The 72,089-nt window shown below is 42.6% G+C and overlaps 5 non-coding genes across 5 annotated transcripts; 1 reads left to right on the top strand and 4 right to left on the bottom strand.

The window, feature by feature from the left end:
* Window positions 1-32,181: 32,181 nt before the first annotated feature.
* On the bottom strand, window positions 32,182-32,253 carry trnag-ucc (transfer RNA glycine (anticodon UCC)). Its single transcript has one exon. It is a non-coding gene; the product is annotated as a tRNA-Gly (tRNA).
* Window positions 32,254-43,552: 11,299 nt separating this feature from the next.
* trnal-cag (transfer RNA leucine (anticodon CAG)) lies at window positions 43,553-43,635 on the top strand. The gene has a single exon. It is a non-coding gene; the product is annotated as a tRNA-Leu (tRNA).
* Window positions 43,636-46,044: 2,409 nt separating this feature from the next.
* trnav-uac (transfer RNA valine (anticodon UAC)) lies at window positions 46,045-46,117 on the bottom strand. Its single transcript has one exon. It is a non-coding gene; the product is annotated as a tRNA-Val (tRNA).
* Window positions 46,118-46,558: 441 nt separating this feature from the next.
* trnan-guu (transfer RNA asparagine (anticodon GUU)) lies at window positions 46,559-46,632 on the bottom strand. The gene has a single exon. It is a non-coding gene; the product is annotated as a tRNA-Asn (tRNA).
* A 9,675-nt stretch (window positions 46,633-56,307) lies between these two features.
* Window positions 56,308-56,380, bottom strand: trnai-uau (transfer RNA isoleucine (anticodon UAU)). The gene has a single exon. It is a non-coding gene; the product is annotated as a tRNA-Ile (tRNA).
* Between the last annotated feature and the right edge of the window lie 15,709 nt (window positions 56,381-72,089).

Here is a 72,089-nt window from a genome sequence, read left to right as displayed (position 1 = left end):
GACTGAGTCCAACCCACTGTGTATTGTACAGAATGTAATATAAGATATGGGCTGAGTCCAACCCACTGTGTATTGTACAGAATGTAATATAAGATATGGACTGAGTCCAACCCACTGTGTAATGTGCAGAATGTAATATGAGATATGGACTGAGTACAACCCATTGTGTATTGTACAGAATGTAATATAAGATATGGACTGAGTCCAACCCACTGTGTATTGTACAGAATGTAATATAAGATATGTACTGGGTCCACCCAACCTTGTAAGGTGCAGAATGTAATATAAGATATGGAGTGTGTCCAACCCATCTTGTATTGTACAGACTGTAATATAAGATATGGACTGAGTCCAACCCACTGTGTATTGTACAGAATGTAATATAAGATATGGACTGAGTCCAACCCACTGTGTATTGTACAGAATGTAATATAAGATATGGGCTGATTCCACCCCACTCTGTATTGTACAGAATGTAATATAAGATATGGACTGAGTCCAACCCACTGTGCATTGTACAGAATATGACATAAGATATGGACTGAGTCCAACCCACTGTGTATTGTACAGAATGTAATAAAAGATATGGACTGAGTCCACCCCACTGTGTGATGTGCAGAATGGAATATAAGATGTGGACTGAGTCCAACCCACTGTTTAATGTGCAGAATGTAATATAAGATATGGACTGAGTCCAACCCACCTTGCAATGTGCAGAATGTAATATGAGATATGGACTGAGTCCACCTCACCTTGTAATATACAGAATGTAATATAAGATATTTGCTGGGTCCACCCAACCTTGTAATGTGCAGAATGTAATATAAGATATGGACTGAGTACAACCCATCTTGTATTGTCCAGAATGTAATATAAGATATGGGCTGAGTCCAACCCACTGTGTATTGTACAGAATGTAATATAAGATATGGACTGAGTCCACCCCACTGTGTGTTGTACAGAATGCAATATAAGACATGGACTGAGTCCACCCCACTGTGTATTGTACAGAATGTAATATAAGATATGGACTGAGTCAAACCCACTGTGTAATGTGCAGAATGTAATATAAGATATGGACTGAGTCCAACCCACTGTGTATTGTACAGAAGGTTATATAAGATATGGACTGAGTCCAACCCACTGTGTATTGTACAGAATGTAATATGAGATATGGACTGAGTACAACCCATTGTGTATTGTACAGAATGTAATATAAGATATGGACTGAGTCCAACTCACTGTGTAATGTGCAGAATGTAATATAAGATATGGACTGAGTCCAACCCACTGCGTATTGTACAGAATGTAATATAAGATATGCACTGGGTCCACCCCACTGTGTATTGTACAGAATGCAATCTAAGATATGGACTGAGACCAACCCACTGTGTAATGTACAGAATGTAATGTATGATATGGACTGAGTCCACCCCACTGTGTATTGTACAGAATGTAATATAAGATATGGACTGAGTCCACCCCACTGTGTATTGTACAGAATGCAATATAAGATATGGACTGAGTCCAACCCACTGTGTATTGTACAGAATCTAATATAAGATATGGACTGAGTCCACCCCACTGTGTATTGTACAGAATGTAATATAAGATACGTACTGGGTCCACCCAACCTTGTAAGGTGCAGAATGTAATATAAGATATGGAGTGAGTCCAACCCATCTTGTATTGTACAGACTGTAATATAAGATATGGACTGAGTCCAACCCACTGTATATTGTACAGAATGTAATATAAGATATGGACTGAGTCCACCCCACTGTGTATTGTACAGAATGTAATATAAGATATGGACTGAGTCCACCCCACTGTGTATTGCACAGAATGGAATATAAGAGATGGACTGAGTCCACCCCACTGTGCATTGTACAGAATATGGCACAAGATATGGACTGAGTCCAACCCACTGTGTATTGTACAGAATGTAATATAAGATATGGACTGAGTCCAACCCACTGTTTAATGTGCAGAATGTAATATAAGATATGGACTGAGTCCAACCCACCTTGCAATGTGCAGAATGTAATATGAGATATGGACTGAGTCCACCTCACCTTGTAATATACAGAATGTAATATAAGATATTTGCTGGGTCCACCCAACCTTGTAATGTGCAGAATGTAATATAAGATATGGACTGAGTACAACCCATCTTGTATTGTCCAGAATGTAATATAAGATATGGGCTGAGTCCAACCCACTGTGTATTGTACAGAATGTAATATAAGATATGGACTGAGTCCACCCCACTGTGTGTTGTACAGAATGCAATATAAGACATGGACTGAGTCCACCCCACTGTGTATTGTACAGAATGTAATATAAGATATGGACTGAGTCAAACCCACTGTGTAATGTGCAGAATGTAATATAAGATATGGACTGAGTCCAACCCACTGTGTATTGTACAGAAGGTTATATAAGATATGGACTGAGTCCAACCCACTGTGTATTGTACAGAATGTAATATGAGATATGGACTGAGTACAACCCATTGTGTATTGTACAGAATGTAATATAAGATATGGACTGAGTCCAACTCACTGTGTAATGTGCAGAATGTAATATAAGATATGGACTGAGTCCAACCCACTGCGTATTGTACAGAATGTAATATAAGATATGCACTGGGTCCACCCCACTGTGTATTGTACAGAATGCAATCTAAGATATGGACTGAGACCAACCCACTGTGTAATGTACAGAATGTAATGTATGATATGGACTGAGTCCACCCCACTGTGTATTGTACAGAATGTAATATAAGATATGGACTGAGTCCACCCCACTGTGTATTGTACAGAATGCAATATAAGATATGGACTGAGTCCAACCCACTGTGTATTGTACAGAATCTAATATAAGATATGGACTGAGTCCACCCCACTGTGTATTGTACAGAATGTAATATAAGATACGTACTGGGTCCACCCAACCTTGTAAGGTGCAGAATGTAATATAAGATATGGAGTGAGTCCAACCCATCTTGTATTGTACAGACTGTAATATAAGATATGGACTGAGTCCAACCCACTGTATATTGTACAGAATGTAATATAAGATATGGACTGAGTCCACCCCACTGTGTATTGTACAGAATGTAATATAAGATATGGACTGAGTCCACCCCACTGTGTATTGCACAGAATGGAATATAAGAGATGGACTGAGTCCACCCCACTGTGCATTGTACAGAATATGGCACAAGATATGGACTGAGTCCAACCCACTGTGTATTGTACAGAATGTAATATAAGATATGGACTGAGTCCACGCCACTGTGTGATGTGCAGAATGTAATATAAGATATGGACTGAGTCCAACCCACTGTGTAATGTGCAGAATGTAACATAAGATATGGACTGAGTCCAACCCCCCTTGTAATGTGCAGAATGTAATATAAGATATGGACTGAGTCCAACCCACCTTGCAATGTGCAGAATGTAATATGAGATATGGACTGAGTCCACCTCACCTTGTAATATACAGAATGTAATATAAGATATTTACTGGGTCCACCCAACCTTGTAATGTGCAGAATGTAATATAAGATATGGACTGAGTACAACCCATCTTGTATTGTCCAGAATGTAACATAAGATATGGGCTGAGTCCAACCCACTGTGTATTGTACAGAATGTAATATAAGATATGGACTGAGTCCACCCCACTGTGTATTGTACAGAATGCAATATAAGACATGGACTGAGTCCACCCCACTGTGTATTGTACAGAATGTAATATAAGATATGGACTGAGTCCAACCCACCTTGCAATGTGCAGAATGTAATATGAGATATGGACTGAGTCCACCTCAACTTGTAATATACAGAATGTAATATAAGATATTTACTGGGTCCACCCAACCTTGTAATGTGCAGAATGTAATATAAGATATGGACTGAGTACAACCCATCTTGTATTGTCCAGAATGTAATATAAGATATGGGCTGAGTCCAACCCACTGTGTATTGTACAGAATGTAATATAAGATATGGACTGAGTCCACCCCACTGTGTGTTGTACAGAATGCAATATAAGACATGGACTGAGTCCACCCCACTGTGTATTGTACAGAATGTAATATAAGATATGGACTGAGTCAAACCCACTGTGTAATGTGCAGAATGTAATATAAGATATGGACTGAGTCCAACCCATTGTGTATTGTACAGAAGGTTATATAAGATATGGACTGAGTCCAACCCACTGTGTATTGTACAGAATGTAATATGAGATATGGACTGAGTACAACCCATTGTGTATTGTACAGAATGTAATATAAGAGATGGACTGAGTCCAACCCACTGTGCATTGTACAGAATATGACATAAGATATGGACTGAGTCCACGCCACTGTGTGATGTGCAGAATGTAATATAAGATATGGACTGAGTCCAACCCACTGTGTAATGTGCAGAATGTAATGTAAGCTATGGACTGAGTCCTACCCCCCTTGTAATGTGCAGAATGTAATATAAGATATGGACTGAGTCCAACCCACCTTGCAATGTGCAGAATGTAATATGAGATATGGACTGAGTCCACCTCACCTTGTAATATACAGAATGTAATATAAGATATTTACTGGGTCCACCCAACCTTGTAATGTGCAGAATGTAATATAAGATATGGACTGAGTACAACCCATCTTGTATTGTCCAGAATGTAATATAAGATATGGGTTGAGTCCAACCCACTGTGTATTGTACAGAATGCAATATAAGACATGGACTGAGTCCACCCCACTGTGTATTGTACAGAATGTAATATAAGATATGGACTGAGTCAAACCCACTGTGTAATGTGCAGAATGTAATATAAGATATGGACTGAGTCCAACCCACTATGTATTGTACAGAATGTAATATAAGATATGCACTGGGTCCACCCCACTGTGTATTGTACAGAATGCAATATAAGATATGGACTGAGTCCAACCCACTGTGTAATTTACAGAATGTAATGTATGTTATGAACTGAGTCCACCCCACTGTGTATGGTACAGAATGTAACATAAGATATGGACTGAGTCCACCCCACTGTGTATTGTACAGAATGCAATATAAGATATGGACTGAGTCCACCCCACTGTGTATTGTACAGAATGTCATATAAGATATGCACTGGGTCCAACCCACTGTGTATTGTACAGAATGTAATATAAGATATGGACTGAGTCCACCCAACCTTGTAACGTGCAGAATGTAATATAAGATATGGAGTGAGTCCAACCCATCTTGTATTGTACAGACTGTAATATAAGATATGGACTGAGTCCAACCCACTGTATATTGTACAGAATGTAATATAAGATATGGACTGAGTCCAACCCACTGTATATTGTACAGAATGTAATATATGATATGGACTGAGTCCACCCCACTGTGTATTGTACAGAATGTAATATAAGATATGGACTGAGTCCACCCCACCTTGTAATATACAGTATGTAATATAAGATACGTACTGGGTCCACCCAACCTTGTAAGGTGCAGAATGTAATATAAGATATGGAGTGAGTCCAACCCAGTGTGTATTGTAACAGAATGTAATATAAGATATGGACTGAGTCCAACCCACTGTGTATTGTACAGAATGTAATATAAGATATGGACTGACTCCAACCCACTGTGTATTGTACAGAATGTAATATAAGATATGGGCTGAGTCCACCCCACTGTGTATTGTACAGAATGTAATATAAGATATGGACTGAGTCCAACCCACTGTGCATTGTACAGAATGTAATATAAGATATGGACTGAGTCCACCCCACCTTGTAATATACAGTATGTAATATAAGATACGTACTGGGTCCACCCAACCTTGTAAGGTGCAGAATGTAATATAAGATATGGAGTGAGTCCAACCCAGTGTGTATTGTACAGAATCTAATATAAGATATGGACTGAGTCCAACCCACTGTGTATTGTACAGAATGTAATATAAGATATGGACTGAGTCCAACCCACTGTGTATTGTACAGAATGTAATATAAGATATGGGCTGAGTCCACCGCACTGTGTATTGTACAGAATGTAATATAAGATATGGACTGAGTCCAACCCACTGTGCATTGTACATAATATGACATAAGATATGGACTGAGTCCAACCCACTATGTATTGTACAGAATGTAATATAAGATATGGACTGAGTCCACCCCACTGTGTGATGTGCAGAATGTAATATAAGATATGGACTGAGTCCAACCCCCCTTGTAATGTGCAGAATGTAATATAAGATATGGACTGAGTCCAACCCACCTTGCAATGTGCAGAATGTAATATGAGATATGGACTGAGTCCACCTCACCTTGTAATATACAGAATGTAATATAAGATATTTACTGGGTCCACCCAACCTTGTAATGTGCAGAATGTAATATAAGATATGGACTGAGTACAACCAATCTTGTATTGTCCAGAATGTAATATAAGATATGGGCTGAGTCCACCCCACTGTGTATTGTACAGAATGTAATATAAGATATGGACTGAGTCAAACCCACTGTGTAATGTGCAGAATGTAATATAAGATATGGACTGAGTCCAACCCACTGTGTATTGTACAGAATGTTATATAAGATATGGACTGAGTCCAACCCACTGTGTATTGTACAGAATGTAATATCAGATATGGACTGAGTACAACCCATTGTGTATTGTACAGAATGTAATATAAGATATGGACTGAGTCCAACCCACTGTGTAATGTACAGAATGTAATATAAGATATGGACTGAGTCCAACCCACTGTGTAATGTGCAGAATGTAATATAAGATATGGACTGAGTCCAACCCACTGTGTATTGTACAGAATGTAATATAAGATATGCACTGGGTCCACCCCACTGTGTATTGTACAGAATGCAATCTAAGATATGGACTGAGTCCAACCCACTGTGTAATGTACAGAATGTAATGTATGATATGGACTGAGTCCACCCCACTGTGTATTGTACAGAATGTAATATAAGATATGGACTGAGTCCACCCCAATGTGTATTGTACAGAATGCAATATAAGATATGGACTGAGTCCACCCCACTGTGTATTGTACAGAATGTCATATAAGATATGCACTGGGTCCACCCCACTGTGTATTGTACAGAATGCAATCTAAGATATGGACTGAGTCCAACCCACTGTGTAATGTACAGAATGTAATGTATGATATGGACTGAGTCCACCCCACTGTGTATTGTACAGAATGTAATATAAGATATGGACTGAGTCCACCCCACTGTGTATTGTACAGAATGTAAAATAAGATATGGACTGAGTCCACCCCACTGTGCATTGTACAGAATGTAATATAAGATATGTACTGGGTCCACCCAACCTTGTAAGGTGCAGAATGTAATATAAGATATGGAGTGAGTCCAACCCATCTTGTATTGTACAGACTGTAATATAAGATATGGACTGAGTCCAACACACTGTATATTGTACAGAATGTAATATAAGATATGGACTGAGTCCACCCCACTGTGTATTGTACAGAATGTAATATAAGATATGGACTGAGTCCACCCCACCTTGTAATATACAGAATGTAATATAAGATATTTACTGGGTCCACCCAACCTTGTAATGTGCAGAATGTAATATAAGATATGGACTGAGTACAACCCATCTTGTATTGTCCAGAATGTAATATAAGATATGGGCTGAGTCCAACCCACTGTGTATTGTACATAATGCAATATAAGACATGGACTGAGTCCACCCCACTGTGTATTGTACAGAATGTAATATAAGGTATGGACTGAGTCAAACCCACTGTGCAATGTGCAGAATGTAATATAAGATATGGACTGAGTCCAACCCACTATGTATTGTACAGAATGTAATATAAGATATGCACTGGGTCCACCCCACTGTGTATTGTACAGAATGCAATATAAGATATGGACTGAGTCCAACCCACTGTGTAATGTACAGAATGCAATGTATGATATGAACTGAGTCCACCCCACTGTGTATGGTACAGAATGTAACATAAGATATGGACTGAGTCCACCCCACTGTGTATTGTACAGAATGCAATATAAGATATGGACTGAGTCCACCCCACTGTGTATTGTACAGAATGTCATATAAGATATGCACTGGGTCCAACCCACTGTGTATTGTACAGAATGTAATATAAGATATGGACTGAGTCCACCCCACTGTGCATTGTACAGAATGTAATATAAGATATGTACTGGGTCCACCCAACCTTGTAACGTGCAGAATGTAATATAAGATATGGAGTGAGTCCAACCCATCTTGTATTGTACAGACTGTAATATAAGATATGGACTGAGTCCAACCCACTGTATATTGTACAGAATGTAATATATGATATGGACTGAGTCCACCCCACTGTGTATTGTACAGAATGTAATATAAGATATGGACTGAGTCCACCCCACCTTGTAATATACAGTATGTAATATAAGATACGTACTGGGACAACCCAACCTTGTAAGGTGCAGAATGTAATATAAGATATGGAGTGAGTCCAACCCAGTGTGTATTGTAACAGAATGTAATATAAGATATGGACTGAGTCCAACCCACTGTGTATTGTACAGAATGTAATATAAGATATGGACTGACTCCAACCCACTGTGTATTGTACAGAATGTAATATAAGATATGGGCTGAGTCCACCCCACTGTGTATTGTACAGAATGTAATATAAGATATGGACTGAGTCCAACCCATTGTGCATTGTACAGAATATAATATAAGATATGGACTGAGTCCACCCCACCTTGTAATATACAGTATGTAATATAAGATACGTACTGGGTCCACCCAACCTTGTAAGGTGCAGAATGTAATATAAGATATGGAGTGAGTCCAACCCAGTGTGTATTGTACAGAATCTAATATAAGATATGGACTGAGTCCAACCCACTGTGTATTGTACAGAATGTAATATAAGATATGGACTGAGTCCAACCCACTGTGTATTGTACAGAATGTAATATAAGATATGGGCTGAGTCCACCGCACTGTGTATTGTACAGAATGTAATATAAGATATGGACTGAGTCCAACCCACTGTGTGATGTGCGGAATGTAATATAAGATATGGACTGAGTCCAACCCCCCTTGTAATGTGCAGAATGTAATATAAGATATGGACTGAGTCCAACCCACCTTGCAATGTGCAGAATGTAATATGAGATATGGACTGAGTCCACCTCACCTTGTAATATACAGAATGTAATATAAGATATTTACTGGGTCCACCCAACCTTGTAATGTGCAGAATGTAATATAAGATATGGACTGAGTACAACCCATCTTGTATTGTCCAGAATGTGATATAAGATATGGGCTGAGTCAACCCCACTGTGTATTGTACAGAATGTAATATAAGATATGGACTGAGTCAAACCCACTGTGTAATGTGCAGAATGTAATATAAGATATGGACTGAGTCCAACCCACTGTGTATTGTACAGAATGTTATATAAGATATGGACTGAGTCCAACCCACTGTGTATTGTACAGAATGTAATATGAGATATGGACTGAGTACAACCCATTGTGTATTGTACAGAATGTAATATAAGATATGGACTGAGTCCAACCCACTGTGTAATGTACAGAATGTAATATAAGATATGGACTGAGTCCAACCCACTGTGTAATGTGCAGAATGTAATATAAGATATGGACTGAGTCCAACCCACTGTGTATTGTACAGAATGTAATATAAGATATGCACTGGGTCCACCCCACTGTGTATTGTACAGAATGCAATATAAGATATGGACTGAGTCCAACCCACTGTGTAATGTACAGAATGTCATATAAGATATGCACTGGGTCCAACCCACTGTGTATTGTACAGAATGTCATATAAGATATGCACTGGGTCCAACCCACTGTGTATTGTACAGAATGTAAAATAAGATATGGACTGAGTCCACCCCACTGTGCATTGTACAGAATGTAATATAAGATATGTACTGGGTCCACCCAACCTTGCAAGGTGCAGAATGTAATATAAGATATGGAGTGAGTCCAACCCATCTTGTATTGTACAGACTGTAATATAAGATATGGACTGAGTCCAACACACTGTATATTGTACAGAATGTAATATAAGATATGGACTGAGTCCACCCCACTGTGTATTGTACAGAATGTAATATAAGATATGGACTGAGTCCACCCCACCTTGTAATATACAGTATGTAATATAAGATACGTACTGGGTCCACCTCACCTTGTAATATACAGAATGTAATATAAGATATTTACTGGGTCCACCCAACCTTGTAATGTGCAGAATGTAATATAAGATATGGACTGAGTCCAACCCACTGTGTAATGTGCAGAATGTAATATGAGATATGGACTGAGTACAACCCATTGTGTATTGTACAGAATGTAATATAAGATATGGACTGAGTCCAACCCACTGTGTAATGTACAGAATGTAATATAAGATATGGACTGAGTCCAACCCACTGTGTAATGTGCAGAATATAATCTAAGATATGGACTGAGTCCAACCCACTGTGTAATGTACAGAATGTAATGTATGATATGGACTGAGTCCACCCCACTGTGTATTGTACAGAATGTAATATAAGATATGGACTGAGTCCACCCCACTGTGTATTGTACAGAATGCAATATAAGATATGGACTGAGTCCACCCCACTGTGTATTGTACAGAATGTCATATAAGATATGCACTGGGTCCAACCCACTGTGTATTGTACAGAATGTAATATAAGATATGGACTGAGTCCACCCCACTGTGCATTGTACAGAATGTAATATAAGATATGTACTGGGTGCACCCAACCTTGTAAGGTGCAGAATGTAATATAAGATATGGAGTGAGTCCAACCCATCTTGTATTGTACAGACTGCAATATAAGATATGGACTGAGTCCAACCCACTGTATATTGTACAGAATGTAACATAAGATATGGACTGAGTCCACCCCACTGTATATTGTACAGAATGTAATATAAGATATGGACTGAGTCCACCCCACCTTGTAATATACAGTATGTAATATAAGATACGTACTGGGTCCACCCAACCTTGTAAGGTGCAGAATGTAATATAAGATATGGAGTGAGTCCAACCCAGTGTGTATTGTACAGGATGTAATATAAGATATGGACTGAGTCCAACCCACTGTACATTGTACAGAATATGACAGAAGATATGGACTGAGTCCAACCCACTGTGTATTGTACAGAATGTAATATAAGATATGGACTGAGTCCACCCCACTGTGTATTGTACAGAATGCAATATAAGACATGGACTGAGTCCACCCCACTGTGTATTGTACAGAATGTAATATAAGATATGGACTGAGTCCAACCCACTGTGTAATGTGCAGAATGTAATATAAGATATGGACTGAGTCCACCCCACTGTGTATTGTACAGAATGCAATATAAGATATGGACTGAGTCCACCCCACTGTGTATTGTACAGAATGTCATATAAGATATGCACTGGGTCCAACCCATTGTGTATTGTACAGAATGTAATATAAGATATGGACTGAGTCCACCCCACTGTGCATTGTACAGAATGTAATATAAGATATGTACTGGGTCCACCCAACCTTGGAAGGTGCAGAATGTAATATAAGATATGGAGTGAGTCCAACCCATCTTGTATTGTACAGACTGTAATATAAGATATGGACTGAGTCCAACCCATTGTATATTGTACAGAATGTAATATAAGATATGGACTGAGTCCACCCCACTGTGTATTGTACAGAATGTTATATAAGATATGGACTGAGTCCACCCCACCTTGTAATATACAGTATGTAATATAAGATACGTACTGGGTCCACCCAACCTTGTAAGGTGCAGAATGTAATATAAGATATGGAGTGAGTCCAACCCAGTGTGTATTGTACAGGATGTAATATAAGATATGGACTGAGTCCAACCCACTGTGTATTGTACAGAATGTAATATAAGATATGGACTGAGTCCAACCCACTGTGTATTGTACAGAATCTAATATAAGATATGGGCTGAGTCCACCCCACTGTGTATTGTACAGAATGTAATATAAGATATGGACTGAGTCCACGCCACTGTGTGATGTGCAGAATGTAATATAAGATATGGACTGAGTCCAACCCACTGTGTAATGTGCAGAATGTAATATAAGATATGGACTGAGTCCAACCCCCCTTGTAATGTGCAGAATGTAATCTAAGATATGGACTGAGTCCAACCCACCTTGCAATGTGCAGAATGTAATATGAGATATGGACTGAGTCCACCTCACCTTGTAATATACAGAATGTAATATAAGATATTTACTGGGTCCACCCAACCTTGTAATGTGCAGAATGTAATATAAGATATGGACTGAGTACAGCCCATCTTGTATTGTCCAGAATGTAATATAAGATATGGGCTGAGTCCAACCCACTGTGTATTGTACAGAATGTAATATAAGATATGGACTGAGTCCACCCCACTGTGTATTGTACAGAATGCAATATAAGACATGGACTGAGTCCACCCCACTGTGTATTGTACAGAATGTAATATAAGATATGGACTGAGTCCAACCCACTGTGTAATGTGCAGAATGTAAAATAAGATATGGACTGAGTCCAACCCACTGTGTATTGTACAGAATGTTATATAAGATATGGACTGAGTCCAACCCACTGTGTATTGTACAGAATGTAATATGAGATATGGACTGAGTACAACCCATTGTGTATTGTACAGAATGTAATATAAGATATGGACTGAGTCCAACCCACTGTGTAATTTACAGAATGTAATATAAGATATGGACTGAGTCCAACCCATTGTGTAATGTACAGAATGTAATATAAGATATGGACTGAGTCCAACCCACTGTGTACTGTGCAGAATGTAATATAAGATATGGACTGAGTCCAACCCACTGTGTATTGTACAGAATGTAATATAAGATATGCACTGGGTCCACCCCACTGTGTGTTGTACAGAATGCAATATAAGATATGGACTGAGTCCAACCCACTGTGTAATGTACAGAATGTAATGTATGATATGGACTGAGTCCACCCCACTGTGTATGGTACAGAATGTAACATAAGATATGGAATGAGTCCACCCCACTGTGTATTGTACAGAATGCAATATAAGATATGGACTGAGTCCACCCCACTGTGTATTGTACAGAATGTCATATAAGATATGTACTGGGTCCACCCAACCTTGGAAGGTGCAGAATGTAATATAAGATATGGAGTGAGTCCAACCCATCTTGTATTGTACAGACTGTAATATAAGATATGGACTGAGTCCAACCCACTGTATATTGTACAGAATGTAATATAAGATATGGACTGAGTCCACCCCACTGTGTATTGTACAGAATGTAATATAAGATATGGACTGAGTCCACCCCACCTTGTAATATACAGTATGTAATATAAGATACGTACTGGGTCCACCCAACCTTGTAAGGTGCAGAATGTAATATAAGATATGGAGTGAGTCCAACCCAGTGTGTATTGTTCAGAATGTAATATAAGATATGGACTGAGTCCAACCCACTGTGTATTGTACAGAATGTAATATAAGATATGGACTGACTCCAACCCACTGTGTATTGTACAGAATGTAATATAAGATATGGGCTGAGTCCACCCCACTGTGTATTGTACAGAATGTAATATAAGATATGGACTGAGTCCAAACCACTGTGCATTGTACAGAATATGACATAAGATATGGACTGAGTCCAACCCACTGTGTATTGTACAGAATGTAATATAAGATATGGACTGAGTCCACGCCACTGTGTGATGTGCAGAATGTAATATAAGATATGGACTGAGTCCAACCCACTGTGTAATGTGCAGAATGTAATATAAGATATGGACTGAGTCCAACCCCCCTTGTAATGTGCAGAATGTAATATAAGATATGGACTGAGTCCACCCCACTGTGTATTGTACAGAATGTAATATAAGATATGGACTGAGTCCAACCCACTGTGCATTGTACAGAATATGACATAAGATATGGAGTGAGTCCAACCCACTGTGTATTGTACAGAATGTAATATAAGATATGGACTGAGTCCACCCCACTGTGTGATGTGCAGAATGTAATATCAGATATGGACTGAGTCCAACCCACTGTGTAATGTGCAGAATGTAATATAAGATATGGACTGAGTCCAACCCCCCTTGTAATGTGCAGAATGTAATATAAGATATGGACTGAGTCCACCCCACTGTGTATTGTGCAGAATGTAATATAAGATATGGACTGAGTCCAACCCACTGTGCATTGTACAGAATATGACATAAGATATGGACTGAGTCCAACCCACTGTGTATTGTACAGAATGTAATATAAGATATGGACTGAGTCCACCCCACTGTGTAATGTGCAGAATGTAATATAAGATATGGACTGAGTCCAACCCCCCTTGTAATGTGCAGAATGTAATATAAGATATGGACTGAGTCCAACCCACCTTGCAATGTGCAGAATGTAATATGAGATATGGACTGAGTCCAACTCACCTTGTAATATACAGAATGTAATACAAGATACTTACTGGGTCCAGCCAACCTTGTAATGTGCAGAATGTAATATAAGATATGGACTGAGTACAACCCATCTTGTATTGTCCAAAATGTAATATAAGATATGGGCTGCGTCCAACCCACTGTGTATTGTACAGAATTTAATATAAGATATGGACTGAGTCCACCCCACTGTGTATTGTACAGAATGCAATATAAGACATGGACTGAGTCCACCCCACTGTGTATTGTACAGAATGTTATATAAGATATGGACTGAGTCCAACCCACTGTGCATTGTACAGAATGTAATATGAGATATGGACTGAGTACAACCCATTGTGTATTGTACAGAATGTAATATAAGATATGGACTGAGTCCAACCCACTGTGTAATGTACAGAATGTAATATAAGATATGGACTGAGTCCAACCCACTGTGTAATGTGCAGAATGTAATATAAGATATGGACTGAGTCCAACCCACTGTGTATTGTACAGAATGTAATATAAGATATGCACTGGGTCCACCCCACTGTGTATTGTACAGAATGCAATCTAAGATATGGACTGAGTCCACCCCACTGTGTATTGTACAGAATGCAATATAAGATATGGACTGAGTCCACCCCACTGTGTATTGTACAGAATGCAATATAAGATATGGACTGAGTCCACGCCACTGTGTGATGTGCAGAATGTAATATAAGATATGGACTGAGTCCAACCCACTGTGTAATGTGCAGAATGTAATATAAGATATGGACTGAGTCCAACCCCCCTTGTAATGTGCAGAATGTAATATAAGATATGGACTGAGTCCACCCCACTGTGTATTGTACAGAATGTAATATAAGATATGGACTGAGTCCAACCCACTGTGCATTGTACAGAATATGACATAAGATATGGAGTGAGTCCAACCCACTGTGTATTGTACAGAATGTAATATAAGATATGGACTGAGTCCACCCCACTGTGTGATGTGCAGAATGTAATATCAGATATGGACTGAGTCCAACCCACTGTGTAATGTGCAGAATGTAATATAAGATATGGACTGAGTCCAACCCCCCTTGTAATGTGCAGAATGTAATATAAGATATGGACTGAGTCCACCCCACTGTGTATTGTGCAGAATGTAATATAAGATATGGACTGAGTCCAACCCACTGTGCATTGTACAGAATATGACATAAGATATGGACTGAGTCCAACCCACTGTGTATTGTACAGAATGTAATATAAGATATGGACTGAGTCCACCCCACTGTGTAATGTGCAGAATGTAATATAAGATATGGACTGAGTCCAACCCCCCTTGTAATGTGCAGAATGTAATATAAGATATGGACTGAGTCCAACCCACCTTGCAATGTGCAGAATGTAATATGAGATATGGACTGAGTCCAACTCACCTTGTAATATACAGAATGTAATACAAGATATTTACTGGGTCCAGCCAACCTTGTAATGTGCAGAATGTAATATAAGATATGGACTGAGTACAACCCATCTTGTATTGTCCAAAATGTAATATAAGATATGGGCTGCGTCCAACCCACTGTGTATTGTACAGAATGTAATATAAGATATGGACTGAGTCCAACCCACTGTGTAATGTACAGAATGTAATATAAGATATGGACTGAGTCCAACCCACTGTGTAATGTGCAGAATGTAATATAACATATGGGCTGAGTCCAACCCACTGTGTATTGTACAGAATGTAATATAAGATATGCACTGGGTCCACCCCACTGTGTATTGTACAGAATGCAATCTAAGATATGGACTGAGTCCAACCCACTGTGTAATGTACAGAATGTAATGTATGATATGGACTGAGTCCACCCCACTGTGTATTGTACAGAATGCAATATAAGATATGGACTGAGTCCACCCCACTGTGTATTGCACAGAATGTCATATAAGATATGCACTGGGTCCAACCCACTGTGTATTGTACAGAATGTAATATAAGATATGGACTGAGTCCACCCAACTGTGCATTGTACAGAATGTAATATAAGATATGTACTGGGTCCACCCAACCTTGTAAGGTGCAGAATGCAATATAAGATATGGAGTGAGTCCAACCCATCTTGTATTGTACAGACTGTAATGTAAGATATGGACTGAGTCCAACCCACTGTATATTGTACAGAATGTAATATAAGATATGGACTGACTCCAACCCACTGTGTATTGTACAGAATGTAATATAAGATATGGGCTGAGTCCACCCCACTGTGTATTGTACAGAATGTAATATAAGATATGGACTGAGTCCAACCCACTGTGCATTGTACAGAATATGACATAAGATATGGACTGAGTCCAACCCACTGTGTATTGTACAGAATGTAATATAAGATATGGACTGAGTCCACCCCACTGTGTGATGTGCAGAATGTAATATAAGATATGGACTGAGTCCAACCCACTGTGTAATGTGCAGAATGTAATATAAGATATGGACTGAGTCCACCCAACTGTGCATTGTACAGAATGTAATATAAGATATGTACTGGGTCCACCCAACCTTGTAAGGTGCAGAATGCAATATAAGATATGGAGTGAGTCCAACCCATCTTGTATTGTACAGACTGTAATGTAAGATATGGACTGAGTCCAACCCACTGTATATTGTACAGAATGTAATATAAGATATGGACTGACTCCAACCCACTGTGTATTGTACAGAATGTAATATAAGATATGGGCTGAGTCCACCCCACTGTGTATTGTACAGAATGTAATATAAGATATGGACTGAGTCCAACCCACTGTGCATTGTACAGAATATGACATAAGATATGGACTGAGTCCAACCCACTGTGTATTGTACAGAATGTAATATAAGATATGGACTGAGTCCACCCCACTGTGTGATGTGCAGAATGTAATATAAGATATGGACTGAGTCCAACCCACTGTGTAATGTGCAGAATGTAATATAAGATATGGACTGAGTCCAACCCCCCTTGTAATGTGCAGAATGTAATATAAGATATGGACTGAGTCCAACCCACCTTGCAATGTGCAGAATGTAATATGAGATATGGACTAAGTACAACCCATCTTGTATTGTCCAGAATGTAATATAAGATATGGGCTGAGTCCAACCCACTGTGTATTGTACAGAATGTAATATAAGATATGGACTGAGTCCACCCCACTGTGTATTGTACAGAATGCAATATAAGATATGGACTGAGTCCACCCCACTGTGTATTGTACAGAATGTAATATAAGATGTGGAGTGAGTCCAACCCACTGTGTGATGTGCAGAATGTAATATAAGATATGGACTGAGTCCATCCCACTGTGTATTGTACAGAATGTTATATAAGATATGGACTGAGTCCAACCCACTGTGTATTGTACAGAATGTAATATAAGATATGGGCTGAGTCCACCCCACTGTGTATTGTACAGAATGTAATATAAGATATGGACTGAGTCCAACCCACTGTGTAATGTGCAGAATGTAATATGAGATATGGACTGAGTCCAACCCACTGTGTAATGTACAGAATGTAATATAAGATATGGACTGAGTCCAACCCACTGTGTAATGTGCAGAATGTAATATAAGATATGGACTGAGTCCAACCCACTGTGTATTGTACAGAATGTAATATAAGATATGCACTGGGTCCACCCCACTGTGTATTGTACAGAATGCAATCTAAGATATGGACTGAGTCCACCCCACTGTGTATTGTACAGAATGCAATATAAGATATGGACTGAGTCCACCCCACTGTGTATTGTACAGAATGCAATATAAGATATGGACTGAGTCCACGCCACTGTGTGATGTGCAGAATGTAATATAAGATATGGACTGAGTCCAACCCACTGTGTAATGTGCAGAATGTAATATAAGATATGGACTGAGTCCAACCCCCCTTGTAATGTGCAGAATGTAATATAAGATATGGACTGAGTCCACCCCACTGTGTATTGTACAGAATGTAATATAAGATATGGACTGAGTCCAACCCACTGTGCATTGTACAGAATATGACATAAGATATGGAGTGAGTCCAACCCACTGTGTATTGTACAGAATGTAATATAAGATATGGACTGAGTCCACCCCACTGTGTGATGTGCAGAATGTAATATCAGATATGGACTGAGTCCAACCCACTGTGTAATGTGCAGAATGTAATATAAGATATGGACTGAGTCCAACCCCCCTTGTAATGTGCAGAATGTAATATAAGATATGGACTGAGTCCACCCCACTGTGTATTGTGCAGAATGTAATATAAGATATGGACTGAGTCCAACCCACTGTGCATTGTACAGAATATGACATAAGATATGGACTGAGTCCAACCCACTGTGTATTGTACAGAATGTAATATAAGATATGGACTGAGTCCACCCCACTGTGTAATGTGCAGAATGTAATATAAGATATGGACTGAGTCCAACCCCCCTTGTAATGTGCAGAATGTAATATAAGATATGGACTGAGTCCAACCCACCTTGCAATGTGCAGAATGTAATATGAGATATGGACTGAGTCCAACTCACCTTGTAATATACAGAATGTAATACAAGATATTTACTGGGTCCAGCCAACCTTGTAATGTGCAGAATGTAATATAAGATATGGACTGAGTACAACCCATCTTGTATTGTCCAAAATGTAATATAAGATATGGGCTGCGTCCAACCCACTGTGTATTGTACAGAATGTAATATAAGATATGGACTGAGTCCAACCCACTGTGTAATGTACAGAATGTAATATAAGATATGGACTGAGTCCAACCCACTGTGTAATGTGCAGAATGTAATATAACATATGGGCTGAGTCCAACCCACTGTGTATTGTACAGAATGTAATATAAGATATGCACTGGGTCCACCCCAATGTGTATTGTACAGAATGCAATCTAAGATATGGACTGAGTCCAACCCACTGTGTAATGTACAGAATGTAATGTATGATATGGACTGAGTCCACCCCACTGTGTATTGTACAGAATGCAATATAAGATATGGACTGAGTCCACCCCACTGTGTATTGCACAGAATGTCATATAAGATATGCACTGGGTCCAACCCACTGTGTATTGTACAGAATGTAATATAAGATATGGACTGAGTCCACCCAACTGTGCATTGTACAGAATGTAATATAAGATATGTACTGGGTCCACCCAACCTTGTAAGGTGCAGAATGCAATATAAGATATGGAGTGAGTCCAACCCATCTTGTATTGTACAGACTGTAATGTAAGATATGGACTGAGTCCAACCCACTGTATATTGTACAGAATGTAATATAAGATATGGACTGACTCCAACCCACTGTGTATTGTACAGAATGTAATATAAGATATGGGCTGAGTCCACCCCACTGTGTATTGTACAGAATGTAATATAAGATATGGACTGAGTCCAACCCACTGTGCATTGTACAGAATATGACTTAAGATATGGACTGAGTCCAACCCACTGTGTATTGTACAGAATGTAATATAAGATATGGACTGAGTCCACCCCACTGTGTGATGTGCAGAATGTAATATAAGATATGGACTGAGTCCAACCCACTGTGTAATGTGCAGAATGTAATATAAGATATGGACTGAGTCCAACCCCCCTTGTAATGTGCAGAATGTAATATAAGATATGGACTGAGTCCAACCCACCTTGCAATGTGCAGAATGTAATATGAGATATGGACTAAGTACAACCCATCTTGTATTGTCCAGAATGTAATATAAGATATGGGCTGAGTCCAACCCACTGTGTATTGTACAGAATGTAATATAAGATATGGACTGAGTCCACCCCACTGTGTATTGTACAGAATGCAATATAAGATATGGACTGAGTCCACCCCACTGTGTATTGTACAGAATGTAATATAAGATGTGGAGTGAGTCCAACCCACTGTGTGATGTGCAGAATGTAATATAAGATATGGACTGAGTCCATCCCACTGTGTATTGTACAGAATGTTATATAAGATATGGACTGAGTCCAACCCACTGTGTATTGTACAGAATGTAATATAAGATATGGGCTGAGTCCACCCCACTGTGTATTGTACAGAATGTAATATAAGATATGGACTGAGTCCAACCCACTGTGTAATGTGCAGAATGTAATATGAGATATGGACTGAGTCCAACCCATTGTGTATTGTACAGAATGTAATATAAGATATGGACTGAGTCCAACCCACTGTTTGATGTACAGAATGTAATATAAGATATGGGCTGAGTCCAACCCACTGTGTATTTTACAGAATGCAATATAAGATATGGACTGAGTCCAACCCACTGTGTAATGTACAGAATGTAATGTATGATATGGACTGAGTCCACCCCACTGTGTATTGTACAGAATGCAATATAAGATATGGACTGAGTCCACCCCACTGTGTATTGCACAGAATGTAATATAAGATATGCACTGGGTCCAACCCACTGTGTATTGTACAGAATGTAATATAAGATATGGACTGAGTCCACCCCACTGTGTATTGCACAGAATGTAATATAAGATATGCACTGGGTCCAACCCACTGTGTATTGTACAGAATGTAATATAAGATATGTACTGGGTCCACCCAACCTTGTAAGGTGCAGAATGTAATATAAGATATGAAGTGAGTCCAACCCATCTTGTATTGTACAGACTGTAATATAAGTTATGGACTGAGTCCAACCCACTGTGTATTGTACAGAATGTAATATAAGATATGGGCTGAGTCCACCCCACTGTGTATTGTACAGAATGTAATATAAGATATGGACTGAGTCCAACCCACTGTGCATTGTAAAGAATATGACATAAGATATGGACTGAGTCCAACCCACTGTGTATTCTACAGAATGTAAGAGAAGATATGGACTGAGTCCACCTCACTGTGTGATGTGCAGAATGTAATATAAGATATGGACTGAGTCCAACCCACTGTGTAATGTGCAGAATGTAATATAAGATATGGACTGAGTCCAACCCCCCTTGTAATGTGCAGAATGTAATATAAGATATGGACTGAGTCCAACCCACCTTGCAATGTGCAGAATGTAATATGAGATATGGACTGAGTCCACCTCACCTTGTAATATACAGAATGTAATATAAGATATTTACTGGGTCCACCCAACCTTGTAATGTGCAGAATGTAATATAAGATATGGACTGAGTACAACCCATCTTGTATTGTCCAGAATGTAATATAAGATATGGGCTGAGTCCAACCCACTGTGTATTGTCCAGAATGTAATATAACATATGGACTGAGTCCAACCCACTGTGTAATGTGCAGAATGTAATATTAGATATGGACTGAGTCCACCCCACTGTGTATTGTACAGAATGTAATATAAGATATGGACTGAGTCCAACCCACTGTGTAATGTGCAGAATGTAATATGAGATATGGACTGAGTACAACCCATTGTGTATTGTACAGAATGTAATATAAGATATGGGCTGAGTCCACCCCACTGTGTATTGAAAAGAATGTAATATTAGGTATGGACTGAGTCCAACCCACTGTGTATTGTACAGAATGTAATTTCAGATATGGACTGAGTCCAAGCCACCTTGTAATGTGCAGAATGTAATTTCAGATCTGGACATTGTTGCAACTTTATAATGCACGGTGCACTCACTGTTTAAAATACAAGGTGCTCTCACTGTTTAAAATACAAGGTGCTCTCACTGTTTAAAATGCACGGTGCACTCAATGTTTATAATGAACGGTGCTCTCACTGTTGAAAATGCACGGTGCACTTACTGAAAAAAATGCACGTTGCTCTCACTGTTTATAATGCACGGTGCTCTCAGTTTAAAATACAAGGTGCTCTCATTGTTTACAATGCATGGTGCTCTCACTGTTTAAAATGCACGGTGCTCTCACTGATCAAAATACAAGGTGCAATTGCTGTTTAAAATACAAGGTGCTCTCATTGTTTAAAATGCACGGCGCTCTCATTGTTTATAATGCACGGCGCTCTCACTGTTTATAATGCACGGTGCTCTGACAGTTTAAAATGCACGGTGCTCTCACAGTTTAAAATACAAGGCGCACTCACAGTTTAAAATGCACGGTGCACTCACTGTTTAAAATACAAGGCGCACTCACAGTTTAAAATACAAGGTGCACTCACAGTTTAAAATGCACGGTGATCTCACAGTTTAAAATGCACGGTGCTCTCACAGTTTAAAATGCACGGTGCTCTCACAGTTTAAAATACAAGGTGCTCTCACTGTTTAAAATGCACGGTGCATTAATCTTTATAATGAACGGTGCTCTCACTGTTTAAAATACAAGGTGCTCTCACTGTTTAAAATACAAGGTTCTCTCACTGTTTAAAATGAACGGTGCACTCACAGTTTAAAATACAAGGTGCTCTCACAGTTTAAAATGCACGGTGCTCTCACAGTTTAATATACAAGGTGCTCTCACTGTTTAAAATGCACGGTGCATTAATGTTTATAATGAACGGTGCTCTCACTGTTTAAAATACAAGGTGCTCTCACAGTTTAAAATACAAGGTGCTCTCACAGTTTAAAATACAAGGTGCTCTCACTGTTTAAAATGAACGGTGCACTCACAGTTTAAAATACAAGGTGCTCTCACTGTTTAAAATGCACGGTGCACTTACTGCTAAAAATGCACGTTGCTCTCACTGTTTAAAATGCACGGTGCTCTCACTGTTTAAAATGCACGGTGCTCTCACTGTTTAAAATGTATGGTGCTCTCATTGTTTAAAATGCACGGTGCTCTCACTGTTTAAAATACAAGGTGCTCTCACTGTTTAAAATGCACGGTGCACTCAATGTTTATAATGAACGGTGCTCTCACTGTTGAAAATGCACGGTGCACTTACTGAAAAAAATGCACGTTGCTCTCACTGTTTATAATGCACGGTGCTCTCAGTTTAAAATACAAGGTGCTCTCATTGTTTACAATGCATGGTGCTCTCACTGTTTAAAATGCACGGTGCTCTCACTGATCAAAATACAAGGTGCAATTGCTGTTTAAAATACAAGGTGCTCTCATTGTTTAAAATGCACGGCGCTCTCATTGTTTATAATGCACGGCGCTCTCACTGTTTATAATGCACGGTGCTCTGACAGTTTAAAATGCACGGTGCTCTCACAGTTTAAAATACAAGGCGCACTCACAGTTTAAAATGCACGGTGCACTCACTGTTTAAAATACAAGGCGCACTCACAGTTTAAAATACAAGGTGCACTCACAGTTTAAAATGCACGGTGATCTCACAGTTTAAAATGCACGGTGCTCTCACAGTTTAAAATGCACGGTGCTCTCACAGTTTAAAATACAAGGTGCTCTCACTGTTTAAAATGCACGGTGCATTAATCTTTATAATGAACGGTGCTCTCACTGTTTAAAATACAAGGTGCTCTCACTGTTTAAAATACAAGGTTCTCTCACTGTTTAAAATGAACGGTGCACTCACAGTTTAAAATACAAGGTGCTCTCACAGTTTAAAATGCACGGTGCTCTCACAGTTTAATATACAAGGTGCTCTCACTGTTTAAAATGCACGGTGCATTAATGTTTATAATGAACGGTGCTCTCACTGTTTAAAATACAAGGTGCTCTCACAGTTTAAAATACAAGGTGCTCTCACAGTTTAAAATACAAGGTGCTCTCACTGTTTAAAATGAACGGTGCACTCACAGTTTAAAATACAAGGTGCTCTCACTGTTTAAAATGCACGGTGCACTTACTGCTAAAAATGCACGTTGCTCTCACTGTTTAAAATGCACGGTGCTCTCACTGTTTAAAATGCACGGTGCTCTCACTGTTTAAAATGTATGGTGCTCTCATTGTTTAAAATGCACGGTGCTCTCATTGTTTAAAATGCACGGTGCTCTCACTGTTTAAAATGCACGGTGCATTAATGTTTATAATGAACGGTGCTCTCACTGTTTAAAATACAAGGTGCTCTCACTGTTTAAAATACAAGGTGCTCTCACAGTTTAAAATACAAGGTGCTCTCACTGTTTAAAATGAACGGTGCACTCACAGTTTAAAATACAAGGTGCTCTCACTGTTTAAAATGCACGGTGCACTTACTGATAAAAATGCACGTTGCTCTCACTGTTTAAAATGCACGGTGCTCTCACTGTTTAAAATGCACGGTGCTCTCACTGTTTAAAATGCACGGTGCTCTCATTGTTTAAAATGCACGGTGCTCTCACTGTTTAAAATGCACGGTGCTCTCACTGTTTAAAATGTATGGTGCTCTCATTGTTTACAATGCACGGTGCTCTCACAGTTTAAAATACAAGGTGCTCTCACTGTTTAAAATGCACGGTGCATTCATGTTTATAATGAACGGTGCTCTCACTTTTTAAAATACAAGGTGCTCTCACAGTTTAAAATACAAGGTGCTCTCACTGTTTAAAATGAACGGTGCACTCACAGTTTAAAATACAAGGTGCTCTCACTGTTTAAAATGCACGGTGCACTTCCTGATAAAAATGCACGTTGCTCTCACTGTTTAAAATGCACGGTGCTCTCACTGTTTAAAATGTATGGTGCTCTCATTGTTTAAAATGCACGGTGCTCTCACTGTTTAAAATGCACGGTGCACTTCCTGATAAAAATGCACGGTGCTCTCACTGTTTAAAATGCACGGTGCTCTCACTGTTTAAAATGTATGGTGCTCTCATTGTTTAAAATGCACGGTGCTCTCATTGTTTAAAATGCACGGTGCTCTCACTGTTCAAAATGCACGGTGCTCTCACTGTTTAAAATGCACGGTGCTCTCACAGTTTAAAATACAAGGTGCACTCACAGTTTAAAATGCACGGTGCACTCACAGTTTGAAATACAAGGTGCTCTCACTGTTTAAAATACAAGGTGCTCTCACTGTTTAAAATGCACGGTGCACTTACTGATAAAAATGCACGTTGCTCTCACTGTTTAAAATGCACGGTGCTCTCACTGTTTAAAATACAAGGTGCACTCACAGTTTAAAATACAAGGTGCTCTCACTGTTTAAAATGCACGGTGCACTCAATGTTTATAATGAACGGTGCTCTCACTGTTTAAAATGCACGGTGCTCTCACTGTTTAAAATGCACGGTGCTCTCATTGTTTAAAATGCACGGTGCTCTCCTTGTTTAAAATGCACGGTGCTCTCACAGTTTAAAATACAAGGTGCTGTCACAGTTTAAAATACAAGGTGCTCTCACTGTTTAAAATGCACGGTGCACTCAATATTTATAATGCACGGTGCTCTCATTGTTTAAAATGCACGGTGCTCTCATTGTTTAAAATGCACGGTGCTCTCACAGTTTAAAATACAAGGTGCTCTCACAGTTTAAAATACAAGGTGCTCTCACAGTTTAAAATGCACGGTGCTCTCCAGTTTAAAATACAAGGTGCACTCACTGTTTAAAATGCACGGTGCTCTCACTGTTTAAAATACAAGGTGCTCTCACTGTTTAAAATGCACGGTGCTCTCACAGTTTAAAATACAAGGTGCTCTCACTGTTTAAAATGCACGGTGCACTCAATGTTTATAATGCACGATGCTCTCACTGTTTAAAATGCACGGTGCTCTCATTGTTTAAAATGCACGGTGCTCTCACTGTTTAAAATGCACGGTGCTCTCACTGTTTAAAATGCACGGTGCTCTCACTGTTCAAAATACAAGGTGCAATTGCTGTTTAAAATGCTCGGTGCTCTCACTGTTTTAAATTCACGGTGCTCTCACTGTTCATAATGCATGGTGCTCTCACTGTTTAAAATGCACGGTGCTCTCACTGTTTAAAATGCACGGTGCACTTACTGATAAAAATGCACGTTGCTCTCACTGTTTAAAATACAAGGTGCTCTCACTGTTTAAAATGCACGGTGCTCTCACTGTTTTAAATGCACGGTGCTCTCACTGTTTATAATGCACGGTGCTCTCACTGTTTAAAATGCACGGTGATCTCACTGTTTAAAATACAAGGTGCACTCACAGTTTAAAATACAAGGTGCTCTCACTGTTTAAAATGCACGGTGCACTCAATCTTTATAATGCACAGTGCTCTCACTGTTTCAAATGCACGGTGCTCTCACTGTTTATAATGCACGGTGCTCTCACTGTTTAAAATGCATGGTGCTCTCTCTGCCCATAATGCATGGTGCTCTCACTGTTTAAAATGCATGGTGCTCTCACTGTTTTAAATGCATGGTGCTCTCACGGTTTATAATGCATGGTGCTCTCACTGCTTATAAAGCATGGTGCTCCCACAGTTTGTCATGCAGTATGCTCTCATTGTTTAAAATGCATGGTGCTCTCACTGTATATAATGCTTGGTATCTCACTGTTTACAATGCATGGTGCTCTCACTGTTTTTAATGCATGGTGCTCTCACAATTTATAATGCATGGTGCTCTCACAGTTTAAAATACAAGGTGCACTGTTTAAAATGCACGGTGCTCTCACAGTTCAAAATACAAGGTGCACTCACAGTTTAAAATACAAGGTGCACTCACAATTTAAAATACAAGGTGCTCTCACTGTTTAAAATGCACGGTGCTCTCACTGTTTATAATGCACGGTGCTCTCACTGTTTAAAATGCACGGTGCTCTCACTGTTTAAAATGCATGGGGCTCTCACTCTTTATAATGCATGGTGCTCACACTGTTTTAAATGCATGGTGTTCTCACTGCTTACAATGCATGGTGCTCTCAATGTTTATAATGCATGTTGCTCTCACTCTTTATAATGCATGGTGCTCCCACTGTTTCTAATGCAAGGTGCTCTCACTGTTTATAATGCATATTGGTCTCACTGTTAATAATCAATGCTCCTCTCACTGTTTGTAATGCATGGTGCTCTCACTGTTTAAAATGCATTGGTCTCTCACTGTTGATAATGCATGGTCCTCTCACTGTTTAAAATGCATGGTGCTCTCACTGCTTATAATGCATGGCGCTCTCACTGTTTATAATGCATGGCGCTCTCACTGTTTGTAATGCATGGCGCTCTCACTGTTTATAATGCATGGTGCTCTCACTGGTTGAAATGCATGGTCCTCTCACTGTTTAAAATGCATCGTGCTCTCACTGTCTATAATGCTTGGTATCTCACTGTTTATAATGCATGGTGCTCTCACTGTTTAATGTGCATAGTGCTCTCACTGTTTATAATGCATGGCGCTCTCACTGTTTAGAATGCATGGCGCTCTCACTGTTTATAATACATGGTGCTCTCACTGGTTGAAATGCATGGTCCTCTCACTGTTTAAAATGCATCGTGCTCTCACTGTCTATAATGCTTGGTATCTCACTGTTTATAATGCATGGTGCTCTCACTGTTTAATGTGCATAGTGCTCTCACTGCTTATAAGGCATGGTGCACTCACTGTATATAATGCATGGTGCTCTCACTGTTTATAATGCATGGTGCTCTCACTGTTTATAATGCACGTTGCTCTCACTGTTTCTAATGCATGGTGCTCTCACTGTTTATAATACACGTTGCTCTCACTGTTTATCATGCATGTTGCTCTCACTGCATTCAATGCATTGTGCTCTCACTGTTTATCATGCATGTTGCTCTCACTGCTTATAATGCACAGTGCTCTCACTGTTTATAATGCATGGTGCTGTCACTGTTTATAATGCATTGTGCTCCTACTGTTTATAATGCATGGTGTTCTGACAGTTTATAATGCATGGTGCTCTCACTGTTTAATGTGCATAGTGCTCTCACTGCTTGTAATGCATGGTGCACTCACTGTATATAATGCATGGTGCTCTCAATGTTTATAATGCATGGTGCTCTCATTGTTTATCGTGCACGGTGCTCTCACTGTTTATCGTGCACAGTGCTCTCACTGTTTATCATGCGTGGTGCTCTCACTGTTTATCATGCGTGGTGCTCTCACTGTTTAAAATGCATGGTGCTCTCACTGTTTAAAATGCATGGTGCTCTCACTGTTTACAATGCATGGTGCTCTCTCTGCATATAATGCATGGTGCTCTCACTGTTTAAAATGCATGGTGCTCTCACTGTTAACAATGCATGGTGCTCTCTCTGCTTATAATGCATGGTGCTCTCATTGTTTTAAATGCATGGTGCTCTCACTGTTTTAAATGCATCGTGGTCTCACTGTTCATAATCAATGCTGCTCTCACTGTTTGCAATGCATGGTTCTCTCACTGTTTATAATGCATGGTGCTCTTACTGTTTATAATGCATGGTGCTCTCACTGTTTATAATGCATATTGGTCTCACTGTTCATAATCAATGCTGCTCTCACTGATTATAATGCATGGTGCTCTCACTGGTTATAATGCATGGTGCTCTCACTGTTTATAATGCATGTTGCTCTCACTGTTTATAATGCATGGTGCTCTCACTGTTTATAATGCATGGTGCTCTCACTGTTTATAATGCACGTTGCTCTCATTGTTTATAATGCATGGTGCTCTCACTGTTTATAATACACGTTGCTCTCACTGTTTATCATGCATGTTGCTCTCACTGCATTCATTGCATTGTGCTCTCACTGTTTATAATGCTTTGTGCTCTCACTGCTTATAATGCATGGTGCTCTCACTGTTTAATGTGCATGGTGCTCTCACTGTTTATAATGCATTGTGCTCCTACTGTTTATAATGCATGGTGTTCTGACAGTTTATAATGCATAGTGCTCTCACTGTTTAATGTGCATAGTGCTCTCACTGCTTGTAATACATGGTGCACTCACTGTATATAATGCATGGTGCTCTCACTGTTTATAATGCATGGTGCTCTCATTGTTTATCGTGCACGGTGCTCTCACTGTTTATCGTGCACAGTGCTCTCACTGTTTATCATGCGTGGTGCTCTCACTGTTTATCATGCGTGGTGCTCTCACTGTTTAAAATGCATGGTGCTCTCACTGTTTAAAATGCATGGTGCTCTCACTGTTTACAATGCATGGTGCTCTCTCTGCTTATAATGCATGGTGCTCTCACTGTTTAAAATGCATGGTGCTCTCACTGTTAACAATGCATGGTGCTCTCTCTGCTTATAATGCATGGTGCTCTCATTGTTTTAAATGCATGGTGCTCTCACTGTTTTAAATGCATCGTGGTCTCACTGTTCATAATCAATGCTGCTCTCACTGTTTGCAATGCATGGTTCTCTCACTGTTTATAATGCATGGTGCTCTTACTGTTTATAATGCATGGTGCTCTCACTGTTTATAATGCATATTGGTCTCACTGTTCATAATCAATGCTGCTCTCACTGATTATAATGCATGGTGCTCTCACTGGTTATAATGCATGGTGCTCTCACTGTTTATAATGCATGTTGCTCTCACTGTTTATAATGCATGGTGCTCTCACTGTTTATAATGCATGGTGCTCTCACTGTTTATAATGCACGTTGCTCTCATTGTTTATAATGCATGGTGCTCTCACTGTTTATAATACACGTTGCTCTCACTGTTTATCATGCATGTTGCTCTCACTGCATTCAATGCATTGTGCTCTCACTGTTTATAATGCTTTGTGCTCTCACTGCTTATAATGCACAGTGCTCTCACTGTTTATAATGCATGGTGCTCTCACTGTTTATAATGCATTGTGCTCCTACTGTTTATAATGCATGGTGTTCTGACAGTTTATAATGCATGGTGCTCTCACTGTTTAATGTGTATGGTGCTCTCACTGTTTATAATGCACGTTGCTCTCATTGTTTATAATGCATGGTGCTCTCACTGTTTATAATACACGTTGCTCTCACTGTTTATCATGCATGTTGCTCTCACTGCATTCAATGCATTGTGCTCTCACTGTTTATAATGCTTTGTGCTCTCACTGCTTATAATGCATGGTGCTCTCACTGTTTATAATGCATTGTGCTCCTACTGTTTATAATGCATGGTGTTCTGACAGTTTATAATGCATGGTGCTCTCACTGTTTAATGTGCATAGTGCTCTCACTGCTTGTAATGCATGGTGCACTCACTGTATATAATGCATGGTGCTCTCACTGTTTATAATGCATGAAGCTCTCACTGTTTATCGTGCACGGTGCTCTCACTGTTTATCGTGCATGGTGCTCTCACTGTTTATCATGCGTGGTGCTCTCACTGTTTAAAATGCATGGTGCTCTCACTGTTTACAATGCATGGTGCTCTCTCTGCTTATAATGCATGGTGCTCTCACTGTTTATAATGCATGGTGTTCTCACTGTTTTAAATGCACGGTGCTCTCACTGTTTTAAATGCATCGTGGTCTCACTGTTCATAATCAATGCTGCTCTCACTGTTTGCAATGCATGGTTCTCTCACTGTTTATAATGCATGGTTCTCTCACTGTTTATAATGCATGGTGCTCTCACTGTATACAATGCATATTGGTCTCACTGTTCATAATCAATGCTGCTCTCACTGATTATAATGCATGGTGCTCTCACTGGTTATAATGCATGGTGCTCTCACTGTATAAAATGCATATTGATCTCACTGTTCATAATCAATGCTGCTCTCACTGATTATAATGCATGGTGCTCTCACTGGTTATAATGTATGGTGCTCTCACTGTTTATAATGCATGTTGCTCTCACTGTTTATAATGCACGGTGCTCTCACTGTTTATAATGCACGGTGCTCTAACTGTTTAAAATGCATATTGGTCTCACTGTTCATAATCAATGCTGCTCTCACTGATTATAATGCATGGTGCTCTCACTGGTTATAATGCATGGTGCTCTCACTGTTTATAATGCATGTTGCTCTCACTGTTTATAATGCACGGTGCTCTCAATGTTTATAATGCACGGTGCTCTAACTGTTTAAAATGCATATTGGTCTCACTGTTCATAATCAATGCTGCTCTCACTGTTTGTCATGCATGGTGCTCTCACTTTTTTAAATGCATGGTGCTCTCACTGATAACAATGCATGGTGCTCTCACTTTTATAATGCATGGTGCTCTCACTGTTTATAATGCATGGTCGTCCAACTCTTTATAATGCATGTTGCTCTCTTAAAATCTATCGATCTCAGCTTTGAATATAACTCAACGACTGAGCATCCACAGCCCTCTGGGGTGCAGAGAATTCCAAAGATTCACAATCCTTTGAGTGAAGAAATGTTTCCTCATGTCGGTCCTAAATGGCCGACCCCTTATCTTGAGACTATGAGCTCGAGTTCTTGACTCTCCAGCCAGGGGAATCAGACTCTCAGCATCTACCCTGTCAAGCCGTCTAAGAATTTTATACATTTCAATGCGATCACCTCTCATTCTTCTAAACTCCACCGGATATTGGCCAATTTTACACAATACTTCCTCAGACGACAATTGCAGTACGACCTCCTTACTCTTATATTCCAACACCCTTACAATAAAGGCAATCATATCATTTCCCTTCCTCACTCTCATGAGACCCTTGGTAACTCAGTATTTCCAGCATGTTTTTCCTCTTTTCCTTCTGTCGGGAAAAGAAATGAAGGTTGAAAATATTTTACTATAATTACACCCGATTATGTTTTGGAAACAATATCCAACTGAACTGCATCAAATTCAATTATAAACTTAAGAGTTTCTGATGGAAATAAACTAATAAGAACACTTAATTGCGATAGCCGGGAATCGAACCCGGGTCAACTGCTTGGAAGGCAGCTATGCTCACCACTACACCACCATCGCTGAAAATAATCAACAATAAAATAGTTCCCAAACATCAGATCCTGAACAGACACTGCAGCCTGTTGGATTTTGTTCTTCATTTTCACTGGTTTCTGACGGATCCTTTCTCGCTCTGTTGCAGTTCCTGTTTCCGCCCAGTAGATTTCGCCAACCCCCAATCAATGGAAATTCCACACCAGCCAGTAATTCTTCACCTGATATCGGACTGAAGAGACAGTCGATACCTGCAATACTTGACCAGCTGGAAATACATTTTACCACAGCTCACATCAGCCTTTGAGTAAAGTTAAATAATTCCATTAAATCATTACAGAGACCTGACTACCAACTGGGCAGGAATGGCAGCTTAATATTCAAGTCCATAAGAACTTTAAAAAGGACAGGGAAATAGGGAAAGGAGGAGGAGCAGCAATATTACTAAAGGACAATATTACAGCAGTTCAAAGATAGAATATCAGTGAGGGTGAGCGGGCAGTGTAAACACTCTGAGAGAGACCCATCACAAGTGCCCCCGCTGTACTCCTCCAGAAGGTATAAGAAGGGCGAGTGCGGGAGGATTTCTTCATTCTTTGTGAAAGTGTTTGTGAGATTGTGGAAATGTCTGGAAGAGGAAAAACCGGCGGTAAAGCTCGGTCCAAGGCCAAGTCTCGCTCATCCCGGGCCGGACTGCAGTTCCCTGTTACCCGTGTTCACAGGCTCCTGCGAAAGGGGAACTATGCTGAACGTGTGGTTGCCGGAGCCCCGGTCTATCTGGCTGCTGTGCATCGAGTATCTGACGGCTGAAATCCTCGAGCTGCCCGGCAACGCGGCCTGGGACAAACAAGAAGACGCGTATCATCCCCAGACACCTGCAGCTGGCCATCCGCAACGACGAGGAGCTCAACAAGCTGCTGGGACGGGTGAACATCGCTCAGGGTGTTGTCTGATATCCAGGCCGTGCTGCTGCCGAAGAAACCAGCATTGTGAGCTCCAAGAGCAAGTAAACCGGCCAAGGCTTAATCTGATAACCCAAAGGACAGGACCAACCTGATTGAAATCTTTGAAGAAGGAACAGAAAGTGTAGACAAGTTTAATGCAGTAGATGTGATATATTTGGATTTTCCGAAGGTCTTCTATAATGTACCACATTGTAGACTCATGGCTTAGTTCAGAGCACGTGGAGTCAGGTCAGGTGGCAGAATGGATAGTAAGTTGGCTTCAAAACTGAAAGCCGAGAATCGAGGTTAAGGGTCTCTACTCAGACTGGCAAAAGGTGGGAAGTGGAGTTCCAGTTGCTGGGACCACTGTTCTTCACAATTTACATGAACGATTTGGATTCGGGAATCGGAAGTACAATTCCAAAATTTGTGGACGACACCAAATTGGGGGATTTAGTTAATACAAAGGAAGAATGCATCAAAATGCAAGAGGACATTAATAAACTTGCAGAATGAACAATCAGGAGGTCACACACTGCTTGGATAATAAGAGTCTCAACGGGATAGAGGAGCAAAGGGATCTCGTGGGACAGATACACAAATTACTGAAAGTAGCGACCCAGGTTCATCAGGTCATAAAAAGACAAATCAAACACTAGGATTCATTTCTCGAGGGATAGAGTTCAAAAGCAAAGAAGTTATATTAAACTTGTACAGAACCTTGTTTAGACCAGACCTGGAATACTGTGAACAGGTCTCGTCTCCATATTATAGACATAGGGGCATTGGAGAAGGTGCAAACAAGATTCACAAGGATGATACCAGAAATGAGAGGATATTCTTATCAGGAAAGACTGAACAGACTGGGTCTCGTTTCAGTAGAAAAGAGAAGGCTGAGGGTTGATCTGATCGACGTTTTTAAGATAATGATAGGGTTTGCTGGGATAGACGTAGAGAAAATGTTTCCACTTGTGGGGAGTCCAAACCTTCAGGTAATAAATATAAAATAGTCGCTAATAAATCAAATAGGGAATTCAGGAGAAATTGCTTTACCCAGAGAGTGGTTAGAATGTGGAACTTGCAACTACGAGGAGCAGCTGAGGCAAATAACAGAGGGGCATTTAAGGGGAAGATAGATCAGCACATGAGGGAGAAAGGAATAGAAGGATATGCCGAAAGGGTGAGATGAAGTAAGGAAGGAGGAGGCTCATGAGCAGCATAAACGCCGGCATAGACTAGTTGGGCCGAATGGCCTGTTTCTGTGCTGTAGTTTCAATGTAACTCGATGTAAAGGCTCTTTTCAGAGCCACCCTCTGTATCTGTGAAAGGGCTGGTTACTGTCTGAAGGGAGACGCTGATATCATGCTACCAGTGTGGCTTTGAGCTGCTTTTGTCTCGTTGTGGACGAGATGAGGTATTAATGGGACTGGAGTCGGGGCAGTGACCTCAGTCCGGGACTTTAAACGGTGACTTATAGACCCCAGCCCACACATCACCAGGTTTCTTGTATTTATTTAAACTACTTGCCATGCTGGGCTCGTAAAGAATCACCAGAACTGCTCGAATAACCTTTCTACATCTGTGGGATTCAGCGCTTCGCTCCGTTTCTGTTCTATTTTGTTGGATTATTTACATAACGCATCAAACTCACTGGGGAATCACTGAAATGTAACTCTGTACAGAAACAAATAACAGTGAATTGCCTGGTGCCCAGGAGATCAGGAACATTACTCGCCTTTCGACCTGTTAACGAGTAAACCGTGTTTAGAGTCCACCGACCCGCTTTGGTTCCATATGGGGGATTAAACAGAGAAATCGGGAGGGGAGGAGACAGTCAGAGTGACAGAGCGGAGAGCGGCCTCTGATCTTCCAGCTCCACCTCCAGTTCTCTCCATCCGACAGTTTCAAACCGTTTATCGATAATAGAACCGAACCTCAGCGCTCCGCACAAACCCTGACAGACCCGGGCTTCATATTCAAGGATTCCCAAAACCCGAAGCTTTCAAATAAGCCCCGTTACAATGAGAAATCGTTAATATTCCTGCCTAAATACAGTCCATTCAATAACAAATCAACTCGGCTCCTCCATTTCAGTCTGTTTCCTTGTTCGATCTCCCCACACATCCCCTCCCAGACGGGTTCAGCGTTTTACAAACACCTTATTCCAGCTCATTTGGAGAATCTCATGTGTTGGGGTTTGAGTTATGACGTGGAGTTTCTCCGCCAGTGTTACTATCTCACAGAGACTCTCGCCCTGAATCTGTGAAAAGATTATGACCATGAACTGGGACTGGAGCCGAACACATCCCCAGTTACAGTGAGGCCCGGCCCGGACATCTCATTCTCTCTATTTTATATCAGACAGTATCCCACTTTCATGTCCAGCAATAGAGAGAGGGAGAGAGAGAGACAGTATCAGTCTTACACTTCCGATCTGTGTCCAAATCACGCTCAATAGCAGTATCCACCTTCATATACAGCACCAGAGAGAGAGAGAGGGAGGCAGACACGGTGAGAGAGACAGAGAGAGCGGTGAGACACAGTGACAGACAGACGTTAACAGTATTAGTTCCGGACTGACCGGTAAAGTGCCGTTTTATCCAGAAAGATTGCGTTGGAGAGACAGAAGATGCAATCTGATCTCTCACTGATATTGTACAAGGGTCAGAAACACTATTAATCCCACACTCAGGGACAGTACAGAGAGGGACAGAAACAATGGGTCACATTTAACCCTCTGATGCCTGTTGTACTATCTGCAGTTTTACAGCTCAGGGCTGTTCGATATTACTCTCAGTGACCTACAGTTTCACTCCGGTTAAATTAATCTTCGACTGTTGCTGCCTGATATTAACCCTACACGGTCCCAGCAAATACACCGACTCCCACTTTCCTCCCATGTTTCTCCAGGATTGGTTTGAGAAATCCTCTCTCAGTCACACATTATAGGGGCCATTAATGAAGGGAATCCATTGGCTGATTTCACAGCCGCTCACTTTATCTCTGAAAGGCTCTTCACCATCAAAAGACCCCGAGAGAAACAGCAGGGATGGAAACATCTAGTTTAATAGTTGGAGATTGTAAAGTCAGTCTGGATTCCAGCGTTAGGCACTGGTGGTATCCGATCTGTTTCCCATTCTGGTGCCTGTTCCTGCACTGCCTGTGGACCCCATTCCCTCTGACCTTTCCCCCAGACCCACTTCCTTTGCTCAGACTCGGAAAAAATCCAATTGGGGAAAGTTTCCATCGATTTATGGATTGGGAATTGTGGGCGCCATTCCCTCAGTGAGCGGAAGAAGATAGTTTAAAACAGCCGGGAATGGAGAGATCACGGCCCCCCGGGGGAAGGGAGCAAAGAGCAGCCTCGTTACAGCAGATCATCGCTTCGGGACCGTGTCCGCAGATGGGCTCAGAGATTGGCTTTGGGTCCGAGGGAAGTTCAGGCGGAGTCCGGGGGCTGTTTGTAAGAGGCGGAGTGGATCAGGAACTGGTCCCGGAACATGGAGTGAGAGGGGGGAAGGGAGAGGTCATTCTCGGGCTGTGTGTGTACAGGGTGTGTTCAGGGGAAGGGAGAGAGAATGGGAAGAACCTGCTATTAAAATCATTGCTGCTTTCTCTCCCCAAACCAGTAGTGAATGGTCCTGGTTTAGTTCCAGTCTCACCCTGTTTATTGTGATTGGACAGTTAAGAGTGGAAACAGAGCCGGACAGTAAGGATGTGGGGAGTTATACAAAGAGCATCTATTGCAGGCATCAGGTGAGAAGTGTGAAGGACACATTTTAAACAGCGGCTGTTTGGTTTCGGTTGAACGGTTAGTCCCATGGGAGAGGGGATTAGAAACCTGACCTGAACAAAGTTCCCTGCCCCATCGGGTAGTCCCATTCATGGATCAGTGCAGGGGTTGGGCCGTGTCTGGATGTCATTAAGTTGTTGTAAAACAGCCCAACACACCTGGTATGCAGAAGCTGAGTGCTGCAGTACTGCAGTGGAGTCAGACACTGACACTGTTTGTATCACTGGATTTCATTTGTGGATATTCAAAATGATCATTAACAGAGATATTAAACTGATCACTTCTGTATTTTCTACCTCACATGTTCCTGAGTAACAAGAGATAATTTTCTTTCTCCAGGCAAACCCTTGAACGATCCAGAATAAATGTGATGCTTCCTCCACCCGAGGCAGAAGGAACAGTGCAGCCAGCTCCTTCTCACACACAGTAAGTATATTATCACTCACAGAGCACAGAGACACAGACAGGTCATCAGTTCCACAGTCACAGACAGCAGAAGTAGTCAGTCCCACACTGATCACAATTTCCAGAGACACATTTTCAACCCAACAGTCAAGCAGAGTAGGTGAGGCAGACACTGTTCCATTTCCCCCTAACTCAGTCCCGCTGACAGGTAGATACAAAAATCCCAGTCCAAAATCACACACTCAGAGTGAAAGGCACTGTGTCAATCTCACAATGGAGCAACATTAGCTACGAATTAAATACCAGATATAAATCACACATGGTACCCGATTCAAAGGTACAGAATGAATCCCAATAATGTACCCCGAGATTCAAATTGAATACCAGCCCAGAACTCTCACACATGACTTTAATACATGCAATATCCATTCGAAAAGTGTATCATATGATACAAATTGCACACAAGTCCAAAACTCAGGTCGAGTATCAGATTGAGAAATATTGAAAGATAGTAAACCTGAGAAACAAATTAGATACCTGTTCAGAATGTACTCGTAGAATGAGATTTAAAGATAGAGTGTCAAATCTATTAGTGCAGACTGAGATACACATTACATACCAGTCCAAAAATCTCATACAATATTAGACTGAAAGATACGGTATCAATTCCATTTCTCCAGACTGATCGACACATAACATACCAATTCTAAAATGTCACCTTATCAGTTTGAAAGATATATTATCATCCACAACAGTACTCACAGAGATACAGATTTAATAGTACTCCAAAAAGCACACAAATTATCGGATTAAAACCTCCAGCATCAAATCCTAAAGTATGTCCATATTTACCAATTAAACAATGAGTAAAACTATTTAAACATCGAGATATTAAAGCTACAATATTGAACGCCATAATGTAATCTGAGAGAATAATTACGTACAGATACAGAATGAATCTCACATTCAGAGACAGTACCAGAGACACAGAGACACAGAATGACTCCAACTCTCACAGATGCAGAAGGAATCCCAAACTCACATACAGTACAAGAGACTGACAGACACACAGTTAATCCCACACTCACACACAGTGCCAGAGACTGACAGGTACAGTATGAATCCCACACTAACATGCATTATGAGTAACTGCATATTTAGGATGAATTCAACTCCCACATACAGTACTGGAGACTGTATATACAGAATGAATCCCACAATCACATGCAGTATGAGTAACTGCATATCTAGGATGAATTCAACTCCCACATACAGTACTGGAGACTGTATATACAGAATGAATCCCAAATTCACATGGAGTATCAGAGACTGACAGATACCGAAAGATTCCCACACTAACACACAGTTTTATATAAAGAATTAATCACAAACTCTCACACACACTGGTGACAAGATACAGAATCAATTCCAAACTCACACACAGTATCAGAGAGTGACAGATACAGATGAATCCCACACTCACACACAGTACCAGAGACTGACAGATACAGAATGAATCCCACACTCACACACAGTACCAGAGACTGACAGATACAGAATGAATCCCACACTCACACACAGTACCAGAGACTGACAGATACAGAATGAATCCCACACTCACACACAGTACCAGAGACTGACAGAAACAGAATGAATCCCACACTCACACACAGTACCAGAGACTGACAGATACAGAATGAATCCCACACTCACACACAGTACCAGAGACTGACAGATACAGAATGAATCCCACACTCACACACAGTACCAGAGACAGACAGATACAGAATGAATCCCACACTCACACACAGTACCAGAGACAGACAGATACAGAATGAATCCCACACTCACACACAGTACCAGAGACTGACAGATACAGAATGAATCCCACACTCACACACAGTACCAGAGACAGACAGATACAGAATGAATCCCACACTCACACACAGTACCAGAGACTGACAAATACAGAATGAATCCCACACTCACACACAGTACCAGAGTCTGACAGATACAGAATGAATCCCACACTCACACACAGTACCAGAGACTGACAGATACAGAATGAATCCCACACTCACACACAGTACCAGAGACTGACAGATACAGAATGAATCCCACACTCACACACAGTACCAGAGACTGACAGATGCAGAATGAATCCCACACTCACACACAGTACCAGAGACAGACAGATACAGAATGAATCCCACACTCACACACAGTACCAGAGACTGACAGATACAGAATGAATCCCACACTCACACACAGTACCAGAGACTGACAGAAACAGAATGAATCCCACACTCACACACAGTACCAGAGACTGACAGATACAGAATGAATCCCACACTCACACACAGTACCAGAGACTGACAGATACAGAATGAATCCCACACTCACACACAGTACCAGAGACAGACAGATACAGAATGAATCCCACACTCACACACAGTACCAGAGACTGACAGATACAGAATGAATCCCACACTCACACACAGTACCAGAGACAGACAGATACAGAATGAATCCCACACTCACTCACAGTACCAGAGACTGACAGATACAGAATGAATCCCACACTCACACACAGTACCAGAGACTGACAGATACAGAATGAATCCCACACTCACACACAGTACCAGAGACAGACAGATACAGAATGAATCCCACACTCACACAGTACCACAGACTGACAGATACAGAATGAATCCCACACTCACACACAGTACCAGAGACTGACAGATACAGAATGAATCCCACACTCACACACAGTACCAGAGACTGACAGATACAGAATGAATCCCACACTCACACACAGTACCAGAGATTGACAGATACAGAATGAATCCCACACTCACACACAGTACCAGAGACTGACAGATACAGAATGAATCCCACACTCACACACAGTACCAGAGACAGACAGATACAGAATGAATCCCACACTCACACAGTACCAGAGACTGACAGATACAGAATGAATCACACACTCACACACAGTACCAGAGACTGACAGATACAGAATGAATCCCACAATCACACGCAGTACCAGAGACTGACAGATACAGAATGAATCCCACACTCACACACAGTACCAGAGACTGACAGATACAGAATGAATCCCACACTCACACACAGTACCAGAGACTGACAGATACAGAATGAATCCCACACTCACACACAGTACCAGAGACAGACAGATACAGAATGAATCCCACACTCACACAGTACCAGAGACTGACAGATACAGAATGAATCACACACTCACACACAGTACCAGAGACTGACAGATACAGAATGAATCCCACAATCACACGCAGTACCAGAGACTGACAGATGCAGAATGAATCCCACACTCACACACAGTACCAGAGACAGACAGATACAGAATGAATCCCACACTCACACACAGTACCAGAGACTGACAGATACAGAATGAATCCCACACTCACACACAGTACCAGAGACTGACAGAAACAGAATGAATCCCACACTCACACACAGTACCAGAGACTGACAGATACAGAATGAATCCCACACTCACACACAGTACCAGAGACTGACAGATACAGAATGAATCCCACACTCACACACAGTACCAGAGACAGACAGATACAGAATGAATCCCACACTCACACACAGTACCAGAGACTGACAGATACAGAATGAATCCCACACTCACACACAGTACCAGAGACAGACAGATACAGAATGAATCCCACACTCACTCACAGTACCAGAGACTGACAGATACAGAATGAATCCCACACTCACACACAGTACCAGAGACTGACAGATACAGAATGAATCCCACACTCACACACAGTACCAGAGACAGACAGATACAGAATGAATCCCACACTCACACAGTACCAGAGACTGACAGATACAGAATGAATCCCACACTCACACACAGTACCAGAGACTGACAGATACAGAATGAATCCCACACTCACACACAGTACCAGAGACTGACAGATACAGAATGAATCCCACACTCACACACAGTACCAGAGATTGACAGATACAGAATGAATCCCACACTCACACACAGTACCAGAGACTGACAGATACAGAATGAATCCCACACTCACACACAGTACCAGAGACAGACAGATACAGAATGAATCCCACACTCACACAGTACCAGAGACTGACAGATACAGAATGAATCACACACTCACACACAGTACCAGAGACTGACAGATACAGAATGAATCCCACAATCACACGCAGTACCAGAGACTGACAGATACAGAATGAATCCCACACTCACACACAGTACCAGAGACTGACAGATACAGAATGAATCCCACACTCACACACAGTACCAGAGACTGACAGATACAGAATGAATCCCACACTCACACACAGTACCAGAGACAGACAGATACAGAATGAATCCCACACTCACACAGTACCAGAGACTGACAGATACAGAATGAATCACACACTCACACACAGTACCAGAGACTGACAGATACAGAATGAATCCCACAATCACACGCAGTACCAGAGACTGACAGATACAGAATGAATCCCACACTCACACACAGTACCAGAGACAGACAGATACAGAATTAATCCCACACTCACACACAGTACCAGAGACAGACAGATACAGAATGAATCCCACACTCACACACAGTACCAGAGACAGACAGATACAGAATGAATCCCACACTCACACACAGTACCAGAGACTGACAGATACAGAATGAATCCCACACTCACACACAGTACCAGAGACTGACAGATACAGAATGAATCCCACACTCACACACAGTACCAGAGACAGACAGATACAGAATGAATCCCACACTCACACAGTACCAGAGACTGACAGATACAGAATGAATCACACACTCACACACAGTACCAGAGACTGACAGATACAGAATGAATCCCACACTCACACACAGTACCAGAGACAGACAGATACAGAATTAATCCCACACTCACACACAGTACCAGAGACAGACAGATACAGAATGAATCCCACACTCACACACAGTACCAGAGACAGACAGATACAGAATGAATCCCACACTCACACACAGTACCAGAGACTGACAGATACAGAATGAATCCCACACTCACACACAGTACCAGAGACTGACAGATACAGAATGAATCACACACTCACACACAGTACCAGAGACTGTCGCAGCATGAAATGGTCCTTATCAAAGTCACAATTGATACCCTATGTGACTACCACCATGATAAACTATCCCTCCTCATCCTTCTCAAATACAATATCTCACCGTGCTGTTATGCTGTTAGACTAGTTTCCTCTCTCTGCTTTTATTTGGAATGTGTTGCTTTTCCATCTGATAACACTTGGTATCATCGTATTATGTTAGTCCACAAGAGGAGATCATTCGGCCCATCGTGCCTGTGCCGGGTCAAACACACGTATTCGTTCAAAATTCGTTCAGAGATAGATTGAGTGCTTTGTTATCAGAAAATTGCCTGAACCCCCACAGTCTACAGCTTTCCTCCTCGCTATCAACCACACGGCCTATTTTTGTGTCACCCGCAAATGTCTTTATCATGCCTCCGACTTTTAAGTCCAAATCGTTCATGGATACCACAAAAATCAAAGGACCAAGTACCGAGCCCTGCGGCACCCCACTGGAAACAGCCTTCCATCCGCAAAAACACCCGTCGGCCATTAACTTCCTGCCACTGAGCCAATTTTGGATCCAACAAGCCGCATTCCCTTGTATCCCATGGGCCTTTACTTTTTTGACCAATCTGCCATGTGGGAACTTTTCAAAAGGCTTGCTAAAATCCACGTAGACTACATCAATTGCGCTACCCTCATTGATCCTGCTCGTCACCTCCTCGAAAAATTCAATCAGGTTAGTCAGACACGACCTCCCCTTGGCAAATCCATGTTGACTGTCCTTGATTCATCCGTGACTTTCGAAGTGACAGTTCATCCGATCCCTCAGAATTGATTGCAATAATTCGAAATGGAGTCTTTCTCCTGCTTGCTGTCATGACAGATCAGGCGGTGAACAATACTCAGGCCCGGCCAGCTCAGTCGGACAGAGCACGAAGCTCTTAATCGTGGGTTCGAGCTCCACGTTGGGTGAGTAACATTTTAAACTTTTATGATGCTTTCACTGGCCAACAGTGCAGAAATGATGCAGAATGAAACATGAAATCGGTCGTCAGGATGGCCGAGCGGTCTAAGGCGCTGTGTTCAGGTCGCAGTCTCTTCTGGAGGCGTGGGTTCGAATCCCACTTCTGACATTTGTTATCTTTACTGTTACGTGGAAATATTTTATTTGTGGATTGGGCTGCAGCTGATTTTCCTGCCAAGTCGATTTGCTCCTCCCACAAAAGCAACTGGCTTTGTGATGGAAATGTGACTTGAGAAGTTTCGAACGGTGAAATGGTTCACATATTAATGACCTGGACAAAGAAATAGAACAGCAGTGGGAAACATTTAAAACGGTGATCAATAGAGTCCAGGAGAAATATATCCCACTAAAAAGTAAGAACAAACTAGCCAGAAATGACACACCAGGGATGAATAAAGAAATAAGGTCAAAATTGAAACTGAAGAAACAGGCCCACACTGGACAATAAAGGAGAGGGGGAATGTGAAAAGACTGGGAAAGAAGTCTAAAGAACTATTAGAAAGGCAAAAAGGAATATCAAAAAAAGCAAAGTATTCTGGACACATCAACAGCCAAAGAAAGTTTAGGATAGGAATAGGGTCACTAAGGGATACACACGACAAACTCACAGGCAATGACAGCGAAATGGCAGAAATATTAAATAATCACTTTTCTTCAGTATTTACCAGGGAGACCAGCATTGAGTGCATGACAGTGGAAGAATAGATCAAAAAAATATAAAGACATTTAAGATCGAAAGGGGGGGAGATAATTGATAATCTCATCAAACTGAGAGGGGAAATTTCCTGTTAGGTGCCTAACCAGAGTTTTAAACCGCTCACCCACGCTAATTTCCGTATTACTGTTCAGATTCATTTCACAGGGACACGATTACTGTGCACCATTTAGAGAGGCTCAGTGAAAGGCGGAAATTGACCTATTAATAGAATCATGGAATAGGACAGCGCCATTCGAATGGCATTCGTCCCATCGTGCCTGTGCCAGCTCTCTGAAAGAGCTGTCCAGTTAGTCCCACTCGCCTGCTGTTTCCCCATAGCCCTGAAAAAGTTTGATCCAAGCGTTTATCCAATTCCCTTTTGAAAACTGTGAGTTAAAAAAACAATATTGAAAGGGGTGCTGGGGCCTCTGCAGCGTCAATGAAGTTATCAAGATGTTTCTTTACACATGGTATGTTGTGCAATCATCCTGAAATATCTTCAATATCCAACACAAATTGAATTGCAAACCTGACGGACCAACACTGGAAAACAAGTCACGAGTGAACGCAAATCATCTGGGACCCGTTTTCAGCCTCACGGCACTTTAAGTAAAGTGAAATAACTTTGCATTGAAAAGATTTGGAACTTGCATCTGTGCCTTTATCTGTTCCATTTCTTAAAGTTGCTGGCGTCCGATGATGTACACGCCTCTGCTCCCTCTATTGAACAAGAAAGGAGGTGTTTGACGTTGACGGGACCTGTTGGTTATGAGCTCATCCTTTACATTGAGTGGGTTCACGTCTTTTGAACGGCGTCAACTTTAGCCCAGCGGTGAACTTCACAACAAACAAGTTCATCACCGTCTCACCGCGGGCGCTGACTGACATGTTTATTGTTATTTATTTCAGACCTAAATAAATAGTAACCGTGATTTGAAATTTGCACTAAGTGATTTTTAGGTAGTCGCCTTTAAATGTTTCAAAGGCGACCCCTAATTTATGATCGTCCGCCATTTCTCCAGCCGTTTTGAAAACAAAACATGTCTCTGCTTTTCGCGTCTTTTTTCGAAAGGGAAAAAAATATATTTCCCGTGACCTCTGAAGGATGTACAAGTACATTTCAGAAAGCTGAAGCAAGTTCACCGAGCTTAAATCGTCTGACCACGTTAAAGGCGCTATATACATATATATAAATATGTATATATATGTAATATCTGCAAGTCGTTGCTGTCTGTTTCTGTGGTTGTCTTTTTTCTGTGTGTGTCCATCTGCAGGTCAATTTTGAATCAATACCAGTGTTCGTGTCAGTTTGTTGCATGAAATAAATGAGAGTATCAGGCGCTCCCCTCCCTGCCACTGGGTCGGTACTGAGTCAGGGTTCAGACCAAACTTCTGGGGTTTTTTGTGAAAAAGCAATTAAAACCTTCATTCGGGAATGATCCAGTCTCATGTGAGCGGTGAAAGAAACACTGACCCCGATGTGATGTGAACACGCAGCCTTTTGATCTGGAGTCAGACCTTTGCACCACGCGCTCTGAAGACAGGATCCTGGATGTTATCATTTATATGAATGTTTCTCAAACACCGTTTCATTTCTCCCACCTTGGTTGAATCGATGGGGCTTATCAAATCTCCGCCAGATCCCACCGGGAATGAGACAGCATTGGAAGCAGCCTTCACCCCCACGATCACGCTGGCATTCATCGCCTGCTCTCAGCGGACTGCATTAACAGGGATGGGAGATATGGACTTTGTTCATATTATTCAGCAATGTGAATCGTTAAATATTTACTAATTTTTAATGGGAACAAGGTTTTAAAATGTTTCCGCCTGGTTTCGAACCGGGAACTTTTCGCGTGTAAGGCGAACGTGATAACCACTACACTACGGAAACCTGATGCTGCCAACTCCGTGTTAGGGATATAACCCCTCAGCCAAACTAATTTCCCGTATTACTGTCCAGGAGCTCATTTCACAGGGATACATTTACTGCGCTGTATTTCGGAAGGCTGCAGAGAAGGATCGGTGGCGATGGTCAGGCAGGGAATCCCAGAGGATCGCGCCCACACAAACATTTCACTGTTTTTTATCATGTGCCTGATATCCGACCGCAGTGTAAATTATGGCGAATCAGGCATGCTCAGATCACATTGTTCACAGAGTGTTTTCTTGCAGCCAAATCACACATTAGAAAACGTGAAATGAGATGAAGAGATCGGAGCCATTTAAAGTGCTCCCAGTTACTGCAGATCAGGAATTGAAACTTGGCACCGGCTTCAGTGCTATCAGAATGAGGCAATGAATCCGAAAGTGGGAAGAAAAAAAGCGCAATTTTCGTCCCTGGGTGGGCTCGAACCACCAACCTTTCGGTTAACAGCCGAACGCGCTAACTGATTGCGCCACAGAGGCCGCCCGGTGCTTTTTCTTGCAAGATACACTAAAGCAGCGTGTCACCTAGACAAAGTTACATGTTGCAGCCACAGAAATGCAATTGTCCACTATCAGTCTTACTTTTCCAGAAATAAAGGATGGGACATTGTTTATGGAAACATGGAAACGGTCTGGTCTCGCTCACAGCATCGATATCACCGCGAACCAGCTCTCCTGCAACCGGCGCGCCCACCGGTGCTTTGTCTGTTATTGAGTCGGACTATGGGAGAACCTTCGCCACACGGACTCCAGCGATTCGAGAAAGCGGCTCACCACCACCTTCTCAAGGGCAATCAGGGATGGGCAATAAAAGCCGGCCTCGCCAGTGACGCCCACAACCCATGAACGAATGAAGAAAAAGTATTCTGAGCGTCCTGACGCTGATATCAGGTTTTGATGCCTGATCGGCAGTAACTGGGAGCGCTTTAAATGGCTCCGACCTCTTAATTTCACCCACAACATCAGAGTAACTGTTCCAGGGGGACATGCCGACTCAACTGCGTCTTGGCCGCCTCTCTGCTCAGTCCTTTATTCGCCTCCAATTCCGTTTCCCAAAGCGTATCTACAGATACACAAAGCTCTTTGTCATTTCGGTTCCTTTCGATTTGTCCAGCTCCCGATTGGCAATAATTTGCAAACCTGGTTGCAGCCCTCCGCCTTCCATCGTGTCCAGGGATGGGTTATGTGGAGAGACTGGAGAAGCTGGGATTGTTCTCCTTCGAGCAAAAAAAAAGGTTAAGGGGAGATTTAATAGAGGTGTTCAAAATTATGAGGGGATTTTGATAGAATGGATGGGGAGAAGCTATTTCCATTGGCAGGAGGGTCGATAACCAGAGGACACAACCTGCATTTATATAGCACCTTTAATGCAGTAAAACCTCACAAAGTGCTTCACAGGAAGAGTTTTTGAACAAAACTTGACACTAAGCCACATAAGGAGATATTGGGACAGGTGACCAAAAGCTTAGTCGAAGAGTTAGGTTTTAAGGTATGTGTTAAAGGAGAGAGAGGCGGAGAGGTTTAAGGATGGAATTCCAGAGCTTAGGGCCTAGGCAGCTGAAGACACAGCCGCAAATGGTGGAGCGTTTAAAATCGGGGATGCGCAAGAGGCAAGAATTGGAGGAGCACAGAGATTTTTTTTATTCGTTCATGCGATGTGGGCGTCGCTGGCGAGGCCGGCATTTATTACCCATCCCTAATTGCCCTTGAGAAGGTGGTGGTGAGCCGCCTTCTTGAAACGCTGCAGTCCGTGTGGTGACGGTTCTCCCACAGTTCCGTTAGGAAGGGAGTTCCAGGATTTTGACCCAGCGACGATGAAGGAACGGCGATATATTTCCAAGTCTGGATGGTGTGTGACTTGGAGTGGAACGTGCAGGTGGTGTTGTTCCCATGTGCCTGCTGCCCTTGTCCTTCTAGGTGGTAGAGGTCGCGGATTTGGGAGGTGCTGTCGAAGAAGCCTTGGCGAGTTGCTGCAGCTGCAGTGCATCCTGTGGATGGTGCACACTGCAACCACATTGTGCCAGTGGTGAAGGGAGTGACTGTTTAGGGTGGTGGATGGGGTGCCAATCAAGCGGGCTGCTTTATCTTGGATGGTGTCGAGCTTCTTGAGTGTTGTTGGAGCTGCACTCATCCAGGCAAGTGGAGAGTATTCCATCACACTCCTGACTTGTGCGTTGTAAATGGTGGAAAGGCTTTGGGGAGTCAGGAGGTGAGTCACTCGCCGCAGAATACCCAGCCTCTGACCTGCTCTTGTAGCCACATGATAGGGTGGGGTAGCGAGGTTCTGGTGGGATTTGAAAGCAAGGATGAGAATTTTAAAATCAAGGCGTTCCCCGACAGGCGGTTTGACTGGAGCGTCACACCGTTCGCTCCCGTCTTTACTTCCACATACGTACATTGGGACAGGGCTTGGGCGGATTTTTCTGTGTCTCACCCGGGGCCGCTGAGTCTCCTGCAGTCCCCCCGATCACCAACTCATCCTGTTTGTAAATTTAAACCGGAACAAGTGCCTCGCAAAAGGCAAGAGATGAAGGCAAGGCTGGAACCTCTGACAAAAAAAAATCTCTTGTCCACCAGCGAGGTTGGTGTAGCTGAATCGCTAACTCTTCTTTTAAAGTTTTGACATTCATTGGACGCCACGCGGCACCTCCAGACTTGTCTCTTGCACTCGCAGTGAAGCGGAGGGCCGTTTTCACTCGCACCGGCAGCAATTGTGATATCAAGAAAAAGGTGGCGGAGAAATTCTCCATTTCAGCGAAAATGGAGCGCTGGGGTCCGCTCATGAGGGCAGCGTAAAAGTTGCAACTCGCACCCACGATCCCGAGGGGAATGCCTCCCCCGACTGAGCTAGCCAAGCCTGAGGAAACTGTTACTTCCTTGTCTGTTGTTGCAGCGAGCCGGCTGTTGGCTCCGCTCCAAGGGTTCAGTGCAAACCATGAAACAGGTTCACCTGAATTCCGTGGTGTCGAAGGCAATCGAGTAACAAATCGAGCAATGTATTCCGCTCAATCATTGATAATTCCATTCAGATCTTCTGCTTTTCAGCTGCACTTCCCCAAAACATTGCAAATAATTTTGCTCAGTATTTGTTTCGCTTGTTTAATATTTTGTTCTCCGGTTTTGCCAGATTAACATTTCATTTCAATTATCAATGACAGGGAGCAATGAACAATGAACGAGTGACCAAAGTTCCGTTTATTATTAAAAAGCAGTGATTCCGAAATTATCCAGGCTGATATGAATGGTAAGATAAATAGTGATTTCGACATGATTTAAATACGCAGCCTTCAGAATCTGGAATCAGACGCGCTGCCGTTTCTCCACGGGGTCTACTGATGGCATAGATTATATATGTATAAAAACTTATTATATCCTTAAATATATAAATATTTCATGCAGTGTTCCCTTGTGGTTGGGAATAGATCATTGCACAAAAATAATTCAAGTCTGTGAGACACTTAATGTTTTCTTTAATCACCATTAATACGTTCTGTTGCACACTGAAGGAAATGTTAACTTGTTTGCCAAGTGACAATTAAAACGTCAATAAATCTTTGAGCTTTGCATGTCATGAACTTTTATCCCTTCCCATTTTACATACTGTATTTTAGGAGTCTGCTTAAAAATGTTTAGTGCTTATTATACAAGGAATCCGGTGCAGCCGCTGTTAAATTTAAAAAGGTTTGTCGCCCCGTTCACGAATGAACAAACTCGACCCTGGAGGTTTATGGGGAGCAAGTCCCAACAACATGCTTCCCTCCGAGGTCAAATCGGGGACTTTCTGTATGTAACTGGCGAACATGATAACCGCTACACTACGGAAAGGACAAACTTTTCGGTCTCAGGTCTGAAGGAAGTGTCTCGGGGAAACATGAACTGCTGAGTCTCTTTACACTGACTCTTTTCACGAATATTTCATCGATCGAAACTATACAAGTCACAGGGAAAAATGTCAAAGTCATTAAACTCCCGAATTAGCCCCAAAATCAATCAATCTCAGTTTTGCAATGTTCAATTGACCCCCGGCCTCAACAGCTTTTTGGGGGTGAGTGTTCCAGATTTCCACTCCCCTTTGTGTGAAGAAGTGCTTCCTGACCTCACTCCTGAACAGCTGAGCTCTAATTTTAAGGTTACGCCCCCTTGTTCTGGACTTTCCCCACCAGAGAAAATAGTCTCTATCTGCCCTGTCAAATCCTTTAATCATCTTAAACACCTCAATTAGATCACCCCTTATTATTCTATACTCAAGGGAATGCAAGTCTAGTCCATGCAACCTGTCGTCATAATTGCTTATCAAGGATATCCACCAAAACGGGTTTTACGATGGCTGGCTTTTGAGTGCATTGGCTTTTGCCAATGGCCACGTTGGTCTAGTGTTATGATTCTCGCTTCGGGGTTGTTTGTCCAAATATGTGAGAGATCCCGGACGAGCCCTTATTTTCCTTTTGATCTTGAACGTCCAAAGACAGAAAAGTATCCAAATCACCCCACATGAGTGAAACAATTCCTATGTTTCATACTATTACCTAACACAACTGCCCAACTTGGTTCTGATGAAAGGTCATTGAGCTGAAACATTAACTCTGTTTCTCTCTCCACAGATGCTGCCTGACCTGCTGAGGTTTTCCAGCATTTTCCATGTTATCAGAGTATCACTTCCCTCATCACCGAACTACACTCCTCCACTAGATGTCGCCTTGTGGTACAAACAGGCTCCTTCCGCACAGCCAGGTGTTCTGCTTTCGGCATTAATTATAACTTAACTTTTGAACTTGTTGGTTAGAACATATGGCCTTGCCCATTGACCAGAAAGCAGAATGGTGTTTATCTCTCACCAGTACAGCCCTTTCCCGCTGCGTCAGCTTGGAATGATACGTAGCAATCGTACAGATGTCACAAATCTCCTGCTTCCCTGTGAAGCTGGTAAGACGAATAGCACACAATGCTGTCTGACACATATAAACACCAGCTCTGAATGATTTAAAGGCCTTGTTATAATTGTCAGAGAATTGTTTATATCAAAAGGATAATTAAACTTACGAGTATTATGATATCAGCTACGATCCAAGAGTTTTTGGACTTCAGAATCTACTCGTCTCCATATTAAACATATGCTTGCATATAAAATGAAGCAAATCTGTCTTATGATTGTAGTTTCATTCTCCCAACAGAGATTTATACTTCCTTACTTAAGAGGCAAAAGCTAAAGGTTAATATTACTTCAATATAAAGACTAACTCTTTCCTGACAATACAGATACCCCAAACTAATATAACACCTCAAACTGATAGAGCTTCTCAAACTAAAACAGTACCTCAAACCAATACAGTACCTCAAACGGATAGAGAATCTGAAACGAATATTATACCTCAAGTTAATACATCATCTCAAATGAATGAAGTACCTCAAACTAATACAGTACATCAAACAAATACAACACCTTAAACTAATACAGTACCTCAAACCGATACACAACCTGAAACCAATATAATACCTCAAATTAATACAGCATCTCAATCTAATACAGTATCTCAAACTAATAAAGTACCTCTAACTAATACAGCACCTCAAACGAATACAGCACCTTAATCTAATACAGCACCTCAAATTGATACAGATTCTGAAACTAATCTAATACCACAAACTACTACAACACCTCAAACTAATATAGTACCTCAAACTAATAGAGCACCTCATAATAATAGAGAACCTCATACGAATAGAGGACCTCAAACTAATACAGCACCTCAAACTAATAGAGCACCTCAAACTGATACAGCACCTCAAGCTAATACAGTACCCCAAACTAATATGTTACCTCAAATTAGTACAGCATCTTAAACTAACAGCACTTCAAACTAACGCAGCACCTCAAACTAATACTGTACCTCGAATTAATACAGTACCTCAAACAAATACAGGACCTCAAACTAATACAGTACCTCACAATAATACTGTACCTCGTATTAATAAAGTGTCTCAAACAAATGCAGCACCTCAAACTAATACAGTACCTCAAACAAATACAGGACCTCAAACTAATACAGTACCTCAAACAAATATCCTATCTCGAATTAATACAGTACCTCAAACAAATACAGCACCTCAAACTAATACAGTACCTCACAATAATACTGTACCTCGTATTAATAAAGTATCTCAAACAAATGCAGCACCTCAAACTAATACAGTACCTCAAACTAATACTGTACCTCGAATTGATAAAGTATCTCAAACAAATACCCCACCTCAAACTAATAGTGTACCTCAAACAAATACAGCACCTCAAACTAATAATGTTCCTCAAACTAATCCAGCACCTCAAACTAATAGTGTACCTCAAACTCATCCAGCACCTCAAACGAATAGTGTTCCTCAAACAAATACAGCACTTCAAACTAATACTGTACCTCAAACAAATACAGCACCTCAAACTAATAATGTTCCTCAAACTAATCCAGCACCTCAAACTAATAGTGTTCCTCAAACTAATACAGCACCTCAAACTAATAGTGTTCCTCAAACAAATACAGTACCTCAAACTAATACAGTAGCCCAAAACTAACCATTAACTGAAATTTCAAAGTCCGAAAAGGAGAAGCAGGTTGACCTTGACAGGCGGCGGATCTGTTAAGAGGATATTAAGCTGCAGGAGAAAGTCCCGTTGAGGAACTGCAGTTATATTCAATTAATTTCGAGTCTTTTCTCAATATTGGAGCAGAGAAACACGTGGTATGTAATATCACCGCAGGGCCTTCCATGGTCGGCCTAATTCAGTACAACATCCCCAGTACATTCAGTCTGAAGCTCATCACGAGATGCCTTTCAAGTAACCTGTGCTGATTTCAAATAGAGTTGTTTCTTCACCAGCATAGCTTCATTGGGGCGAGGGGTATTTGAGTTTGTATCGGGCAATTTGTAGCTGCCCATTGGTAATCGATCTTCAATTGACTCAATACATTTCAATTAAACTATCACAAAAAGACGGACTATTCCTGCACCCACTCCCCGCCCCCTCCCAATGTTCCAACCTACTCCACTTCTCCATCGCTACTTCTGCCAATCTCTAACTCTGTCTCTATGTATAAATCTGCCTGCGATCTTTCTACTATTTTTTATGTTTCTTTATCTCTTTCAAATATATCCATTGTTATTTTCACCTTATTAAAAATCAATATAAATCTCCTTCGACCGATTCGGATGTATCGTTGACTCTCCACTGCTTTAAATGTATGTATGTATCTATCTATCCATCTATCTATCTGTCTATCTATCCATCTATCTATCTATCTATCCATCTATCTATTTTTCTATCCATCTATCTCTCCATCTTTCTATCTATCTATTCATCTATCTCACTATCGATCTATCTCTCCATCTATATATCTCTCTATTCATCTGTCCATCGAGCTCTCTTTCTATGTATATATCTCTCTATCCATCTATCTATCCATCCATCTGTCTATCCATCTGTCTATCTATCCATCTATCTATCTCTATCTATCCATCCAGCTATCTAAGTGTCTACCTTTGTCTTCCAATCTCTCTATGTCTGTTTCTCCCTCCACCTGTTTATTGCTCTGTTGTTGTTTCTCTGTCGCTTTCTGTCTCTCGTCCTTCATTACTCAAGTTTATCAAATAAATTTCTAATCTTTATCAAACAAATGCAATATTAAAGCATGAGCATGAGGTAAATTAGCAAATTACAAGGTGGGGTGGACTCAGTATGTTGGTCTGTGAAGACGTCACCGAGCCCTCTTCCTTCTTCAGGCTGCTGATCACAGAAGTCTCCCTGAGCAGCTTCTGGAAGAAGAAGCGCGAGCACTTCTCGTCCTGCTCCACGGAGCGGACTCTGGAGCGAATGATAATCTTTGAGGCCCCTTTAACTGGATGGATCGCACCGTGATATCACAAGGTGAGGCCCCTTTAACTGGACGGTTCACAGCATGAGATCACTGGATGAGGCCCCTTTAACTGGACGGTTCACACCGTGAGATCACAGCATGAGGCCCCTTTAACTGGACGGTTCATACCGTGAGATACGGTCTGTATTGTACTGTATTGCTTCGAAATTGTGAAAATTAGTTTTAACTCTGTGTATTCTTAAATTTTATGCAGTAATGTATGTTTTGTAATAAAAAAAAATTCGCAGAAACTTTCGAATCAAACCGGAATCGAGCCTCCACACGTTATCCATTGCTCCACTGGCCCAGTTTTCAAAAAGCATGCAGTAACTCACACTCCCACAGCGCTGGAGAATGAGCAGTTACCGAGTCAGTCTCGGTCATAACCACGCGATTCCACGAGTCCGGAAGTGTCAAAAGGTGCACGGTGAACAATCACCAAAGAGAGAGACATAAGCTGCTTCCATTCGATCGCTCAGCTTGTAGAGCGGAGGACTATAAGTACAAATAACAGATCAAAGTATGCTGGTTCGAAGTAATAAACGTGCTTTTGGAGTAAGTAGCTCAAGGCCATTCTCTTAACTTTACAGGCAGCCTACAGCTTAACATGTTGGCGCTGAGGCACAGGAGACCACTTTTCCTTTGTCAAACCTTAAAGCTTTCTGTGTCTGTCAGAACACGTCTGTTTTGTTCGAGCATTTGCCTCTGCTCACCAGCAGGGAGTGCCTTTGAGCAACAACATGGCAAACTGCTTTCAGGCGAAAATGTCTTCGATCAGTCAGGCAGGGCTCTCGCTGCTCCCTCAAGCTCGGGGCCGCTGTTCCTTTCCTGAGATCTCGTCTACCTTCCGCAGTCTCGGGCTCTTCTCAGCATCATTCCCGCTCACTGTGGCTTCCCGTTCTGCTGTTGCTCACTTGCTGATGCTCGATACCGCCGATTGGAGCAAAGTATTGATTGTCGTCAGGGAGGGGGCCAACCCAAGGCAAGATTTCTCTGCTGATCGTGGAACCGCTTGGAGGCGAGTGCGAATCAACTACTGTGAAGGGCATTGAATAAAGGGGGCAGTAGCAACATGGATACAGAATCGGCGAAGGGACAGGAAACAGAGTGGTGGTGAACGGTTGTTTTTCGGACTGGAGGGAGGTGGATAGTGGTGTTCCCCAGGGCCCGGTGCTGTGACCACTGCTTTCCTTGACATATATTAATGACTTGAACTTGGGTGTACATGGCACAATTTCCAAATTTGCAGATGACACCAAACTTGGAAGGGTAATGAACAGTGAGGAGGATAGTGATAGACTTCAGGAGAATATATACAGACTGGTTGCATGGGCAGACACATGGCAAATTAAATTTAACGAAGAAAAATGCGAATTGATGCATTTCTGTAGGAAGAACGAGGAGAGGCAATATAAACCAGCGGGCACAACTCTAACAGTGATACAGGAACAGAGAGATCTGGGGGTATTTGTGCATATATCATTGAAAGTGGCAGGGCAGGTTGAGAAAGCGGTTAAAAAAAGCATACGGGATCCTGGGCTTTATAAATAGAGGCATAGAGTACTAAAGTATGGAAGTCATGAAGAACCTTTTGAAAACACTGGTTCAGCCACAACTGGAGTATTATGTCCACTTCTGGGCGCCGTACTTTAGGAAAGATATGAAGGCATTAAAGAGGGTGCAGAAGAGATTTACTAGAATGATTCCAGGAATGAGGGACTTTAGTTACGTGGATTGACTGGAGAAGCTGGAGATTTGATAGAGATTTTCAAAACCATGAAGGGTTTAGTGTATAGAGAGAAATCGTTCCCATTTGCAGAAGGGTGAAGGAACAGAGGACATAGATTTAAGGTGATTGGCAAAAGCACCAAAGATGACATCAGGAAAAACGATGGGGCGGTGGAGTGGGACTAGCTGGATTGCTCTTGCATAGAGCTGGTGTGGTCTCGATGGGCCGAATGGCCTCCTTCCATTCTGTAATCTTTCTACGATTCAAGTCGAGTGCTCGCTGAGCATGTGAGAGATAGCAGAATCGATTCTTGCATTCTCCACTCACCTTTTGATTTGGGTCAATTGTCCAGAAACAAAAGTGGCGTCAGTTTTCAGCGAGCCCATGGTCCATGTACTTCTTAAGCTTCACTGCGTGCTACGGTACAGAGAGGTCAAGGGGCAGCAAATCTTTTTATATGCTGCAGGAAGCAAAAATTCTTCATTTTGGTCTTCAGCAAAGGTGGAAAAAAAAGCTTAATGATGCCTTCTCTGAGGATTGAACTCAGGACCTTCAGATTATAAGACTGACGCGCTGCCGACTGCGCTAAGAAGGCACTTGATGCATGAAACTCCAGGCAGCTCTATCAAGTAGGACAGTTTGCAAGGTGTAAAATCATAAACTAATCGGCAGTTTGCAAAAACTCTCCATCCAGGTGGAAATCGAACCAACAATCTTCTGAATTTTGGTCAGACACGTTCCCCATTGCTCGACTGGCCAAAGGTGTGCCGAGTAAGTCGGAGCTCACACGCTCACAGCGCCGCGGTATGAGCAGGTACCGAGTCAGTCTCGGTCATGCCCACGCGACTCCACGAGTCCGGGAGTGTCAAAAGGCACACGGTGAACAATCACCAAAGAGAGGGACCTTTGCTGCTTCCCTTCGAGAGCTCAGCTGGTAGCGTGGAAAACTTGTAGAGATTAAAACTTGAAAGCAAAATCACTCTTAAATTGTTAGTTTAATTCTGGCTCAAAATAACGAACGTGCTTTCTGAGTAAACGGTATTGAGCTCAAGGCCGCTTTCTTAACTTTACAGACTGCTCACTGCTTAAAATGTTGGCGCTTTTCCTTTCTCAAACCTTAAAGCTGTTTTGCTCGAGCATTTGCCTCTGCTCACCAGCAGGGAGCGCGTTTGAGCAACAACACGTCAAACCGGACTCACTTTCAGGCAAAAAAGACTTCTGTCAGTCTTTTGGACAGGTCTCTCGCTGATCAAAGGAGTGCCTTTGAGCAGCAATGCTTTTTTATTTTCAAAATATACTTTATTTCATAAAATTTAAGGATACATAAAGTTCAGGGTAAAAGTCACAATTTCAATTCAAAACAATACGAAACAGATCGCACACACTATGATCCCATTATTTCAATACAATACACAGTACATGTCTTTAAATACATTCTGTATAATAAAAGGTGGGATGGCTTTACACGGTGCTCTTTCCCCATAGAGCCCTTGTATAGGCCGCACCGTGCCTCAGTGCATCCCGCAGCACATTCCCCTGGACCTTGGAGTGTGTCAGTCGGCAACACTCGCTCGTGGACCGTTCCTTCAGCTGGGAGACCAGAAGGTTTCGGGAGGACCAAAGGGCCTCCTTCACCGAGTTGATGGCCTTCCAGCAGCTGTTGCTATCTGTCTCGGTGTCCGTCCCGGGGAACAGCCCATAGAGCACAGCGTCCTGTGTGACCGAGTTGTTGGGGATGAATGGGGACAGAGACCAACGCATTTCTCTCCACATATTCTGCGTGAAGGACCAGTCCATCAGGAGACAGGCGATGGTCTCATCCCCGTTGCAGCCTTGAAGGCAGCTCGAGGTGGTGCTGAGAATTTGTCCATGTTGGAATGACCGCACTGGGAGCGCGGATCTCACCACCATCCAGACCACATCCTGGTGCCTGTCGGTCAGTTCCGGCGACGAGATGTTCTGCCAAATGGCATCGACCGTCTGGTCGGGGATCTGCCCGATCGGATTCACCCTCTCCTTTTCCTGCAGGACCCCCAGAACGTTCCTCGTCGACCACTGTCTGATGGCCTTGTGGTCGAAGTGGTTCCTCCTCAGGAAATTCTCCAGCTGGGACAGGTTATGGGGGCAGTCCAGCTGGACGGGACGTCCTCCGTCTCCTCAGACAGCATGACCAGACCCAGTTTTCTCAATGTTTTGGACAGGTAGAAACTCAGCACGTAGAGACACTTGGTGTTTGTGTACCGGGGCTCTGCACACATTCTGAGGCAGCCACACACAAAGGTGGCCATCAGGATCAGGGCAGCATTGGTGACGCTTCTGCCCCCTTTGTCTGGAGGTTTGTACATGGTGTCCCTGTGGGCGCGTTCTACCTTGGACCTCCAGAAAAAGTGGAAGATAGCTCGGGTGACTGTGGTGACGGAGTTGTGGGGAATGGACCAGACCTGGGCCACGGAGAGCAAAACCGCGAGTACCTCACACCTTATCACCAGATTCCTGCCCGTTATTGAGAGAGACAGCGTCCCCCCAACAGACCAAGCTTCTGTTTCGCCTTGGTGAACCGCTCCTCCCATTTCTTGGTGGAGGCCTGGGGCCCCCTGAACCAGCTCGCAAGTACCATCAGTTAGTCGGACCTGACGGTGAAGGGGACAAAGGATCGGGTCTCCCACCTGCCATAGAACATGGCCTCACCCTTACGATAGTTCACTCTGGACACCGAGGCCAGTTCGAAACGATCGCAGATGCCCATCAATCTGTGGACCGACTGCTGATCGGAGCAAAAGACAGTGACGTCATCCATGTACAGGGAGGCCGTAATCTGAGAGCCTCCGCTGCCTGGGATCGTCATCCCCCTGATACTTGTGTCCTTCCTGACGGACGGGGCAAACGGCTCGATACCACATATGAACAAGACCATGGAGAGAGGACAGCCCTGCCTGACTCCAAATCTGATCAGAAAACTCCCCGACTCCAGCCCATTGATTAGGACTGCGCTATGAATGTCCACATGGAGCAGTCAGGTCCAATTGGACATTTCCTCCCCAAAGCCCATTTTGGACAGCACATTCATCATGTATGTGTGGGATATTCTGTCAAAGGCCTTGTCCTAGTCCGGGCTGATGAGGCAGGTGTTCACCCCCCTTTCCTACATGTAGACGATCGTATACCTGGACAGTACCAGGCTATCAGAGACTTTCTGCCGGGTACAGTACAGGTCTGATCCGGGTGGATCACCTGCTCCAGAGCGGACTCGAGCCTGTTGGCGATGGCCTTCGACAGAATCTTGTAGTTGACATTTAGCAAGGAAATGGGTCGCCAATTTCTGATTTCCCCCTCTCCCTCTTCTGCTTGTAGATGACAGTGATGATGCCTTTCCTCATGGACTCTGAAATGCTGCCTGCCAGAAGCATACCCCCGGACACATCCAGTAGCTCTTGGCCAGTCCAATCACACAGAGCCGAGCACAACTCAACCGGTAAGCCATCGCTCCCCGGAGTTCTACTCTTCTCCGAAGACCGGACGGCCTTTGTCAGCTTCTCCAAGGTCAATTGCCGATCCAGGCGCTCCTGTTCGCTGTCCTCTAAGACCTCCGTAATAGACGACAGGAAGGATTGAGAGGCCTTGCTGTCTCTGGGCTTTGCGTCATACAGCCCGGCATATAAAGATTTGTTTATCCTCAGTATGTCGGTCTGTAAAGGCGTCACCGAGCCGTCTTCCTCCTTCAGGCTGCTGATCACCAGAGGTCTCTCTGTGCAGCTTCTGGACGAAGAAACGCGAACACTTCTCGCCCTGCTGCACGGAGTGGACTCTGGACCGAAAGGTGATCTTCGAGGCCTCGGAGGTGAAGATCGAGACTTGCTGGCCCTTCAACTCCCTGAGTCCTTTCCCGACATCGATCCCCATCGACTGCAGCTGGAGCAGATCCTGCATGCTTTTCTGGATCTGGGACAATTTCCTCTGTCTCTCTCTCGTCCCTTTAACTGGACGGGTCAAACCGTGAGATCAGAGGGTGAGGCCCCTTTAACTGGACATGTCAAACCGTGAGATCAGAGGGTGAGGCTCATTTAACTGGACGGGTCAAACCGTGAGATCAGAGGGTGAAGCCTCTTTAACTGGACGGCTCACACCGTGAGATCATAGCGTGCGGCCCCTTAAACTGGAGGTGTCACACCGTGAGATCACAGGGTGAAGCCTCTGGAACCGGACGGGTCACATGGTGAGATCTCAGGGTGAGACTGCTTTAACTGGACGAGTCACAACGTCAGATCTCAGGGTGAGGTCCATTAAACTGGACGAGTCACAACGTTACATCTCAGGGTGAGGCCCCTTTAACTGAATGGGTCACACCGTGAGATCTCAGGGTGAGACCGCTTGAACTGGATGTGTCACACCGTGAGATCATGAGGTGAAGTCCCTTTAGCTGGATGTGTCACAACGTTAGATCTCAGGATGAGGCCCCTTTAACCGGACGGGTCACACCGTGAGATGACAGGGTGATGCCCCTTTAAATGGACAGGTCACACCGAGCGATATTAGGGAAAGGCTCTTTGATTCCAGGTGGCATTTCCTAGCTCGGCTAATTTAAATATGTGAGGTGGTGAGAGTGTTGGAGAAATGAAGGCTTGAGATGGCAGAATCACAGGGTCTCAGCAGCAGTGGGACCAGGAGTGTGCTTTTTAACTGGTGCAGGGAAACAGCAGTGGGAACGGAAATCACAAAATCACAAGAGACTTAGAGGTCCGTGTGTGTGGATCATCAACATATCATGGACAGGTACAGAAAAGAATCAATAAAGGCGAATGGAATGCTGGCCTTTATATCTAGAGGACCAGAGTACGATGGGGTCGAAGTTATGCTGCAACTATACAAAGCCCTCGTTAGACCACACCTGGAGTACTGTGTTCAGTTGTGGGTACCACACTTCAGGAAGGACATATTGCCTTTGCGAGTGCAACGCAGATTTCCTCGAATGTTACCTGGACACTGAGGGGGAAAATTGGATAGGAACTGTTTTTGGGCGGGTGCAGCACGATCCGCTATTACCCCGTGCCCAATGGTCCCTGCGCAGGCAGGACGAGATTTTCGTCAGACCTGAGGACTCACCTGCAATCTGCGTTGGCAATCAGCGGTGAACGAGGATTCCATGCAATTCGCACTTTCCACCAGCAGGGGGAAGCTCCTATCTTTTAAAGGCAGGCTGTCTGTTGGAAATCTCTTAAAGGTAGCTGGTACCTGTTACTTGCTGAATATAACAGCCTGCTGTCTGCAAGGAGTATGAACGGAGATCAGACATCGCACACATAAAGCACAGATGCGGATCCCATCCCTATTTTTAAGTACTGATGAGTTAATTAAAAATATTAAATAAAGGTTGCCCAGCAGTAAATCCCACATCCTCCAATCTGCAGGCCAGACCTCACCAATCTGCCGGCCTGAGACTCCATGCACCAAGATTCTCTGCTGAATCACCAGAGGCCTTGGTGTAAGAGGTGGACTGAAGGAGAGACATCCTATATCCGCAGTGGGCAAGAGGTCCTCCAGACATACACCCAAAAGGTAGTGGGAGGCAGAAGGGGATGAGGTCAATGCCAGGTGCACAGCATCATGAACATGGATGCAGTACAGGAAGAAGTTCAATACTTTGACATGAGTGGTCAAGATGAGTGAGGTCAACTGTCAAGTGGCGTCTCCGACCAACTACACCACGAGCTGCATCCATTGCTCCACGCACTACACACCCCATCACCCACATACCAACTAACTCTTTCCTTCAGTACTCAACCATCTCACCCTTACACATTACCACCGTTGCAAGCAGCACACCCACAACTCACAGGCCACACACACTGGTAGCTATTCAACCATGATATGAACATCACCCAGGCACACGTCCCGCTTTCTTGCAGGAGAAGCTGGCACTTATCAGGAGGCAGCAAGTGGCGGTGTCATTTTGCCCCTCGAGCCTTTTCCACCATTCAATCAGATCAGTGTGGACCTGTGACCTAACTCCATTTACCCGCCTTAGCCCCATATCCCTTCATACCATTGGTTCACAGAAATCTATCAATCTCAGATTTAGAATTCTCGATTGAGCTAGGATCAAAAAGAGCGCTCCAAACTTCATTCCTGCACGTCCTGGCTCTAAATGTTAGGCCAAGTCCCCGCGTCCCAGCTGAGGTATTAAATGAGTACTTTGCACCTGTCGTGACCAAGGAAGAAGAAAACTCACAGAAAAAAAAGAGTCGTTGTGATACTGGATAGACTAAAAATTGATAGAGGAACGACTAGAAAGGCTGGCTGTACTTAAATCAATAAGTCACCCGGTCCGGCTGGGATGCATCCAAGATTGCTGAGGGAAGTAAAGGTGGAAATTGCAGAGGTTCTGGCCATAATCTTCCAGTCATCCTTAGATATGGGGGTGGTGCCCGAGGGCCGGAGAAATGCAAATGTTACACCCTTATTCAAAAAAGGGTGGAAGTATGCACCCGTCAACTGCAGGCCAGTCAGTTTAACTTCGGTTGTGGGGGAGCTTTTAGAAACGATAATCCGGGACAAAATTAATAGTCCCTTACACAATGGTTGATTAATAAAGGAAAGCCAGCACGAATTTGTTAAAGGCAAATCGTGTTTAACTAACTTGACTGAGTTTTTTGATGAGGTAACAGAGGGTTGATGAGCGCAATGCAGTTGAAGTGTATATGGACTTTCAAAATTTGTTTGATAATATTCCACATAATAGGCTTGTCAGCAGAATTGAAGCCCAAGGAATTAAAGGGGCAGTGGGAGCAGGCATACGAAATTGGCTAAGTGACAGTAAACAGAGAGTAGTGGTGAACGGTTGTTTTTCTGACTGGAGGAAGTGTTCCCCAGGGGTCGGTATTAAGACCACTGCATTTCTTGATATATATTAATGACTTGGACTTGAGTGTACAGTGAACAATTTCAAAATTTGCAGATGGTTCAAAAATTGAAAGTGTAGTGAACAGTGAGGAGGATAGTGATGGACTTCAAGAGGACATAGACAGGCTGGTGGAATGGGCGGACACATGGCAGATTTAGATTACAGCTTAATTGTACGCGAACATCTATCCAATAGCGATCATAGCATGGTCGAGTTCAATGTAGTGTTTGAAAGGACAAAAAGTGAATCAGCTGCTAAGATTCTTGACTTGGGTAAGGCCGACTTCAATGGGATGAGACAGTGACTGTCCACAGTAAACTGGGCAAATCTGCTAATGGGTAAAACGCCTGATGATCAGTGGGAAGTTTTTATAGAAACATTTAACGTGATTCAGAATCGGTTTATACCCCTGAACTCTACTTGCGGAAAAAAAACAGCCATGGGCAACTAAAGAGGTAAGGGATAGTATTATACATAATGAAAGGGCATACAAAAAGGCAAAACATGGCACAGATCCTGGCGAATGGGAAAGATACAAAGATCAACAAAGGGTCACAAAACAGATAGTAAGAGCTACAAAAAGATAGCATGAAAATAAACTTGCGATGGATATCCAAACCAATACGAAGAACTTTTATCGTTATATTCGGAAAAAGAGGGTGGTCAGGAGCAGTGTTGACCACTTAAAAACTGAAAGTGGGGATATCGTCATTGACAATGGGGAAATGGCGGCATGTTGAACGATTACTTTGCGTCAGTATTTACAGTAGAAGAAGAGGATAGCATGCTTGAAATCCCAAGAAAACTAATATTGAATCGGGGACAGGGACTCGATAAAATTACCATAAGTTATGCAACAGTAATGAAGAATATAATAGCACTAAAGAGTGACAAATCCCCAGGAACAGATGGTTTGCATCCCAGGGTTTTAAAGGAAGTAGGTGAGCACATTGCAGATGGCCTAACTATAATCTTTCAAAATTCTCTAGATTCAGAAACGGTCCCTCTCGATTGGAAAATTGCACATGTCACTCCGCTTTATAAGAAAGGAAAGAGAGGGAAACCGAGGAATTATAGACCAGTTAGCCTAACATCTGTTGTGGGGAAAATGCTGGAGTTTATAATTAAGGGTTAGGGTGACTGAACACCTCGATAATTTTCAGTTAATCAGAGAGAGCCAGCATGGATTTGTGAAAGGTAGTTCGTGCCTGATAAACCTGTTTGAATTTTTTGAAGAGGTGACTAAAGTAGTGGACAGGGGAATGTCAATGGATGTTATGTATATGGACTTCCAGAAGGCATTTGATAAGGTCCCACATAAGAGACTGTCAGATAAGATAGAAGCCCATGGAATCGAGGGAAAAGTACGGACTTGGTTAGAAAGTTGGCTGAGCTAAAGGCAACAGAGAGTAGGCATAATAGGAAGGTACTCACATTGGCAGGATGTGAATAGTGGAGTCCCGCAGGGATCTGCCTTGGGGCCTCAGTTATTCACAATATTTATTAACGACTTAGATGAAGGCATATAAAGTCTTGTATCTAAGTTTGCCGATGACACAACGATTGGTGGCATTGTAAGCAGTGTAGATGAAAACATAAAATTACAAAGGGATATAGACAGATTAAGTGAATGGGCAAAACTGTGGCAAATGGAATTCAATGCTGACAAATGTGAGATAATCCAATTTGGATCAAAAAAGTATAGAACAGGGTACGTTCTAAATGGAAAAAAGTTAAAAAGAGTGGACGTCCAAAGGGACCAAGGGATTCAGATAAATAGCTCATTGTAGGGTCATGAACAGGTGCAGAAAATAATCAAGAAGGCAAATGGAATGATGTCCTTTTTATCTGGAGGACGAGAGTACAATGGGGCAGAAGTTATGCTGCAGCTATACAAAACCCTGGTTAGACTGCACGTGGAGTACTGTGAGCAATTGTGGGCACCGCACTTTCGGAAGGACATATTGGCCTTGGAGGGAGTGCAGCGTAGGTTTACTGGAATGATACCCGGACTTGAAGGGTTAATTAACGAGGCGAACTTGCACAAATTGGGGTTGTATTCTCTAGAGTTTCGAAGGGTAAGGGGTGATCTGATCGAAGTTTATAAGCTATTAAGGGGAACAGATAGGGTGGATAGAGAGGAACTATTTCCGCTGGTTGGGGATTGTAGGAGTCGGGGGCACAGTCTAAAAATTAGAGCCAGACCTTTCAGGAGCGAGATTATCAAACATTTCGACGCACAAAGGGTGGTAGAAGTTTGGAACTCTCTTCCACAAACAGAAATTGATACGAGCTCAATTGCTAAATTTAAATCTGAGATCTATAGATTTTTGGCAACCAACGGTATTGAGGGATATGAGCCAAAGGCAGATATGTGGAGTTCGATCACAGTTCAGCCATGATCTAATCAAATACTGGAGCAGGCACGAGGGGCTGAATGGCCTCCTCCTGTTCCTACGTTCCTATGAAATTAGCGCAGGGAAGTGCGAATTGATACATTTTGGCTGGAAGAAAGAGGAGAAGCAATATAAACTAAATGGCACAATTCCAAAGGGGATGCAGGAACAGAGACACCTGGGGGTATACGTGCACAAATCTTTGAAGGTGGCAGGATAGTTTGAGAAATCGGTTGAAAAAGCGTGTGGCGTCAAGGGCTTTATAAATACAGACATGGAGTACAAAAGCAAGGAAGTTATGTGGAACCTTTATAAAACACTGGTTCGACCACAACTGGAGTATTGTGTCCAATTCTGGGCACCACACTTTAGGAAGGATGTGAAGAAGATAGAGAGGGTGCAGAAAATATTTACTAAAATGGTTCCAGGGATGAGGGACTTCAGTTACGTGGAGAGTCTGGAGATGCTGATGTTCTCCTTCGAGCAGAGAAGGTTAAGAGGTGATTTGATAGAAGCGTTCGAAATCGTTTCAGGTGATTGGCAAAATAACAAAAGGCGACATGAGGAAAATCTTTTTTTACGGAGCAAGTGGTAATGATCTGGAATGCGCTGCTTGAAAGGGTGGTGGAAGCAGATTCAATCATGGCCTTCAAAAAGGAATTGGATAAATAATTGAAGTGAAAAACTTTGCAGCGCTATGGGGTAGAGCGGGGGATTGCGACTAATTGGATTGCTCTTACAAAGAGCCGGCACGGGCTCGATAGGCCGAATGGCCTCCTCCTGCGCTGTAACCGTTCTATGTTTCTCTGATTTTGAAGTGTAGACACTGTGGTAATGTTGGAAATGCTGCAGCCAATTTGAACACAGCAAGATCCCACATACTGCAATGAGATGAATTAGCAGAAAATCCGTTTTAGTGATGTTCGTTGAGGGATAAATATTGCCCAGGACACCGGGGAGAACTCGCCTGCACTTTTTCGAATGGTGCCGTGGGATCTTTTACATCGACCTGAGAAGGCAGATTGGGCTTCGGTTTAACGTCTCGCCTGCAAGGCGGCATCCACAACAGTGCAGCACTTTCTCAATACTACCCCTTCAACAGTGCAGCGCTCCTTCACTACTGACCCTCCGACAGTGCAGAACTTCCACGATACTGCCCGTTCGACAGCACAGCGCTTCCTCAGTGCTGACCATCTGACAGTGCTGCGTTGCCTCAGTACTGCCCCTCCGACAGTGCAGCACTCCCAGAGTACTGCACCTCCGACAGTGCAGCACACCCTTCGTACTGCCCCTTCGACAGTACAGCGCTTCTTGCGTACTGATCCTCCGACAGCACAGTTCTCCCTCAGTATTGACCCTCTGACAGTGCAGGTTGTCTAAGTACTGCCCCTCCGGTAGTGCAGCACTCCCTCACTACCGATCCTATGACAGTGTAGCACTCCTGCATTACTGACCCTCTGACAGTGCAGCACTCCCTCCATACAGCCCCTACGACAATGCAGCCCTCCCTTAGTACTGATCCTGTGACAGTGCAACACTCATTCAGTACTGACCCTCCGAGAGTACTGTGTTCACTCACTCCAACACTCTATCAGTACTGCCCCTCCGACAGTGCAGCACTCCCTCAATTTTGACCCTCCGACAGTACAGTGCTCCCTCAGAATGGCTCTGTGGCGTCTGCCTGGATTATACGTTCAAGTCTGTGGAATTGGTTTTGAATTCACAACATTCTAACTCAGAGGCGAGACTACTACCAGTGAGCCACGTCTGTCACCTGAAAGGAGGTGAGTGAGATGGAGGGGCTGAGGTTGTGCTTTCTGGAACGTGGATATGGCTGAAGGTACGGCTTTCAAAAGTAGGACAAATGGACTACGGATGCACAAACGACCACAGGTGGAGGAACAGAGTGTTTGGGGCAGGGTGTCGGACTGGAGGAGGTTACAGAGATAGGGAGTGGTGAAGCCCTGATGCATTTAAATGTAAGAAAGAATAAAAATAAGCAACAGGCTTAGGAGACTGGAATCTAATGCAGGTCAGTAAGGGCTTCGATGGTTGGTGAGCTGCTCACCAATCAAAAAGCCTGCAGTGGGGATGGAATCCGTGGCTAGGATGTGGAGATTTTGGGGCCACAGATCATGACTTCCCAAATTTTAAATGGAGGAACTGGTGGCTCATCTAAAACAGAAAGTGTGGGCCTGATAACACAAAGATATTGGAAGGGTCAAGAGAGGCGGTGGTTTTGTCAGCGTCCATCTGAAATCTGGTCCGTGTCTGTGGACTGTGTCACCAAAGGGCAGCATGTGGATGAGGAAGAGGAGGGAGTCAAAGATTGAACTTTTAGAAACATCAGAGATAACGGTGATAGGGTGGGAAGAGAAGCTTCTCCTGGCTCTGATCAGATAGGTGAGTGGAACCAAGTGAGGGTAGTCCCAGCAAAAGAGGCCAGTGACCGACGAATGAGGAGGTGACGGGTGAGTTGTCTGTAGGTATGGAGATGGTGAGGGTTGGGCCATGGGGGGTTTTAAACCCAAGGATGACAACTTTAAATGTAAGTGATATGGAGCTGGGAGCCAGTGAGGGTCAGTGAGGCCGAGCAGGACCTGGTGCTGGTTGGACACGGACAACAGAGTTTTGGACGAGCTCACGTTTCTGTAAGATGGAGGTTGGGTGGCCGGCCAGGAGTGCATTGGAGGAATGGAGTCTGGAGGGACAGAGGCATTGATGAGGGTTTGAATGGCAATCGGCTGAGGAAGAAATGGAGTCGGGTGAGGGAATCACGGGGCCTTTGTGATGGAGGTCAAATCGGGTCATGAGCTCAGCTCGGTGTTGCACGGGACCAATTTTACTGGAGCCGTTAACCAATGTAGAATAAACGGGTAAACATCTGCAGTGAAATAGCGGAGAGAGGAATGTCAATGGGACACGTTCAGTGTCCGTCCCCTAATATCACCCACAGTCATTTCTGGGTTGCAATCCTCAACCTGCCCTTTAACTGTCCGCGTGTCAGAGACTCACAATTCATATTTTAACTGGGAAACTGCAGGAACAGAGTGAAACGGGTCTGCTTGTGTCCCTGGATTCAGTCCACACTGTGGGAGAATCGGTAACATTTATAAATGAATCTCCAGGAGTGAACATGGTCAATACAATTATATAAAAACTGTAAATGGAGCCGCTCATTGTTGTTGGATCAGTCCTGTATGAGAACAGATTTAAACATTATTCCTGAGAGAGGTCTGATTAAGATAATGACTTGGATTTTGAGATGTTTGTGTTATATCCACCACATTATTTACATCGGAGTCAACGCTGCAGATGTAATATGTTTGTTAAACTGACTGTAACTGATAGCAATGATCAGGGCTAACACCGTGTCAGTGGAGACTGATCCCCTGTATAAATCAGGGCTTGTTGGAATGGATCAGCTCCGAGTTCCTGCTGGAGCTGTGGTTCCCAGGACAACAGAAGTCAGTGCTTCTCACAGAAATGGGATATTCAGGAATCGATCAGATAATGCTCATTTATTATCCTGTTCTTGCAGCCATTGGAGTTCCAGGTAAGCCATTATCTCAGCTGTTAATGGTGAAAATCAGTGTTAACTCTGTTGCTTAACTTGGCAAATTATATTTTCTCCCTGCGTGTTTTACGGAGTCGCCTGTACTGTTCTGTCCGTTGAATGATGGAATGTATTAAGTCTCTTTCGGTCTTGTAGGAGCTGCATTATATCCGTAATGATTTTCGTGTACCCAACCCTGACATTTTTACTGGATTATTCTCTATACTGAATGTATTGTTGAACAATGGTATTTTCTTAACTTCTAAAAGTTCGGTCTTGAAGGAGTTACATTATATCTGTAGTGGACTTTCTACATCCAACCTCGGCATTGTTACTGGAATAATCACTGTACTGAATGTATTGGAGTCAGGTGTCTGGGCTCATCGCTGATGTCAGGCCATCGGGAGCTGTTAATAGTTTCATTTTGTGGAACGAACCGGTTCTGGAATATGTTTTCATTGATGTGTTTTCAGAGATTGATAATGAGACATCTCACGGTCTCAGCATTACAAGGAGGCAGCGCAATGTCCTTCCTCTCAGTTTGCTGCTGACTCTTTCACATCTCCTCCTCGGCTTCACTGTGGATGAATTCACTGACTGTCACTGGACTTCACTGCAAAATGAAATGTTTTGATGTTATGTTGTCTCAGTTTGCACTGTATCAGTTGGAATCAGGAGCCCTTCAATTTATCTGTCGATTATAAGTGTGATTTTAGCGTTTTGTTAATTGAACAGTCCCGCCATCGATCACTTTACTTTACAATAACAGGAGAAAGAATCTCAATTATTGTTAGATCTGTCTGGAAGAGGCATTCGATTCTGTTCATTCCACGATTTGTTGATGAAGTGAACAGTGTCGTTAAATACGTTTAGAATTGGATGATCTGTCGAAATATTAAACTAGTCCATAGAGGGTTCATTATTGAACAAACTAACTGAGAATAGGATCGGTGGAACACGGAGCTGGTGAACTGAATGCAGGAAAATGATGATAGGATTTAATCGGATATGAAAATGGACTTGAGATAGGGAGTCGAGTGAGTGATAGAGAGGGCGACTGAGAGGGAAAGCGAGAGGCTGTGGTGTGAATAATTCATCAGAATGAACTGCTGAAACTTCCAGAACAATTAAATATAGAAAATGTGATTTGAAAGTGTTATTATGAAGTGGTCAGATTGGGTGAGTTTTTATTGTGGGACTCGCTCCTCATGTTTATATCCCTGTCAGGTCCTCAGTCTGTTTTTGTGAATGTTCCATGTTTTCCAACTTGACACGAAATATAATTACAATTTACTTCAAGAATAGAATCGGAAATTTCTTGGTCATAATGAATTATTCGGATACTGTATTTTTAAAGCTCGGCTGAATTTAATGAACAAAGTGGTTGATTTCATTAATACTTTTCAATTTAAGTTTAATTGAATGTGCAAATTCAATTTATTGAACACATTTTATACCCAACGCAGGTTCCCTGACACCAAAAACCACAGAAATGAACAGTTGAATGTATTAGTTGGATTGTCTTCGTGGGACCTATAGATTAGATTTCCTCTCACACTCTGCTGCAGTCTCTCCCTGTGAATCTCAGCCTCTCCGCTCACTGCAATGAATCCTCTGTCTCCTCATCCGTTGCTTCAGTTTATCCGTTTTTCCAAACCATCTGCTCCTGACTCCCCTCCAATTCCTACACGTCCATGACCAACTAATCTTTTCCTTGTATGCCTCCCAATCTCACTCATTGTCGGTTCTCTTAACCCAAAGCAACACACCTCCCCCTCTCCCCTCACCTTCCCGACCCTTTGCTCTCTTTCCCTGTCCGTCTGTAGCCCAAATGCGGCTCCCTTCCCGCTGGGCACCGAGCCCTCACTCAGTCCTTCTAGTGGATCCGGTGCTCACTTTATTCACTTCCTGTATCCATCTCCCAATTAATTATTGAACATTGTGTTTAAAAACATCTCTCTGCCCGAAAGCGCTGCCCAGGTCAATCAATCACTTTCCACCCTTCGATGCAGAAACAAAGCTGGAAATTTTACCCCAGATCCTCTCAATCTGCTGCTTTGGCTCCAGGTCTGATCAGTAATTTCTCTGCTTCCTTTTCTCTCTCTTACAGTTAACTTGGTGGCGATTGTGATCCTGTCCCGAGGAAAGTGCGGTCTCTCCAAATGTATCAGTCGCTATCTGGTGGGAATGGCAGTGGCCGATCTCCTGGTGGTTATCACTGATCCGATATTGAACTCGATTAATGTGATGTATCTCCCAGTGTCATTCCTGGACATTACTCCCGTTTGTAGTTTTATTTACTTCTTGGGTTTTGCAACCACGGTGGTTTCCGTCTGGCTCACGGTCGCTTTCACCTTTGATCGATTTGTGGCCATTTGTTGTGAGAAGCTGAAAACTAAATATTGCACCGAGAGAACGGCGGCTGTGGTTCTGGGAACAGTGAGTGTGCTGGGCTGTTTGGAGAGTGTCCCCACGTACTTTACATATGAACCAAAATTTATAATTGATAATGTTCCCTGGTTGTGTGTGGGTAAACCGAGCTTCCGTACTTCCCCCGCATGGGCCGCATTTGACATGATTAACCTCATTTTAACCCCTTGTGTCCCGTTCGGTCTGATTTTGCTGTTCAATGTTCTCACGGTCAGGCGTATTTTAATATCCAATCGAGTCCGCAGGGGACTCAGGGGCCGCAGCAATGGAGAGGATCAGAGTGATCCAGAGATGGAGAACCGAAAGAAATCCATCATTTTACTCTTCAGCATATCGGGCAGTTTTATACTGTTGTGGCTGACACAGGTTGTATTTTATATTTATCTGCGAATTGTGGACTTTAGGCCTTTTTACTCCCCCTCTGACCCTATTTTTATCATAAATGATACAGGAAAGATGCTGCAGCTTCTCAGTTCCTGCACAAACACGTGTATTTATGTCCTGACCCAGAATAAATTCAGAGAGGAGCTGAAGAACGCGGTGAAATACCCATTCAATCTAATTGTTAAATTAGTGAAATCATAGAAAGAGCTGAAGGGTTTCAAGCACTAGAACTAAATCCCATTTCATACTCCATCCCCTACACTTCCCGGGGGAAGGAAAGTACATTTTATATTAACAGCACAGAGTCCTGAAATGATATTAAATCTGATTCTGATGTTATATTTTATTGATAATCTGACCAATTGAGACAGCATTTACTCCACAGACGACACGTGAATTTTTGCTCGAAATGTCGGCACGAAGGAGCTCAGCTGGACTTGAACTAAATCACCATCCTGATAAATGGGCAAAGCTGGTCATTAAAGTAGCTTTTATGGTCTGATTGGAATTTGCACACTCCATATAAATGGAGATGGAGAAAGGGAGAGAGAGCAGAGAGGGAGAGACATAGAGAGAGTGAGAGAGACAGTCAAAGAGAGATAGAGAGAGAGACAGAGACAGAGAGAGGCAGACAGAGAGA

Source organism: Heptranchias perlo, unplaced genomic scaffold (genome assembly GCF_035084215.1).
Source record: "Heptranchias perlo isolate sHepPer1 unplaced genomic scaffold, sHepPer1.hap1 HAP1_SCAFFOLD_62, whole genome shotgun sequence".
In the NCBI taxonomy this organism is placed as follows: domain Eukaryota; kingdom Metazoa; phylum Chordata; class Chondrichthyes; order Hexanchiformes; family Hexanchidae; genus Heptranchias; species Heptranchias perlo.
Note: the sequence above shows the minus strand (reverse complement) of the source record. Positions and strands in the feature narration are given on the sequence as shown.